At 37.3% G+C, this 72,089-nt stretch overlaps 2 long non-coding RNA genes, 1 other non-coding gene and 1 pseudogene across 3 annotated transcripts; 1 reads left to right on the forward strand and 3 right to left on the reverse strand.

Annotated features, from left to right (window-relative positions):
- The first annotated feature begins 1,369 nt into the window (after window positions 1–1,369).
- LOC148999487 (uncharacterized) lies at window positions 1,370–5,181 on the forward strand. The gene is made up of 6 exons (XR_016170851.1): window positions 1,370–1,802; window positions 2,019–2,095; window positions 2,732–2,788; window positions 2,890–2,970; window positions 3,059–3,161; window positions 4,710–5,181. It is a non-coding gene; the product is annotated as an uncharacterized LOC148999487 (long non-coding RNA).
- A 526-nt stretch (window positions 5,182–5,707) lies between these two features.
- LOC148999488 (uncharacterized) lies at window positions 5,708–8,592 on the reverse strand. The gene is made up of 3 exons (XR_016170750.1): window positions 8,155–8,592; window positions 6,678–6,792; window positions 5,708–6,419 (listed from the first exon to the last, which is right to left on the reverse strand). It is a non-coding gene; the product is annotated as an uncharacterized LOC148999488 (long non-coding RNA).
- Window positions 8,593–13,959: 5,367 nt separating this feature from the next.
- LOC148999489 (E3 ubiquitin ligase PQT3-like) lies at window positions 13,960–31,799 on the reverse strand (annotated as a pseudogene).
- A 17,906-nt stretch (window positions 31,800–49,705) lies between these two features.
- On the reverse strand, window positions 49,706–49,777 carry TRNAE-UUC (transfer RNA glutamic acid (anticodon UUC)). The gene has a single exon. It is a non-coding gene; the product is annotated as a tRNA-Glu (tRNA).
- Window positions 49,778–72,089: the final 22,312 nt, after the last annotated feature.

Genomic DNA, 72,089 nt, shown 5'->3' on the forward strand with positions numbered 1-72,089 from the left:
ACCAATTTGTTTTCTATGACATAATTTTAAAGAAAAACCAATGCTTTTCAAAATGTTTGTCTCAGAATAACAAACCCCTCTCACCTTTATATAAGAGAACAAGAGACACCAACGAAAGTTGTCTCCAAAGGTTATATCTCTTCCCTTGAGGCAAAACACCTATTGGCCATTTAGGTGTCTTTTAGGAAAAGACTCAACCTTTAGAAAAAACAAATTGTTTGAATTTTCAAATAAATTACGAAAATTACAACAGATCCTAATCTCTATATTGGGAGATCAAAAAGTGGAGATCAACTCAAGGATGGTGACCATTAAAATTTATCAAGACTGGTTGCAACATTGATGAAATGATAAGCTTGAAATGGATTACAGATAGCACCATCAATACTGGATCGCTTTTGTGGTACTGAGCTGAGATGGAGCCTACAAACTGAACTCAGCCATGAAGGATCAATGATGACGCAGCTGAATAATTCTCCACCAATGAGGAAGAAAATGATAGATTACCTTAATGTGGTAGTCTTTAGTTCTTAAATGGTTATTTGTAGACATCTTTTTTGATAATGAAAATAAATTAGATCAACCAATTAAAGCAGATTTCATAGAATACTTGCCATCTCTAGCCATACATGGTTCTCTACTAGGTAGAATAATATATTACTTCCATTTGTTTGAGTTTCAGAAACCAACAATTTCCAGTGGCTTTGGAGGTTCTGTAACTTAGTTCACTAGTTTGATATGAGTTCCAAGTGGAAATTAGGAAATCTTTTGATGGATTTGAGGTATGAGAGAAATATAATTCTGTTTTGATTTAAAGTAAGCTCTGCTTTGGATTGACCGGTCCCTGATTTCTTACTGTATAATATATCTGTTATTCCTAGGTTGACACTGAGAGGGGGTGAATCAGTGTTTTCTAAAAAATTTCCTTGAAGTGACGCTTCTTTAAAGTCAAGACAAGGTTGGTTAAGATAATCCTGTAATTATCAATTACCCAAGGGCACATCCACCACACACCACAATGTGGCTAGGTCTACCAGACAATGCACCACCACACTACAATCAAAGCACTTCAATATATGCAATAAAAATAAACTAGAAACGCAAGACACCAAATTTACGTGGTTCGGCCAAATCGATTTTGCTTCAGGTCAGCGTCTTAAATGCGCAGAACGGTTCAGCGGACCGTCCGATCGCGCCAAATGAATACTGGTCGTTGATTGTGGTAGGAAGGGTTATGTAAGAAACCGCTTGGTTTTTAAAGCTAACGAACCGAACCGATTCGAACCGCTGGACCAGACGAACCATAAACAACACATGTTTTTCAAAATGACCAAAATCAAGCGCGGGATTTCCCTTTCTTCCACAAATCTTCATCTGAAATCGCCGTCTGAAGCTCTCTCGCTTCTCTGGTATTTCTGAAAAAATTATCTCTCACGATTCTCTATTCCATTTGAACTTTGCAATCTGAAGCCCTCTGTTAGATGCCCTCTTCTATTTGAGCTTTCGATTTTGATGGCTGAGGAAGGGCTTTCGATCCATCTCTTTCTACCATAATTTCAGAAGAAGAAGAAGCTCTGAAAAACGCTGAGATTCGACCCATTTCTGAAGAACTTATTGGTGATTCTGAAGAAGAAGTTATTGGAATATCATTGCAAGGAATCTGGTTTCTTCTTCTTCCATTTTAGCTTCACATCCTAACTTTGGGTTCGTTTCGTCTGCGATCAAGTTGGTGAAGCTTTTGATTTTGCATTGCTTTCTTCTACACTGAGTCGATTAGCAAAACGGACCCTTTGCTGCATTTTGTAAGCTTCAATCCTTTCTAATGGAGTTTTTTTTTAAGCAGTAGCTACGGTTGTGAAAACAGAGTTCTTTCTTCTTCTTTTATTTATTTATTTATTTTTTTTTTTTATTTAAATGTAACGAGTTAATAGAGTTTAGTCAATACAACTTGTCTTGCATCTGTTTAACCTCTATATGGGAACCTTGAATTCCTCCTGAACCGTCCTGCATTTTTTTAGAAGCTGGACTGAAGCAAAATCGCAAACTACCACTGAAGGTTAACCTGTTCTCAAGGGGAAATTTCCTGAAGACAAAGGTACCAATACTGCCAACTAACTGCTTGATTAAATGCTCCAGTTAAATCTTTCTACGTTCTACTCTCTTATTATGTCTGTAATTACATGGCGGTTTTCCTCATGGTTAATATCTTACGTATCAGGTAGTGGGGTATTAGAAAATGTTTTTTATTTTTATTTTTTTGGGTGGGGTTTGTTGGGTGGAGCTTGTGGGAGAGGGGATAGTTATTGGTCTCATATTGTATAATCTATTCGTTTTACTTAACCATCCAATTGTTTTAGAATCATAGTAAAGTAGTTGCTTGAAGTTGATTGACAAATCTCAATAGAAAATCCTTGAATACTTTAGAAGATTAGTCAAATTGGCCTTTTTTCATATGGTTGCGGAGGCAGGTAAATCAATATATGGATATGAGAGAGGGAGACGTCTGTCTCCATCTAAATACCCATTTCAGAGGTTTTGGGTAGGAATGGACATCCACCAGAAAAAGGGTAGGAGTGGGACCTCTCTCTTCAGACTCTATATTCCCCTTTATCCGCCACAAGCTCTAATGATTTTCTTGGAAATGTAATGATACATTTGAATAATAGAAAGTCATATTTTGTATCCATTAATTCTTATTGTTATTTGATCTTATATCCATCTTAAAATGTAGCCATCACATAGGGGTCATCTACTAGCCGTTATAAATTGAAACTTCTGGTTTCTTGAGGTACACTGGACCATTAAATGAAACTTCTGGTTTCTTGAGGTACACTGAATATTTTCTGTGTGCTATTTCACTCTGCTAATTGCTGAATTTGTTTTCTCCAGATGAAAGGCCACTTTGAGTCACTTTGACTCCTGAACTCTTGTTGCACAGAGGGCTAAGAGAGCTAAGAATGACCACATGAGGTATTGTTTTCTTTATTTATCTGAAACGTTGAATGCATTTCATCTAATAAGAAGCTATCAAATAATCTGAAATTTTCATCTGTTTCAGTGGCCGTGAGTTGTTCCTCTCAGACTCTGGCTTCTTTGTGGATGATGTGGAGGCCTATGAGAAGTAGCAGAGATAAGAAGAATCAGAAACTGCTGAACAGAAGGTAATCATTCACTCTTTCCTTAAATGTTGTAAATGAAGTGCCTGGATTTAGAAAATTGTTAATGCTCATTATCTAGCACCTTTTAAGGTACCTAATTTTGCTTGTATTAGCGAAGTTTAGGGAGATTATACATTTAAAAGGAACCAAGTTGGATATCCAATTCTGCTAGATTGGTGGAAAATTATTTCTTTAGTTCTTTGGTTCCTGCATTGATGGTTGGCTAATATATTTTTGACTATCAATGGATCACTACTTGTTGAATACATTTATGGACTTTAAGATGACTTTCTTATGTGTTCAAACAGCAGTTACAGGACATTTCAACTTTCCTGATATGTACCTTAGGAACGTGATTGATTAACGTTGTTTAGGCTTGCTTCATTTCCACGTAAAATTTCCTCAATACATGGTTTTTTTCCTCCAAAAATAATGGAGCATGATGTAAGTGATGTAGTATGGGCTTTTTCGCTTCTTTTTTTTTTCAATAACTGGGGTAGTGTCAATCACTTATGCAGTACTAGATAGTTATGTTTCACGTAGTGGCTAGTGAGCCCTTGATAGAAGGGAGGCAGAAAGGGGGGAGGCTCCCCCCCCCCCTTTCTTTTCTCTAGCATGCTATCCACATATCTCATCCGTCTCCAGTGTCACTGCATTAGCCTTGGGTAGATTTTTCTGTTTTCCCTTTCCAATGATTATTAGTATAGCAATCTTTTCTGTATTAGCCTTTGGGTAGATTGTTCTGTTTTTCCTTCCCAGTGAGTATTAGTGTAGCAATCTTTTCTGTGAAGCAACTGCAGCCCTACCCTCCAGCCAGTTAATCCCAAGTTCCCTCAAATTACTAGCATTGTATCATTGGCCTTGGTAAGCCCAAAATGCTTAGGAATTACTTAGATGCATCGACTCCACTGGTTGTAATATCCTGACATTCTTTTTTCTATAATTATATGGCTTTTTTAGTGGTATGTGATGCTGGAATGGTAGTCAGACAGGGATCTACTTATATAAGAGAGTAAATCATGGGATTTGCTTATATTAAAAAAAAATCACTTAGTTTTGTATTATAGTTACTTATTAATCCCAAGGCTGGAAAATTTATCTTAGGTTATCTTGTCTATTTTACCCTTGATTTCTGTTATTTTTGTGGTAGTATGTATTTTTATGTTTTGACTTTGTTAATATGTGTTTCTTTTTCCTCTCCTTTTCTTTTTGGCTGGATATTTTACGCCAAATTAATATTATTAGCTTTTTGGAGCATGTCGATAGTGCCAAATACATACCACCCCTATAAAGCAGGGTAATTGAATGGATTGGAATTGCACTTGATGTGATCCTCTTGAGGCATTTGGATGTCTGACGTTTGTGTACAGCTTGAAATTTCTTTTACTTATTCCTAGAAGGGTGACAGAAATGTCATTAGCCTGTTATGGTGTGGCATGACCAGCTTTCCATTTATGAGCCCACTTATATGATCTACGTGACCATAAATTAAGAGTTGGCATGTACAGCCTTCACTTTTAGCCATTAGCTTATTGTTCAAGTTGAATTCAGGTTAAAGATGAATCTGCCTCCCAGGCACCAAGCACTTCAACAGCTGCTGCTGATGCTGAAGTTTTTCCTGATGATGATGATGAATTGGACATGGATGAGTTGAATGAGCTAGAAGCAAGCATTCAGATCCGAAAGCTAGGCACATTGAAGCTTGATCTTGAGAAAGAGGGTATATTGCAGTAGGCGGTGGCAAAGCATCTATGTGACACACAAATGACCTTCATTTGCAGCAACCCTGCTATGCGTTATCCAGTAGGATAGAGGGGACTGAGCAGGCATCCTGTGAGAATTGTACCAATAAATATCATAGGAATTTTTTTAATGATAACGAGGCTTATTTTTTGTGCATTTTTGTCCTCTGTTACTTTGAGCATTTGGTAATAATTATTCAATGGGCGTCGTGGAGTCTAAATTTTTAATGCGAGGTATTCTCAGGCTAGAAGTTTTGAAGGGACTGGGTTGATGGTAAGGTTTATTGTAGCACCAAAATGAAATGGTATTTATCAAATATATGTACTTGCAAGTTGCAACTTATACTTTTGTTGTGTGTGTGCATTAGATTCAGTAATTTCACCTTTGTTACAGTTTATCCACGAAATCTGTTTTCAGGCGATCCACAAAATCTGTTTTGAGGCGAATTGGCGCTCAGAATTACAAAAATCCAAGTTTGGAATGTTACTGAAATCATGTCTGTTTGGTATTTTCTCCATGATTATGCCCGGAGTCAATGTGATGGTTAACTTGTAGATATTCAATATTAAAAGTCGTGATTCCACAAATTCTTTGTTGTGGATCAGAAACACAAATATCAACTAAACCTAGCTTATTCCTGCAATCGGCTTGGCTTGCAAGATCAACTAAATCCTAGCTTATTTCCTCTAATCAAGTATTTCTTGGGCTGCCATAAACCCCTCAGAGAAGGTATCATCATTATCAAATAAACTCTATCCAATAACTCCAGTAGGTGTCAAGCTTCTTCTATTTCAGCTTCATTCTCTGATGGGAGAGGGCAAACGGCCCTAACCCTGCCCCTTTTACCAATGGATGAAAAATTAGTACTGGGAAAGAAGTGGGACTCAGTTGTCCAGCATAAATTATAGAGATTTTGGAAATCTGTAGAATACACAGCTAATCAACTTATCTTACAATGAGACAAATTTACAATGAAATAAAGAGTCTTCTTGGGGACTGGAGCTTGGATTCATAACAAGGTTGAACTCTGTAAACTCTTCATACACAACAGAACCGGTGGTTACTGTTTCACCCACTCAAATGCACTCTCTTGTACAAATTAGAAGCTTTAACTACTCCAATATCTGATCAAGGTTGAAGAGTTGTGAGACTCCCTCCATGTCGTTTCACTAATTGTTGCCTTTTAAAAATCCAGCCCATATCAACATTTACAACATTATGATAAATTGGGCGAAAATTTAAAGTGCTTATTCACTCCATTAAGTAATTCCAGTATGATGAACGCTGAAAAATCACCCCTGCTCAGACATTACTTTCCACATATTTGTCTTGTAAAACCTAAATCCCCCAGTAGAGAGTCGGAGCTACTTGATACTAATAATCTCCTTGCCAGGACTCAACCCCTTGGTACAGACACGCAGGCAGTTCATAGTTGTGTGGCACCGATAAAGCTTAAACTCATCGCATATTGCATCCAAATGCTCTTTTGTGTATTCATCCCGGCTATCTTGTATCCATCTACATGCACAAATTCAGTACAAATCATTTCCAAAACCCTACTAGACATGAGTGCTTGACAAAATACATGCAAAACAAAGATTATACAACAACGATTACTAGTTGTTGTTGCCTAAGTAATCACTGTTCAGGAAAGATATGACCATCCAACTGGTTCACCACAAACAGAGAATGCATAAAGAGAATATAATTAAACAAAAAATGGCCAAAACAGGGCTACATAATATAACAAATGCTATCTGGGGCACATGAACTCACACGTCAATTCTTTCCCACATCAGGGTAGTATTACCGCTTAGTAGGTTTACCGCTTAGTAGGTTAAAGATATCTGGGGTACAACTATCATCAATCAGGCTTACATCATATGTTGTCCTGTGAAAAAAGAAGGAAAAGGGGATGGTTATACACAGGTGACATGAAAACTAATAATATGTTTAAGGGGGAAGAGGAAGAAGAAAATTTACATATAAAAAATGTAATGCTGTTGAAATACTAGAAAATAGTCTACTGGAACTATAAGTTGAACTGTTTGTCATGACATATCAATAATCTTATGAAGCAATGCCATTTTGAATCTTATCAAAAAAAAAAGAAGAAAAAAAAAGGTAATCAAAAAAATTACACATTCATGCTAAGTTAACCAACCATCTCTAAAATGAATATCAATTCATAGAAGGAAAAAATAACAGCTCATACACAACAATCAAAAGGCTAAACGTGATGACCTTGTATCTCAGTTCCTTATAAATCAAAAAATGGATAACTGTCCATGATCTTTTACTGTCTCTGGATCATTTATAAGAAGGAGCTATCTTAGAGGGCCAAGAGTCTTTGAATCACATTATGGGGGCAATAAAGTACCTCTTTGAAATTCAGAGTACAAGCTTTAATACATAATTTCTGAGAAACTCCCCACATATGACCAGATTCAATCCTCACTAAGCTCTCAAGCCAGTAAGTAAAACGTCTTCTAGAATTTTGTCGTCACTTGACTTCAATCGAAATACCCTAATGTCAAAGACCCATTTCAGCAAGTCAAACATCAGAAATTTACTTCATAAACATATCCTCATTTACTCCTAAATCCGACAATAGTATTTGAAATCCAGAGTTCAAGGGAAGTATCCCATTGAAGGTCTTCTTCCACAAAAATATCCTATCCCCTTCCCAAGACCATGACCATGCATTTGGAATCTATGAGGAGAATAAAACTGTTGACCTTCCAAAGAGAGGCAGAACACTCCGAGAACTCAAATCCAAGTACAATCTCAAAATTGGCTATATAGATTCTCTCTTACTGAGTTTAGCCATTTTGGGATGTCAAACCAGCCGGACAAGCACAACCATTCCTGCATCTTTAAAGGTCACAACAAAAACTAACCAATTACATAAATTGGTCTTCAAAGCCAAGACTGATATCAGTCAAACAAAGGTGGTGATTGACCTTATCGCTCAACAAACAAAGCAGAACAGAACCAGTAAGGTTAGTTGTTTCGGAGGTCTCAATTTTTTGAAGACATCTTCTACTTGTTGCACAATGGAAATTCTTCAAAGAATCATCAATCAATGTAACTTTAAAAATACAGTTTTTACACAAAACGAATTTTATTCAAGGAATCTGCAAGTTAAAAAATAATAATAATAAATAAAAACAAACACAGTTGAAAAGATCATCTTCTAACAATCAAATATTTCATCGATTAACATAAAAGAAGTAGAGCAAATAGTATATACCGGTAAGAAAGCGCCTATGTAGACAGCGTTTTAGTCAGAAAAAACTGATTTACTAGGGCAAAACGAGAAAGGGAAAAACTCAAAACCCTAACAGAAAGTCGAAACAAATGAGGATGATGGAAGGAGAGGGGACAAACGTTCACGTTCACCAGGAATTCTTCTTCAATCTTCATAGCTTCCTTTGAAATCAGGGTGGAAGTCGAAGCGATCGAGTATGCTCCATCGTTTTGGTCTCGTGAATTTCAACCGATTTTGACTCACCAGGGCTTTTTCTTCTTCAAGCTTCTTCATCTTCTTCTTGAAGATTTTTTTCCTCCATGGCTCCCTCTGAAATCAGGGTGGAAGACGAAACATCGATTATGCTCCATCATTTTGGTTTTGTGAATTTCAAACGATTTTGAAAACAATTTTGAAAGCGTATATTTGGATCGAAATTTTGAAAACGTATAAACCGAGCGGTTCGTAGACGGTCTAGCGGTTCGTGCGAATAAACCGCTCGGTTTACTGACCAAACAACACTTGACCTCTTAAAAGTGGACGAACGGTTGAAATCGTTTACATTTTGATCCAACGGGTCGCTGAACCGTTCTGCGCATTTAAGACGCTGACCTGAAGCAAAATCGCAGCCAAATTGCCTACATCCACGGAGTAATGTCCTAAATAGAGCTTCGTATTTACTCAATACCTTCCAACTAGAATTTTGATCACTACAATGATCAGAGAGCACCCACTCCAGTATTAACTCTTGCAACCACAAAAGTATATGGCGTCAACCTCAAACAACTCAACCCTAACAAGCAACTACTTGAAAAGTGAAACTTTTCATTACAATGACCAGAGAGCACCCACTCTCCATTAATTCAAAACATAGAGCACCCACTCCAGTATTAACTCTTGCACCCACAAAAGTATAAGGCCACAACCTTAAACAACTCAACCCTAACAAGCAACTACTTGAAAGGTGAAAGTTTTCAAATTAAGGGAGATTACAATAGATTACTCATCTTCTTCTTTAACGTTTTCACCAAAATACGCATTCAAACTTGTTCTCTATACCCATATTGCTTATTGGCTTCTCCTCAATGTTTTTCTTAGTCTCCACAAGCCAAAAAACTCAAAAACCCTCTTCTGTTTCGCTCAAATTTGAGCTTTTAAAGAAAATGAACGTTGATGCACAGGAACCGTTGGATTTCATCTTCTAAATGAGTCTCAAAGAGAATCTAATCCCACAACCGTTGGATATCCACTTTAAAAAGGCGGGTGGGATCTAGGCCGTCAGATCCTTTAAGTGATGTAAGATTAGAGTACCCTTCACCAGATTATTTCGAATGGAATCTTTTCTAATCTTACCTTTAAATTGCGATACACAGGATCATTTTGATCATTATACTTTGCAGTGCACCATATTATCATGCTACCGACCAATCAAAAGGCGTGCGATGGAATCTTTTCCATCTTGGGCACTTGAAAACCAAGCGCATCAATCTCGACCCTCAAAATTGGATCTTCATCCACGTCCTTCTAATGACATTAAAGTGTATCATTCAATCTTTCAAAATTAAACTTTCCTCCTTAAGATGTAAAACTTATTTCACAAAGACCCCCAAACTCTTAAAAATTATTTTCAAAACCCCGAAGAGTAGATTACATCACAATAGCCAAATTTGATATTTCTTCTACAATGCCCAGATTTGCTTCCATATCGCACACTCTCACGAGAAACCTCATAACTCCCTTGTTTGATATTGAAATCACAATCCAAAAAGTGCGTTGGAAAGAAGACTTCATGTACGACGCTTCTTCAGTTTAAGTCTGATACGGAGAAATTATGATCAAACCGGGTTCATACCTGGTTCGACCCTCGACCCCGGTTGAGGCAGAGGGAACAGACTCGCTCCTGAGCAAACCGAATCCAGAAGATGGCTTGCTGAAGAAGAAAACTGATTCAGCTACAAGCGCGCCCTAATCCTACTTATGGATTAAGGTAATTACCCTAATGATGGCAGACTCGAATTGATGGCTGCGGCTAATCATTATCGAAGGGATAATCATCGCATAACCTAAAGGGTTATCTCAGGAGTCCTCTACTAGTCCAAACTAGTAGAAGCTGTTGCTCAACGGATCTATCTGTCAAGATCCAACGACTACCCGAAGAAGGCTCAAGTGCATCCAACGAAGGAGATTCGAAGGTACACTTTATATAAACCTCACTACCATACGAGGTGAGGGGATCGAAAACATACAATCTGAGACTCAGGTTCAGATACATACTAATAGACTTAAACTATCAGCGGCTTACAATCTAGATCACCTTTCCCAGTTCTTCATTCCTTAGCTCTGTGCTTCTAGCAGAGCCGTTTGTGATTAAGTTCATCAACTGACTTAGCCTTCGGAGGTGGACTCCCGACCCCCGCGGTCGGGCCACATCTGACGCTTTCGTTTTGCAGGTCATCATGAAGAGATCTAAGGGCTGAGCAGATTTTGGACGCATCAAAGTCAAACCAAGAAAACGACTGGATGACTACTAAAAAATTTATCCAATGTGACCCTTGTGCAGTGACCTGTGAAATCCACTATTCTAAGTAATCCTTGCTTCACCCAAAACATTTAAATCTTCTCACAAACACTCAAGACTGTTGTAATAGTGTTAATAACCCTCTAAAATATATAAAAAAGGCATAAAGTCTTCTATGGGAGCTTCACTTCAGTACAAGTCATGTACTCTTAGAACACACTGTATTTTAGTTGCCAACAATAACAACATATTCAATCTCAACCAATGGAACAACAATATCTGTATGGTGATAAACCATGATCACACCCTACACGGTGCAGCTCTAACTAGTCAATCAATTGATGAAATATCTACCAACGGTTTCAGCTTAATTATTCATGTCATGGATATTGCTTCCAACATAGTGCTCTTCGTCTGGGGAGTAAATGTTCATAAACTCCAACTGGATGAGGATTCCTCTAAAGTTTTGAGAGGTTTAGGTAATGGAGGTGGAGTAACATCCATTAACCCTTCAAGCATCTGAGCTTCATCATCTTAGATGCACCTGAAATCCAATCTATTGCAAAATATCCAATGGTCCCTCTTATGCTTGTCAACATCCTACTGAATTCTTCACCAACAAGCTTTGTCATGCCAATCTAAAAGTATTTTTTCAGACTTGACATCACAATGTAGGATCAGTCACTGCAGTTCTCGTGTAGATATACTAGTCCTCTATCTGTTCCAAGATAAATTTTGATGTTGTCATTTCAAATCTAAAACCTCGATGTCCTTTTTGTCATGAAATGAATGGCAATCTAAAGACCCATTTGGCATAAAGTCATAGAACAGCAACCTGTAGGTGCTTGACAAAAACAAAATCCGTGGAGGTGAATGAGGTTAATGTGTTGAATTGTCTCAAGTGTGTATGCTTCAGATCGGAACTGTTTCTCTTCTTGACTAAGTTTATTCAGCCCAAGCTTTGCTCCTGGTCACCAAGTATTAGTATAGTGATTCAGAACTCTGACAAATGACAGCAGAGGAATTTAGTTTTTCTCAAAACCACAATTCCATAGTCAAGAAGCACTGCCTCAGTAGAATTCAATGTTAAGGTGGTCAAATTTGTGGAGCAAATGCAGGTTTTTGATTAGTCAAAAAGAACTGACTTCCCTCTTCTAGAAGTTTCAGCTGTGCTGACTACTTGTCAAAAATGGGTTTATCTCTTCTTGCCTCCCAAACAAATGTCCCTTTTCAAATCTTTCTGTACCATAAGCCAATGTAGTTGTTTTGGAATTATTACCTTGAGTGAACAAACACCAATTGGAAGGTTAGTCTCCTTTAAAATGACTTGCCAACAGATAAGGAACTAGCTCAATTAGAAAGACAGGTTTTGAGAGTGAAGCAATGAAACCCAACAGAGAGAAAGAACCATGAAGTCTCCATGACGCCAATTTGTGGCAAAACACTGAAAGGCAAGACAAACTTAAATCAATCAATTGATACTTCATAAAAAGAGTAATACACCAAATATATAATCCACCTTCTTCACACTATCACAGTAACTTATATTGTTATTCAAAATCGGAAATGAGTCAAAGGCGCATCAGGGCTTGGAAAACATCTTCAGAGGCAGCTGAATCTTAGCAAAATATAAAATAATGAAAAAGGAGAAAAAAAGACTTTTGAGTCAAGAAACGTCCATTCATAGGCTTGACTTCAATTGCTATTAGTGTCTTCTATCTCGAGTTCATCTTCAGCAATCTGGGTTCTATTATGTTAGTTCCATTTTTATTAAAGATATATAGAGTCTACTTTTATGGCTTTAGTGCACTCTGCAGCCCGCCCACACACAGGTGACCCCTTGTATCTGGAAGCCCTGCAGAGCTCCTGCACCCAAAGTCAAATGCACATCATACCATGTCTGTGAAATCCAGGTCTGGCCTTGGCTATGTCACTGGAAACAATCCATGTGAACTACTTGTTGCTACATCTGACCTTCAGCATTCCATCTCAGTGCTGGCTGGCCAAGGGCCATTAGTTTGGGTCAGCTACAAGCAATTGTGGGATGAATTTTCTGCCTAGAAGTGAAATTGGACAGCAAGGAACTGGTCTACTATGATCTGAATTCAACCAAACTCCCAATACAGATATCTCCCCATATTGTAAATGACATTCAGTCATCTGCAACCAATTTGCAATATATTTCTCTCTTTGTCTACATCAACATGGAAAACATTATTGTGTCAAATTTGGGTATTGATACGGATTGGTAGTATTGGAAGGATTTGCCCTCAAGTATCCTTTGAAAGTAGAATCGTCAAAACCAGTCCAGATACTCTATGGCAGGGCGTTGACTCTGCTACTATTGATAAGAAAATACATCGTCAACAATATTCCACACCTCCAGTGCCCTAAAGGTTAATTGAAAAACATTGAACTTCAAATAGAGATGTTTTTGCAACACCCCTTATGATCACTAAATGATATAGACTAGCCATTGATAGAACTTCCACAAGTTGATTTAAATAAGGAAGTGGAATGATATGGTTGTTATAGCTTCCATCTACAGGAACCTGAGTGGAGACCATGGAGCCCTTTCTATGTAGGTGAAATAACAGCCCTGAGCAGCAGTTGTACTAGCATCACTACATAGAAATTTCAGCTTTTATGGCCCTCACTATAAGCATTGCGACCAAAAGTCAAACATATTAGTTCTTTCTTTACCAGATCGTCAAGAATGAACTAAAAAAATTGCGAGTGAAGAACTAGAAAACCAGGATCTGAATTCGTAGTCTAAACTGACTCTGCTTTAGATCTGGATTGACACCAAATCAGTGTGTAGATCCCTAAGGCTTAAATTCGGATCAGCAGGAATAGGATCTAGGACCTTGATCCTAATGTGCACCCCAAAAACCGCAGATCAGATATAACCAAAAAAACAAAAAAAATGCACACCCCAAAAAGAAATGCCTTGTAAGTAACGAGTTGAGAAACTCAAAGCGCCTTTATTATCATTACAAAATCAGTACAAATGTTTATTTGTGGTGGCAACTTACAATAGAAATAACAAGATTTATCATCTGTTAGCCACTCATTCACAGGAAAAAAAAGGAGTAAAAAAAAATATACAATCCACTTTATATGCACATCAGGTCTTTCCAGTTAAAATGCCAGTCTTCAAGTAGGCATCATACTATTTTTTCACTTATAGCAGCCTGGTTCATACTGGGATTGATCTCTCTTGAAAGGACGGTGATGATTGATACCACGAGGACTTCCTTTTGAAATTTCGATCATCATTATCCCTACAGTCACCATTGAGGGTGCTTCTGCAGTCTCTGGCCACAAGACACAAGTGTTTCTGCCGAACACAACAGCTTTTTCTTCTTGTTGGGATCACCAGCCTCTCTGTGAAGCAGCTCCTTCTTGCATAAATCTTGTCCATCAAAGGTTGTACTAGATAACTCAATACTCTTCCGTTTCCTATCTGTTGCAGCCTTGCTACGATGATGCTCATGATTTTGATATTGGAAGAGCCTCCGATCTTGCTCTGTACTAGACTTCTTAGTTTGGTGGAACTGATTGCTGTGGTGTGAATGCTCTGAAACCCCAAAACTACGACAATGAAACAACTCAAATAATAAGCAAGCAATAAATGAAATGAAATTGCATCTTAAGAGGGAAAAGCAACAATATCAGTACTTCTAAAGCTATAACAACGATAACTGCAAAATAAATTATATCAGACTTGAAAGCTAACATATGTGGGACTGTTGGTAATACATCAAAAGTAATTCAATTCAATTAATTGATGGGGGAAAGATTCCTTACCTGGATTTGCTTTCCCTTACTTGAAGTATTCGCAGCGGAAGTCTAGATCCACGTTCTCGTTCCACCACCAAAGATTTACCGGCGAGATTCCACAATCACTGGGAAAGGGAATAATATCCACAACCCAAATGCCGTGGATTAATGGAATGAAGATCAAAAACTAGGAAAGAAAAATTTCTAAGCCTGCGATTCTAAGAGAGAGGGAGAGAGAGAGATGGAGCCGCCGTTTTTCAGAGATTCGCTCATGCGAATGAATCACTCAGTTACATCCTCACTAATGCGGTGGTTACCAAAATATATAACCCTATTTTGTAACCGCCCTAATAGTGAGTTTCCAATATTGCCCTTGGGCATTTAATTTATTAATCAAATTAATAAATTCCAACAGCTCCCACTTGCACAAGGGCAAGTGTTAATCTTTCAATGTGTCCCGCAGACACACTTGTATATCCCGGATATACACATTCAATCTCTCTCGCTATGTATCCCGATACATAGACCTCTTGTGTCCCGCACACACATGCATATCCCGTATATACATATATATTGATCTCTTCACTATGTATCCCGATACATAGACCACTTGTGTCCCGGACACTAATATCCACAATCATACCGGCAAAATGGGTTGTGCGACCGGTGATATACACACCACGCGTGAGCCCCAAACTAGAAACCTTCCCGAAGGCCGAATGGCACATCACTCATAAAAAAAAAATCAAATAAGTATTAGTATAACACAGTGTCCTAGGTTTATTCAAACTCACCAGACTAAAGGTATCTCGATCCCTCTGAGAGATCACCTTCTTGTCCTTAAAATGTTCACTACCGTAACACATACAGGTTGGCGCCAAAAAACACTTTTTAGGGTGCGGTTGAATCAAACCTTTCCTTTCGCCCTGCACCATCACTACACTTAGGATTGACTCCTTTCCCGGTAGTGCCCCTTTAGGTCGAATCAATCATGACCATAGGTAACACCCCAAAGTAGCCACATCAACCCTTCGTTTCATGATGTCGTCGAAAGTCACTAAGAACACTAATGGACCATAAGGTCCAGGACTCACACAATGAGAGGAGCAGGGATCCATCCTCTCATTTCCAATGATCACTAAGCACACATAGTATGATATATGTGCTATGGTGGAGCATTCTATATACAATAGAACGTATGTCCATCTCAACACCATACAGGTCTTAGTCCAGTCGCAACCCCTTGCGCCTAACCCGAGTTTCTTTATTGTCGCCACCCTAGCGCCACATAAAGTACTCGCACTTGGCTCCTATAGGCAACATGAATAGTGGGAACATTCATGTCGATTCTCTTCACAATAGAGAAACTCATCTTGATTCCAAATCAAGGGGACATCATGATTATGACTTGACCTACACAAAGTCATTCACAATCCGTCTCATCTCTGCTCGCCTCCAAGGCGCCAGAGGCGAATGCTCTTGTGAGTGAGCCATTCTCTTGCCTATTGACATATGTTGTTTTATGCTAGAAGAAACACAATCACACAGAAAGTGAATAAAAAAAAAAATGCTGGAATGAACTCATATTATTCATTAATAAGAAAGTCTCAAAGACAAAAATAAGTCACAATCTACGCAAGCCCAAGGATTTTACATGAGAAATAAAAACATCCTTGGCTATAGGTTTGGTAAGAGGGTCAGCTACCATCAAACTAGTAGATATGTGCTTAAGTACAACTTTCTTTCTTGATGTAATGTCTCTAACAAAGTGATATCTCTACTGTATATGTTTGGTCTTCCCATGATACTTGGGGTCCTTGACATAGCTAAGAGCTGCCGTACTATCACAAAGAGACAAGGGCAGCCTCTTTGGATGTTATCACAATCCCAAAGATGTCGAAGGAATCTCCTCAACCAAACAGCCTCTTGAACCGCAGCTGAGCATGCCACATACTCTTCTTCCATGGTCGAGAGGGATATACAAGCCTGCTTCTTGCTACACCACAAAATGGCCCCGCCATTCAGCAAGAAAGCATATCCAGAGGTTGATTTGCGCTCATCGATGTCTCCAGCCCAGTCGGCATCACTATAGCCAACTAACCGCAAATCCGATCCTTGGTAACACAACATGTAGTTACTCGTTCCTCTCGAGATATCTCAATATCCTCTTGATCGCTTTCCAGTGCTCTATGCCCGGGGTTTGATTGGTATCGACTAACCAAACCCACCGCATAACAAATATCCGGCCTAGTACACATCATAGCGTACACAAGGCTACCCACTGCACTGGAATATGGAGTTCTTTCCATCTTGGTTTTCTCCTCTGGAGTCTTAGGACCCATATCAAGGCTCAAATGCAAACCCTTCTCCACTGGAGTATCAATTGGTTTGCGGTTGTGCATCTGTATCTCGTCAAGACATTGTCAATATAGGTCTCTTGAGATAAACCCAAGTAATCTCTTTTGCCTATTTCTCGACAATCTTGACACCAAGCACATAGCTTGCTTCACCCATGTCCTTCATATCAAATACGGAGGACAACCATTTCTTAATGGTTTCCAATAGCTCCTTGCTATTGCTAGCCATAAGTATGTCATCTACGTACGGTGTCGAAATGACATAATTATTATCGATCTCTTGGTGTAAACACAGTGGTCTTCCTCAAGCATGGAAAAACCATTTTCCATCATAGCTTGGTGGAAGCGCACATTCCACTGTCTAGATGCTTGCTTTAAGCCATATATGGACTTCTTAAGCTTGCACACTTTGCGCTCAAGTCCATGTGCTTCAAAGCCTTGAGGTTGATCCATATAGATCTCTTCCTCAAGTTCTCCATTGAGAAAAGCAGTTTTTACATCCATCCGATAAATCTCCAAGTCCAACCGAGCAACAATGGCTAGTATGAGGCGAATTGAGGCAAACCTAACCACGGGGAAAAAGTTTCCTCATAATCAACGCCCTCTCGTTGGGTGTAGCCCTTAGCCACTAAACGAGCCTTGAATCTCTCAATAGATCCATCCGCCTTTCTTTTGATCTTGAGAACCCACTTGTTCCCAATCGCCTTTCGGCCTGGCGGCAAGTCAACCAAGTCCCAGACATGATTAACTTTCATCGACTCCAACTCTTCCTTTATTGCTTTTAACCATTCCTTTGAGCTTGACCCCGCAAGAGCTTCCTGCACGCTCTTTGGTTCATGCTCATCGACTGAAATCATCTCACAGTCGATCTCTTCAGGAGTTACCATATAGGCTTCATCCTCTATGTCGAAACGTCGACGAGGAACTAGCCCGCGCCCACTACGGCGCAAGTGCATGTCAGATTGCTCACCGTCTAAGGTAGCTATCACATCTACACTCCCACTCCCACTAGGATCTTCTGGATGAACCCCGGGTTCATTATCCGAGAATCTGAATCCCCGGAGTGACAAGACCACTATCTTGTATCTCAAAGAATTCCGATGATTCTTTGTTAACTCCTGAAAGAGATGGAAAATCATTCTCCAAGAATGTTGCATCCCTAGACTCAAGTTCCGTTCTCCTCTCACTCTCATCTAGTCCAATGAAGACATGGCCCTTTGAGGGTTCGGAATATCTCACAAAGATACACTTTCTTCCTCGGGGTCCAAGCTTTCCATATTGGTGAGAAGTAGAGTGAACATATGCTGCACATCCCCATGCGCGCAAGTAACTCAAATCTGACTTCCTTCCTGTCCACAACTCATATGGTGTGGAAGGAACCGATTTGGTTGGAACTCTGTTGAGGATATAGGCCGGTAGATTTGCCTGCGCCATCATGGATCTCACCATGTCTAGCAAGGTTCTATTCCTCCTCTCAGCAACCCCATTTTGCTGTGGAGTCCCTAGAATAGTAAGTTGTCTAGATATCCCCTTTTCATCACATAACCCTTTGAACATATCGGAGAGATACTCTCTACCTCTATCCGTTCTAAGAGTTTTAATCCTTTTATCTAATCGATTCTCAACCAAGCTCATGAATTTCTTAAAACATTCCGAGCTTCGACTTATGAGAAATTAGATAAATGTGACCATACCTTGTATAGTCATCTATGAATGTGATGAAATATGACTGTCCTTTTCTAGTATGCACATTCATGGGTCCACACACATCTGAATGGATAAGTTTTAAAGGAAGAGAGGCTCTCAAAGCCTTTTTAAATGGTTTTCTAGTTGCTTTTCCCTGCTAGACATGACTCACAAAGTTGGCAAATCAGATAGTGAACCTTGGCCTAAGAGACCTTCTCTTGCCAACCTTGTTCATCTTATCTAAGCCAATATGTCCTAGTCTAGCATGCCACAAATCGAATCAATACACACGTATTTTGGCAAACAAAAGCATTACTAGAATTAAATGAATAATCAATTGTATCCAATACAATGAAACCATTATCAAGAAAACCATAACCATAAACCGTATCACCCAGATACAAAACCAAAGAATTGTTTTCAAATACAACTCTAAAACCATGTCTTAAAAGATAAATAATAGAAACAAGATTTCGCCGAATGTCCGGGAGCATACATCACATCATGGAGTAACAGCGTCCGGCCACCTCGCAAAACTAATTTGCATGTGCCTATGCCATGAACCTCCACGCTTGAGCTGTTCCCCATCGTTATTCTTTTGCTTCCTCTTGGAATACGACGGTATTCCACGAAGCTCGAGCGTTCCCTTGTTATGTGTTCTGTCGCGCTTTGAATCAACAATCCACAAAGGATTTAGTTCAACAAGCATAGTAGAACTTGTTACATAACAAGATGAGGTATAACACACAAGACATACCTCTTGCTCGGTGCAATCACGAGCAAAATGACCGGGCTTTCGGCACTTGAAGCAAATCAAAGCTGATTTCTTCTTGCCAGCACTAGTCCCCCTTGAACGCTTGGGCCCACTTTTGTTTTTGTTCCCACCCCGGTTACTTTGCTTGGACCGCTGAGGTTGAGCTTTCTCTCTCTTGTGCTTGAAGCCTCGCACCCTTACTAGTGCTAGCTTCAGCAAAGCAAATACATCGCTTTGAGGGGTATCGGCCAACATCCGATCCTCATCAAGCTCAAGGTGCTTGGCAGCTTGATCGAAAGTCTTGACCTCATCGGCATGAGTCAAGAAGATCTTCATATGCTCCCAAGTCTTTGGCAATGACCCGATGACTGCGGAGACTTGCTCCTCATCGGTCTTCCGGCGCCCACATGCGCTCAACTCACTAATCATGTTAGACATGATGGTTATATGCTTGCCTCATGGTGTGACCCTGGCGCATCTTATAACCATCAAAAGTGAGTCCGAGCTGGCGGCCTCTTGTGGTGGAAGTCCCTCCATACCGGAACTTCACAGCCTCCCACAAAGACTTTGCAGTCCTATGCTTCTCATAACGAAGCATCAGGTCATCCCTCATGGAGCTCGGGATTGTAATCCCGGCTACCCGGTCTTTCCTCTTCCAAGCATTGTATATATCAAGGTCCCCTGCGATGCTTGTGCGGTGGTACCTTCCTCAGGTGGGTTCATGGTCTGGTTTATGGTCTCCAGCATATCCTGCTCTTCCAGGAGATATTGCACCTTTCGGTGCCGAGGTCATAATTCCTCTCATTCAGCTTATCTCCTTTAGTGAGGTCAAGCAACAATGCTCTTGGTAGCAGCCATTTTTTCTAGAGATATTACATACAAGAATGAGTTCAATAAATCTAGCATAAAACACAACTCATGCAACAACAAATCACATTAGCATAGTCAACCTATGGGATAAGCACTTAAACCAAAAGAGATGCTAAAAAACATTCAATCAAATTCTCATGCAAACCCACATAGACTTATACACTAGCTTCATTACGTGCAAGAAACATGATTGATAGACCCATAAATAAAAAATAGTTTTATTAAAATAAAACATGCAATCATGTTCAAGCTATGAGGTGGTTCACACAGAACACTTCTACCTCATTAGGTCCCACTAGGCCCCATTAGGCCCTCAATGCCCAAACATCACACAGATTGTCGGGCCATTGGTGTCCAGTAAGTTAGAAACACATTCTGAACTGGACAGACCAATATCCAAAAAAAATCCATCTCCCAGACGGACTGCCGTCTGCCCAGACGGAATTCCGTCTGCCTTTTATGCCCAGACGGATGACCGTCTGCCCAGACGGAAATTCCATCTGGCATTCTGCGACCAGACGGATGACTGTCTCCCAGACGGAAATTCCGTCTGGGTCACTGTGACTACTCTGATAATAGACGGACGACCGTCTGGTCAGACGGTATTCCGTCTGGTCAGACGGTCGTCCGTCTTGTCCACAGTGACCAAAAAATGGCGATTTTTCAATTTTTCTTGAACGAAATTTTTCCAAAAAACGGTAATACACGTTTTTTCACTCAAAAAATCATCCAAAAACACATGAAAAAATCCAACAATAAATTTTAAACAAAAATTATCAACATGGATTATCAATTCATGCAAATCTTCATTAGGGAAATTCACAAGGATCTCCCACTCGGATCCGAATCAAAATTAAGGGTTTCCAAAAACCCTATCAATTCTCCCATGGGTTTCGTATTAAACCCTTGATCCTCCCATTGGATCCATACAATAAAATTAAACAATGGGGAGGAACAATAAACGTGGGAACCTATGGCTCTGATGCCAATGTTGGTAATACATCAAAAGTAATTCAATTCAATTAATTGATGGGGGAAAGATTCCTTACCTGGATTCGCTTTCCCTTACTTGCAGTATTCGCAGCGGAAGTCTAGATCCACGTTCTCGTTTCACCACCAAAGATTTACCGGCGAGATTCCACAATCACTGGGAAAGGGAATAATATCCACAACCCAAATGCCGTGGATTAATGGAATGAAGATCAAAAACTAGGAAAGAAAAATTTCTAAGCCTGCGATTCTAAGAGAGAGATGGAGCCGCCGTTTCTCAGAGATTCGCTCGTGCGAATGAATCACTCAGTTACATCTTCACTAATGCGGTGGTTACCAAAATATATAACCCTATTTTGTAACCGCCCTAATAGTGAGTTTCCAATATTGCCATTGGGCATTTAATTTATTAATCAAATTAATAAATTCCAACAGGGACAATATGAATTGAGGGTTTAAAACAGCTCAACAATGAAAGTTCATGGGAACCTGTATATATTAATTGAATTGCACAATGGTTAGGTAAGAAAACAATTTTATAGATATAACTCTCCAGGAAAGAGCAACAGAATAAGGTTGTTTTTTCTGTTGATAGGAAGGCAAAATTTTGACAAGAAATCACATAATAAAACAGAGAGGAGGGACTGCTAAGTGACCAGCAGTATCATGAGTCTCCTCCCTTACAGTTTGTCTTTAAGACACCACTATAACTGATCAAAGTCCCAAAAGAAAATATCAGGTTGTAGGGATGTAAAATTTTACTTTTACTAGCGATCATACCTTTGATGTGACAAAGAATCTGAAAGTCCAACAAGAGAACTTTGAAAATGGATCCTATAACAGGAACATTGAAGTCAGCAGCAGGATAACCAGAATGGGACATGGCACCATGATAATAAGCTATATATCCATCCATTCCAAGTGGTATGTTTGCCCCATACTTGACATGCGGAAGGGTAAAATGGCATCGCACGATCGCCGGGTATAAGATTTGGAGGGGTACTCCACTGGTGATACATATCTAGAACACATGAAACATTATTAAATACTGTCAGAACACATAAAGCATGATTTAGATAAAACACAATAACCAAGGGCAATAAACTAACCATTAACTGCAAGTGGGTTTTCTTTTTCTTCTTCAGTATGTTGTCCTTTCGCAGATTCACTGGCCTATCGGTCCCTGCCTCCACAGATGATTGCGGAACATTGGTGATAGCATCTTCTTCATCTGTCATTGCTTTTATATATAATGTTTCATCCCTTTTTGGTGCTGATGTCCTATCTCCACTTGATGCAAAAGAAATAGTGGAAGATAAGACTTTGCACTGCTCATAATCAGTGGAGTCTGAACCTGAATAAAACAACAACGTTCACATAACCATTTCTCTGTTATAATTTAACTAGAATTGCAAATTAGTGAAACACAAACCTTGGATTTTCATGTGACCAGAATTTCCTAACAACCGGTCAATAGTTGCCCTAACGGTCAAATTTGGCAGAAGATCATCTGCAAGCACATTTGCACCCCCACAAAAGCAAACAGATTTGGAAAGAATATGGTTCCGAATACCTGTTTGAAGTTCCATGTCAAAGTAGGCAAATTCAATCATATCGGGAGAACCTAAATGGCAGAACAAAAGCAATGAATGAAGAATAAGGTAGCTTATCAGAAATTGAGAACACTTACATCTATCACAGAAGCTCGAAAAACAACACCTCTTCGTTAGCATGGATCTACCATTACTTCCTTGCAAATAGGACAATGGAGTTCTGGTGGAAGTTTGGTGACAGATTTGGTGGAACTCAACACTCCAATTTCCTTCTCAAAAGCAGCCCTATTTTACAACAGAGTAGTCAATCTCCATGCCTTTGAACAAGTAATAAACAGTCATGAAAAGCTAAGGAACAAGATGCATCATGTAAAACACACTTACTCATTCACAACGACAACTGGATGAGATGTGGGTTTCAATCTTTTAAAGTCATAGTTGGGGTCACCATTTGTAGGGCAATCACGTATAAAATGCCCTGCACAGTCAATAGAAAATAATGAATGAGTTTTATTTCACAAATAATCCATATATGCAGATGGAGGTGAAAGTAGAACCATAAAAAACATTAACATACCAGATATTTTGCATCTATGACATACATAGCCTTGTGGAGGTGTCATCTGATCCATCCCACCCGGCCTATTATAAACAGATCATAATACTCAGAATTCATACATTGAATAGTGTTGTTCCATTGGCCTAAAATGAAGGTGTTGTCATTGTTGGCAACTTAAGTGGGCTTTGATATGGTACAGCAACACACAAAAAGGTTCCCAGAGAAAGAATCCAATTCAAATAAAGAAAACTCGAGAATCCCGTTTTAGAGGGTCTCTGTCGAGTTTTGATCAACCTCTTCATCAGATGGTCATCTAGTGTCCGATTGAGCCGATTTTTGGAGGAGAGCTTCACGACTTCGTGATCTTCAAATCCAACGGTGGGATTGTTCATTGGAGATCTCTAAGTTAGTCCGATTTGTACGTCAAAACACTCCTTGTTTAAGTCAGATAGGAACTCTGAGTTTGATTCAAACTCTGAGTTAAATTAATCTATAAAAGGAGAGCAAACTCCAGCAGAAGAGAAAGGACGTTTTGAGGAGCTTGAGAAGAGCGTGGGGGTCGAACCAGAAGACGTTGGTTGGCTTTGGAGATCTGAAGCTTGGGAATAAGAAGTCTTTTGTTTTGCTGAACAAGAAAGAAAGTGAAAGAGAAGGAAGAAGAAGCAGCAGAAGAAAAGAAGGGAACATGGTTGTATGGTTTTTTTAAAGAGAGAAAACTGAAAAAGATTGAAAAGAAAAAAAAGAGTTGGAGAAAAAGAGAAACAAGTATTGTTACCATGCATCTTACACAAGTTGAGGTAACCCGTATTCACAAGTTATTGTCTATTATTTTCTAGGTTATGTTTAATGATGAAGAACCTAGATCATGAATGTAATTTGGGGAACTTGAATTATTGGTTTACATTGTGATCTAGCAAGTTGGAGCTTGTCTAGGGGGTTGGGGTTGGTGCCCTTGTCTGAATTGCATTTTAGACTATAACAGGGATTGGTGTTCCTGGACTGTTGTAGCAGTCAAAATATCTAGGAGCGTATTGAGTAATAAACGAAACCCTAGGTAGGGTATTACTCCGTGGATGTAGGCAATTTGGCCGAACCATGTAAACTCTGGTGCATTGCGTTTTTTGTTTATTTTTCTTTGTTGCACATATTGGAGTGTTTTGATTGCAGAGTGGTGGTACACTGTCTGGTAGACCCATCCACATTGTGGTGTGTGGTGGACGTGTCCTTGTGCAGTTGATAGCTACGAGTGATACACTGTCTGGTAGACCCAGCCACATTGTGGTAAATTTCTGAAGACACTGATTCACCCCCCCTCTCAGTGTCAATCTGGGAATAACAATTGGTGTCAGAGCCAGGTTCCCGTGAAGAGAAGTATAACCACTTCGGGATTTGATCAGAGAGTTTGTAATAATGGCCACAAGTGAAGGCAGCTCCAAAGACTTTGGGAAAGTTCCTATTTTTGACGGTACAGGATATGTTTTTTGAAAAAGAAGAATGCAGATATACATTGGATCTCTAGGGTATGATATATGGCAGTCTGTGATTAATGGCTATGAGGAATCAGTAGCTCCGCTTATAGACAATGAAGCAAAAAGGGCTTATGCACACAATCTCAGGGCGTTAAATGCTATCATGTCTGGGCTGAATGAAGAAGTCATGGCTAAAGTAATGGACTGTGATACAGCTAAAGAAGTTTGGGACAGGTTGATAAGCATCTATGAAGGGGACATCAAAGTTAAGAAAGCCAAACTGCAAATCTTTAGAGCACAGTTTGAAAGTCTTAAGATGACTGAAGAAGAAGACATAGACAGCTATATGGTCAAAGTAAATAAGGTTGTAAACTCCATCAGAGGAGTTGGAGAAAAAATTGAAAATTCTATGATATGTCAGAAGATTCTCCGATCTGTGCTTCCCAAATATGACTCCAAAGTCTCGGCCATTGAAGAAGCCAAAGACTTGGATACAATCACTCTTTATGAAGTACATGGAACACTTAAAACCTATGAGATGAGAATTGAAAAGGGCAAGTTCATAGAGAAGGAAGTAGCATTCAAAGCAATGAAGAAGCTAAGGGTCAAAGAAGAAAAAGAATCTGAAGACTCTGATGATGAACTTATAGCTTACTTAGCTAGAAAGTTTAAGAAAGGAACAGGTAAACACAAGGGAAAAGCACCTTTTAAGTGCTTCAGTTGTGGTGGAATAGGACACTTTGCCTCTAAATGTCCTAAGAGAGGAAACATAGATGAAGAGGAAAAGAGAAATGATAGGAAGGGAAAGAAAAAATTCTTACCAAAGAAAAAGAAAAGCCATTTCAAAAGGAGAAGTCTTTCGACTAAGAATGAATGCTACTCCTCTGAAGAAGAATCAGATGAAGACAATGACTCAACTGATGAGGTTTTATTTATGGCTATTGAAGATGATGAATCACCTCAAACTAAAGAAAAGTCTGATGATAATGAAGACACTGAAGGTGAAATTGATTATGTTGGTGAGTTGTACTCTGCCTTGCTTGATCTCAAAAAGGAAAGGAAGAAAAATAGAGAAAATGAAGAATCAACTTGAAAATTCTGAGATAACAATCAAGGAGTTGACTGTCACAATTAGTGAATTGGAGCATGTTATAAATGACTCATCATCTTGCCTCTCTCTCAAGTGTAAAGAGTGTGAAGAACTTGAGAAAGAAGTTGGAAGGTTAAGATCAGAACTTGAAGGAGAACAAAAGAGGAGTTATTTAGAAGCTACCACATCATCCACTCCAGTTACATTGAACTTTAAGGACAAAACAGTTGAAAATCAATTGACAGGGACTACTCATTTTACTTATACTTGGGGAAGAGATAAGGTACTAGATGAGATCTTGAGTGTTCAGAGGTCACCTCATATTAAAACTGGTCTTGGATACTCAAAGGGGGAATGTTCAAATGTAAATAAGACCAGTGGAAATAGAAATACAACAAATCCAATGAGTCTTGATGAGGAGCACCAAAAGAATCCATATATTGGGAAGACCAAGCCAAAGATGAGTAAAGAAGGCTATACTGGAGCTTATCATAAAACATTTAATGGTCAAGGCTTTAATGGGTATTGTTATGGATGCAACAACTTTGGACATAAAGTGGCAAACTGTAGAAGACAAAACAAGGTTGTGGCATTCAACAACATAAACAGATTTGCTCCATTGGATAAGGTTAAAATAGAATGCTTCAGGTGTTTCAAGTTGGGACATATTGCAAGGTATTGTTGTACTACTCTTCCTTCACAAAAGGAGATAAATCTTCCCAAAAAGCTAGCTCAAAGACATGCACAAACAATTCAAAGAAAACCGAGGGAACCTATTGATGTATTAGATAAAGCAGTTTGGGTTGAGAAAGGACAAAAAGGAAAAATGATAAATTCTTTGGTAGTTCAAACAGCTTTCAAAGCTCATAGTAGTGTGGCACCTTGGATTCTTGATAGTGGGTGTTCCACACATATGACAGGTGACAAGAATAGGTTCTCAAGCCTTGATGTAGTGAAAGGTGGTTCAATGAGATTTAGCAACAATAATGGGGCCAAGATTGAAGGTAAAGGCTCAGTTAAACTAGATGAAGGAAAGTTAAAATCCAATAATGTTCTCTATGTGAGTGGGCTCAAACACAATCTTCTTAGTGTGAGCCAAATCTGTGATGGTGGATATGAAGTTCTTTTCACTAAAGAAGGTTGTGAAATCAAGAAGCCAAAAAATGGCAAAGCAGTGGCTTTAGGAAACAGAACAACCGGAAACTTATATGTCTTATTAAACAGGTGCAGGGTGAGTCAAGAGGATGAAAGCTTGTTATGGCATAGGAGATTGGGGCATTAAAAATTTCAAGAATCTTGCCAAGCTCAGTAAAAGGGAAGTTGTGAGAGATCTTCCAAAGATTAAAAGGCCTTCAAATCATGTATGTGGTCCATGTCAAAAAGGGAAGCAAACTAGAGCCACTTACAAGCCCAAGGAGTATCACATATGCAGCTCCCTTGATTTAATTCACACTGACTTATGTGGTCCTATGAGAACAGAAGCTTTTTGGAGGAGAAAGGTACTTCATGCTTTTCATTTATGAATGCACAAAAATGACTTGGGTATCCTTTCTAAAAGAGAAGACACAGGCATTGGACAACTTTATAGCTTTCAAGAAGGTAGTTGAAAATGAAACAAGGAAGTCTATAAAATGCCTAAGATCAGATCAAGGTAAGGAATATACATGGAGAAAATTTTCAGAATTTTGTAGTGAGCATGGCATAAAAATCCAACATTCAGCTGCTAGGACTCCACAACAAAATGGAGTAGTGGAAAGAAAGAATCGACTTGTTCAAGAGATGGCAAGAACAATTCTCTCTGAAAGTAATATATCAAAAATGTTTTGGAGAGAAGGAGTCTACAGTTCAGTCTACATCTTAAACAGGTGCATGGTGGGACCAAATAAATCAAAAACTCCATATGAAATGTGGTACAGCAGGAAGCCAACTGTGAAGCATTTTAGAGTTTTTGGGTCCAAATGTTTCATCAAGAGAAAGGAAGAAAATTTGGGAAAGTTTGATGACAGGACTAATGAAGGTATCTTTTGGGGGTATTCTTCTAAGAGCAAGGCATACAGGTGTTTCAACAAAAGACTTCGAAAAGTTGTAGAAAGCTCAGATGTGAAGATAGATGAAAATCTACCTCAGCCCAAATTTGTTGCAACTGAGGACTCGACCTTGGACAATGTTGAAGATAATGAAGAGTTTGAAAATGAGACTCCACATGGAGTAGAGTCCGATGAACATGAGTCTGATGTTGAACCAGAAAGAGATGGAAGACCCAAAGATAACAAATGGAACAAAGTGCATCCTCCTAATCAAATCATTGGCACATTAGATGAAGGGATACAAACAAGAAAGCTAAAGAAAAAGAAGACTATTTTCTCACTGATATCTCAAGAAGAGCCCAAGTCAGTCCATGAAGCTTGTAAAGATGAAAATTGGGTGAAAGCAATGAATGAAGAGCTTGACCAAATTGAAAATAACAACACTTGGGAACTAGTTCCTAGACCAACTGATAAGAATGTTATTGGCACCGAGTGGGTATTTAGAAATAAAATGAATGAAGAATGGCAAGTTGTCGAAACCAAGGCCAGATTGGTGTGTAAGGGATATGCTCAAGTAGAAGGGATAGATTTTGATGAAACTTTTGCTCCAGTGGCAAGGTTGGAATCCATTAGAATGTTCCTAGCTTTGGCAGCCTTTAAGGAGTTTAAAGTTTATCAAATGGATGTTAAATCAGCCTTTCTAAATGGTGATTTAGAAGAACAAGTCTACATTGAGCAGCCGGATGGATTTGAAATAGGTGATGATCCAAATATGGTATGCAAACTCAAGAAAGCATTATATGGTTTGAAACAAGCTCCAAGAGCTTGGTATTCATGACTTGACACTTACTTGCTACAATTAGGTTTAAGGAAAGGAACCGTGGACAGCAACCTCTATGTCATGGCTGAAGATTGTAGTAAATTGGTAGTTGTTGTGTATGTGGATGACATCATCTTTGGAGGTCACTGTGATGAAGTCTGTCAAGGTTTTGCAAGGAAGATGAGTAGAGAATTTGAAATGTCCATGCTTGGAGAGTTATCCTACTTCTAGGGTTTACAAGTAAATCAAATGGCAAGTGACATATTCATATCTCAAATAAAGTATGTTAAGGAAATGTTAAAGAAATTCATGATGGAAGATTGCAAACCAGTGGGAACTCCTATGGTGGTTGGATGCAGGTTGAGCTCAAGTGATGAGTCCCCCTCAGTTGATCAAACTCACTATAGATCTATGATTGGGAGTCTCTTATATCCAACAGCATCAAGACCAGACATTTTACAAGCAGTGTGTCTTGTGTCAAGGTTTCAAGCAAACCCAAAGGAGACTCATCAACAAGCAGTGAAAAGGATTTTCAGATACTTAAAAGGGTCTATGGAATATGGGTTATGGTATCCTAAGTCTAAAGACTTCACACTTGCAGCCTTCTCAGATGCATATTGGGCTTGAAGCATTGATGACAGAAAGAGCACTAGTGGAGGTGCATTCTACTTGGGGAGAAGTTTGGTTGCTTGGCATAGTAAGAAGCAAGATTCTATATCTTTGTCTACAACAGAAGCTGAATTTATAGCAGCTGCAACCAGCTGTACTCAAGTGATTTGGATGAAGAGACAAATTTCTGATTTTTGCATCAAATGTGATAAAGCTATAGCTATCAAGTGTGATAACATGAGTGCTATCAATATCTCCAAGAATCCAGTGCAACATTCTAGGACCAAGCATACTGATATAAGATATCACTTTTTGAAAGAAAAAGTGATAAAAGGTGAAGTAAGCTTGGAGTTTGTTCCCACAGAAAATCAAGTGGCTGATATCTTCAAAAAACCACTGTCCAAACATAGTTTTGAGAGATTAAGAGTAAAGCTTGGGGTTGTGGCTCAAAGGGGGAGTAAGTGAGAAAATACATAGAACATCATCTCTCCATAGGATAGGAAGGTGCGGTGGGCACTCCTATGGAAGAGTCTATGTAGGGGGAGCTCTATGGTAGGGGGAGCACAAAGCACCCTTTGTATTTGTTGTCAAAGGGGGAGAGAAAAGAGAAAAGGAAGTTGAGTTGCCAACAATCCCAAAGGGGGAGATTGTTGTTCCATTGGCCTAAAATGAAGGTGTTGTCATTGTTGGCAACTTAAGTGGGCTTTGATATGGTATAGCAACACACAAAAAGGTTCCGAGAGAAAGAATCCAATTCAAATAAAGAAAACTCAAGAATCCCGTTTTAGAGGGTCTCTATCCAGTTTTGATCCGAGAGAAAGAATCCAATTCAAATAAAGAAAACTCGAGAATCCCGTTTTAGAGGGTCTCTGTCCAGTTTTGATCAACCTCTTCATCGGATGGTCATCCAGTGTCCGCTTGAGCCGATTTTTGTAGGAGAGCTTCACGACTTCTTGATCTTCAAATCCAACGGTGGGATTGTTCATTGGAGATCTCTAAGTTAGTCCGATTTGTACGTCAAAACACTCCTTGTTTAAGTCAGATAGGAACTCTGAGTTTGATTCAAACTCTGAGTTAAATTAATCTATAAAAGGAGAGCAACTCCAGCAGAAGAGAAAGGACGTTTTGGGGAGCTTGAGAAGAGTGTGGAGGTCGAACTAGAAGACATTGGTTGGCTTTGGAGATCTGAAGCTTGGGAATAAGAAGTCTTTTGTTTTGCTGAACAAGAAAGAAAGTGAAAGAGAAGGAAGAAGAAGCAGCAGAAGAAAAGAAGGGAACATGGTTGTATGGTTTTTTTAAAGAGAGAAAACTGAAAAAGATTGAAAAGAAAAAAAAGAGTTGGAGAAAAAGAGAAACAAGTATTGTTACCATGCATCTTACACAAGTTGAGGTAACCCGTATTCACAAGTTATTGTCTATTATTTTCTAGGTTATGTTTAATGATGAAGAACCTAGATCATGAATGTAATTTGGGGAACTTGAATTATTGGTTTACATTGTGATCTAGCAAGTTGGAGCTTGTCTAGGGGGTTGGGGTTGGTGCCCTTGTCTGAATTGCATTTTAGACTATAACAGGGATTGGTGTTCCTGGACTGTTGTAGCAGTCAAAATATCTAGGAGCGTATTGAGTAATAAACGAAACCCTAGGTAGGGTATTACTCCGTGGATGTAGGCAATTTGGCCGAACCATGTAAACTCTGGTGCATTGCGTTTTTTGTTTATTTTTCTTTGTTGCACATATTGGAGTGTTTTGATTGCAGAGTGGTGGTACACTGTCTGGTAGACCCATCCACATTGTGGTGTGTGGTGGACGTGTCCTTGTGCAGTTGATAGCTACGAGTGATACACTGTCTGGTAGACCCAGCCACATTGTGGTAAATTTCTGAAGACACTGATTCACCCCCCCTCTCAGTGTCAATCTGGGAATAACAAATAGCATTCATACAAAATAATGACAAATATTATTGACTAAACATTAATACGTGGGAGATGGGAAAGTTACCATAACCCAAGCCTCCCATCGTCCTTCCACCTGTACCTCTTCCATTACCTCTACCAGAGGAGACATCCTTCTGAGTTTGCCTACAAATCCAATTAAAAAATTCAGATGTTGGAAATCAGAAAAAATATAAGACCATAAGGAATACGTTAAGAAAAAGTTACTATAACTTGATCAGCCAATGAAACCCGTGTAGGAAGAACATCTCACCATTGCCAATCCAATGCGGGAGTATTAAGGAAGAACATCTCACCATTGCCAATCCAATGCGGGAGTATTAACTAGTGCCCTAATTCTGCTATCCTCATCGGTTTCACTTGGCAAGGGAACATCCACCACAGGGTTACTACAAGAAGTTGGCAATACTTTTGGAATGGCATATATATCTTCACCAAAATCATCCCAATCCCAATCCAGTTCCTCATGCTGAATTTTAAATCAAGCAATTATTATATACGTCTACATCTACATCAATGGTGAAAAGCATTTAATAATATAGCTAGAAATGCTTACAAGTTTCCCAATGGATGATCGTGTCGTATCACAGTCTCCCTTTTCCTCCATGGACTTTGGCTTGCAATGTAAAATATAGAGCAATCATCTCACTGTTAATGATCAACCATCTTTGTCCTAGAGGCAGAAGTAGAAATGATCAAATACAGATGGAGGTTTGTCAAGGCTATTGTTGAGTCCTGATATTGTTTTATATTGATACTGACCAATGACAAAAATGATGAGTCAGTTTCATCAATCTTCAGTTCAATCCTTAAGTCTTCATATATGTCAGGTCTTTAAATGGGAACTTAGAACTCTAAATTGTGTCTTTAATGTAGTTTTCACAACGTGCAATTTTATTTGATAGCTAGAAATAAAAAATAAAATAAAAACATATATATATAGAGAAATAATGAAAGTTGGACCAAAGGCCTGAGAAATCGTACTTGGCTTTTTCAACAACAATATTCAGCATTAGGTTTTTAAAATTCATATTTTAAAATTTTCATAAAGTTTCCAATTCCCTTCCCATTTCAATCAGTTTTGAACCTTTGGTTGTAAAGACAATCTATTATCATTCGGAATATAAGAGCTGATCCAACTTTAATTCCATTTATAAGAAAACCCTGTTTGAATATTTATTATAGAGTTCTATTTCATTAAAGCTGTTGTAAATTAAAAATTAAAAATTTTAAAATTAAAAGTTCAAAACTGTGATGTACAATTAACATACCTGATATTTATTTAATATATTGGTTTTCTCCAATATCTTAATTGTGCAATTCGAGTCTTCATCCTCCTAATTCTGTCTAATATTCTGATATGTAATAAGAATGAGAGGTTAATGGATATGGTGTAAACTGAATTATTATAAATATATACGCTGCCGACAAGCTATAGTGTTTTTATTCATTCATTGATTGTGATGAATGCATACTCTTTGAATGTTCAACATACTTAATATGCATATTATTAAGAAAATTATTTTTTTGTCTTTCCCTACCTTCGACATGACATTCTTATCAAACATAATTAGGTAGATGTAGTTAAGGGTGTCAATTATATCGTGTGTTGTTTATCAAAATCAAAACCATGTTGCTTATACATTACCCAATAAATATGGTATGGTATCGATATGACAAAACTATATGGTTTGACAAATGGTACGATATTGGTACATATAAAACGATACAAATGAACCATATCACAATCCGATATTGGTATAATTTTAAAATAAAATTATATCTTAACCCGTATTTTTACTGGTAAGTGGTAACCAAAATATTCAATTTTTCCGGATAAAGTACCCTAAATATTCGAATTAGGTTTTTTTGAAAATTTTAAGGACATCCTAAGGTAAGTAAAAAATATAGACAAATACCAGATAGGACATTAAAATTTTAAAGACATCCTAAGGTAAGGGGTTAACTTAATTGATGGACATTAACATTTTATAACTAAGATGTTAAGTATTCAATTCTTCTTGGTGCCACTAACATGTAAATATTGTTCTTTGTAGTAGGCATAATTATTTTTTTATTTTTTGGATTTTTTTCATCTTCTTTTGTTTATTTATATTTAGCAGCATGTCAAGGTAAACCTTCGGTGTAGTTATTTAATTTGCCGAATTATTCATGGATAATTCGGCGAACACAAATAGTACAAATTGTTCACCGGAATATGCACTTTTTCTATTGATCCAGATTAATTCACGCCTTTAACACATAAGAATAAATATTGTAAATAATTATGGCCAAATAGAACCATTAGCAAATAATTCGACCTCATTTTAATAGTGTCAGAAAGGGCAAAAAAATCACTATATTTCACTCTTCCCGAGGGGCTCTCCATTATCGCAAGGGGGTGTAAGCGATTCTTCTCGAGGGGCTCTCCATTACTACAAGGGGGGTGTAAGTGGTTCTTCCCGAGGGGCTCTCCATTACTGCAAGGGGGGTGTAAGTGGTTCTTCCCGCGGGGCTCTCCATTACCGTCTGTGGGAACGACAGCTTCCAAGTCATGGTGAGACGAGCAAACAATGGGCGTACTCGGTAGGAAACCGTCGGGGATGACCATCACCAGGACGATCAAACACATCAAGAAGAAGGGGTCGAACGCTCGACCCAAGTGGAGCAGGATCCTCCCGAGGACAACCTGGTTCGATAACTATTACGCATCATTTTTTTTGTTTTGCATTTTGGTGGAAATCATCAAGTATCTGGTCAGATTCGGCATGTAAGTGATAACAAATTAGTATCTGGATCAGATTCCCATAACCTAAAGTCAAGATTGCTTTTGACAATAAAATGAGATAATTGTTTGACATACAATACCAATCAGTTCTTCTGGGCATATTTTTGGGATCCAAGAAATGATGATAGTAAATTTTTTGACAAGGACGTTTCCAAAATATTTACTTTACAGAGTATTTTTATTTTTATTTTTATTTCATGCATCACAATAATTGACTGGAGTAGGTTTTTCCAGGTCAAAAATGGGAGAAATCAATGATTGATTTGATACTAGCTATTTTTGGGTTCCTATTTCTTGCACAGATTATATGCTCTCTTGTGAAGCCTGTCATGGCTTTAGCTTGATGAATGAACTGTCCCAGTGTTGTCAAAATGCCTAACTCACAAGCACCTACTAAAGTAAAACTCAATTTTTTTTATCTGGAGCAGTCAATTTTTACTGATTCCTTCTAGGTGTGTGTGTGAGTGTGTTTTTAGCTGAGAGGCTTTTCTGATTCCAGGATGTCAGGGTACTACTGTGATCCACCGACCACCATTGTGCCAGCCGCATGGCCTGCCTCTTTAGTCGGTGAATGGTGACCATAAAATTTGAGATATATGCACAGTTACCATGAAAAAAAAATTGAAGAGGATATGGTGGCTATGTACAGAATCCGAACAATATTGAATGGTGCTTGTCAATATTAGGCATCATATGGTATGAGGATGATAGCATAGTATACCATTTTATCTTTCCATCTTCATTTATTCTCATTTGTGTACTTGCTTGCTGTCTTTAGTTGCAGTCATCCTATTGCAACTTCTGGCCTAAATTTCATGCTCCTTTGCCTTATTTGAACTCAAAATGGGGGTCAATAATCGATATGATGGCCAGATTTGTTCATTTGTTTGTTATATCAGAACCTATGACCAATCATTTTCAATGTCATAGCTACCTTAGCACCAGCTTGCTTGCTTTTTCATTTTCATATTAAATTGAATTTCCTCTAGATATTGTTGGCATGCAGAAAAAAAGTAGCTGGTTTGCTTAATTCAGTCCTCTGTTCAAGTTTACATTATAAAATGGTTAGTATAGTAGTTCCATATTTTGTACTTTTATATGTTTTAGAATGTATGTCTGTAAAGTTCTTGGAGCTCTGTACTTAAATGTGGATTGCACACTTTGTCTAGGCCCTGCTTATATGCTTATATGCTTATATAGTGTCACCTGTTTGACCACCCATTTGTATATTACCCAGTTAATAGTTTTACCCTAGTGCTTTGATTCGTCTCTTGATTTCATGCAGGCATTCCTTGAGCAGTATATGGTTAATAACAGTTCACCAGTTACCCCGGTGACACCATCTATCTGGTTCTGAGGTGCATTGGACAAGTCAGTGGGCGAGCGCTTCAGTTTTCCATTTAATTGTCTCTTGATCGGAGTCAGAACTTAAAACGCCCGTTGGTTATTCCATTCAAAGGGCAGGGTGCAGCAAGTGCTGTTACATGGCACTACATACACAAATCAGGGATAGGCTGCAAATACTTTGCTGACAGTAACCTTGTTAAACCCCCAGCTTGCAAGCTAAACATGCAAACTTGGCAAAGAAGTTTTCGGAATTTTAACATGAGTTTGATCAACTGATGTTCATTGGTTCACTTATTAAGGGTACGAAGAGAATGATGTTGGTCCTATACCAAATCTTGGTCTAGTCCATTTCTATAAGCAGGTCTCATTATCAGCTATCTGAGCCTAACAACTCTAGGAATGAGATTGTCAGTGATGGCAGAGCTGGGCCTCGTCATTGTTGTTCATTACCTTTAATCTAACCAATAAATGAAAAATAAAAATGAAAAATAAAAAAGAAGATAAATCAGAACCTAGTATTGTATGTGTTTTTTGGGTCTTCTTTCCAAGGTTCAAAATATCGGCCAAAAATCACGTGTCAGTGGCTGGCAACACCACTGACACGGCGACATTTTGCCAATATTTTGACGACTTTTGACAGTGGAATTCCATAAAATCGCTGGGAATCTTGTTGCTAGCCTGCTGCTTCACCTGAAACTAAACAGAGAGACCGGGGGGGGGGGGAGAGAGAGAGTGTAACAATCCCCGTAATTCTAGCCCAGGGTTTGTATTGCAGGTCTAATAACGCGAAGGTCAACCAGAATAAGTTGTGGAGTATATGGATTGATCCATACTTTGAGTACATGGATTTGGATTCTGCTGATGAAGAACCTGCTTTGCTTGGAATTCAAAGAAGAACCTGTAGAAACCCTGATGAACTAGGAAAGATGATCATCAGTTGGAGTTATGATGCATTTGAAGATGTTTGGAATCAAGGTAAGATCACCCCCACATGTTGTATAGGGTTAGGCTTGAGTTGGGGATCAACCCCTTGAGCAAAGCAGTACTGAAAAGTACTAGGGGGCGGTTGATTGGTCAATCAACCGCCCCAAGCGACCGCTAGGTCTGCTTGTAGGGTTTTAACCATGATTTCCCCCCAGTCTCATATATATAACAAATCCCGACCTTTTCACTCGTTATTCTATTCAGGATTGCTGCTGTGGAAGGTTAGGAGGCAAAAAACACGTGAGAGAAGCATGATTGGTGAAGAAGATCCAATCCTTCGTTTGTTTAGCACCTCAATCGGAGGTAGTTTGATCTCACACTCTCTATATTCTTTTCTCATCTCTTTGAATGATGTAGATCCAACCTCCTTGGGTTGGTGGTGAGTTAACTGTATTAGTTATAATCTCCATCTGTGATCTTGGTTAGATCATGTCTGAAAATGGATCCTTCCATTCGAATAAAGGATAGACCTAATTGAAGGAGATGATTTGAATATTGAATCATTAGAATTCTAAGGTTTTGTTTCGTGCTTGTGTTGTAGGCTCCTTAAGGATGAAATTCGGATTTAGATCATCCCAAAATTGACTTAAAATTGGAAGATCAAAAGTCGGAATTTTGGACTTAGAAGTAATCTGGAACAAGGTGGTCGCTTGACTAACCAATTGCCCCAAGCGATCGGCTAGGTCACAGTAGCTTTGTGAGGTTGGTTATTGCTTTGATTTGATTCATGTTTTCAATGTATCTTTGCAACTCTATTCTAGGTAATATATGAGGTTCTCTGGACTTTCATATTAAGAGGTTTAAGTGCAATTTCAATAGTTTATACGTTTCTACAAGTAAGGACACACTCTTATAAATCTACGATGATATGCTCTATGATAAACTATTTGATTTCTTATATATATCATTGCTGTTATAACTTGTTGTAGTTGTATAATTCAATGATTAGTAGTCGAATATATGTTGTAAATGATGTTTATATTTACTTTATTACTTTGTGATATAAAATGAATGATTATGTAATAATAGTTGGTGATGTGATGTAATTGTAATGGAATTGGTGTCCATTTGGATATCCATTGCTTGGGATATCAGAGGCTTTGGTATAGGACGCTACTTACTGATGCCCCCAGCACTATCATTGTCACATCCACCTAGCCGGTACCCCATCGGGCATACCCAGGTATGTGATCCACAGTCCCGATGATCAAGTATCGAGCAACCATGCCTCCCACATACGCGATAACACAATCATGAACGATAATAATCATGGTTTAATCATATAATAAAGAATCATGAATAAGATAAAATAGATAATCTGAGTGCGGAATAAAGATGATACCAATATATATAGAATCCAAAAGGAAAGAAAGAGAGTGATCAAAAGTCACTTCCTCATACGGCAGTGGAAAGTAGCAAATCTAGTTAAGTTACAGAACCAACTTCTAAAGAGTTTGGGAAGATCTTTGACTCTAATCATTGGTGTATGTGTTAATCATCAATCCAAGGTATGATTCCTTCTATCCTCTTCTAATCTATTCATTTTCCTATCATTTGATAATCTTGAGACCATGGCTAAAGTGCTGCAATCTTGCAAACACTCAACCATGAGTTTCCCCTCTTCAATTCCTTAATCATCTTCACTCATGATATGCTATGATTCAATTAAGATTAATTTCACTTCATTACTTTGATCCTCTTCAATATTAATCTATTTTGATTCAATCTGATATGTAGATGCATGTTAAGCTTAGACAATATTGAAATTAAGACTCTAACTCAATTCTTATCCTTTATTTGATTGATTCCTACCATCCTTTACAATTTCTATAAATTCCATTTTGATTCTTGAGGATTACCATATAGAACCTAATATTTCGAATTGGGAATTTTTGATTGAACCGTTGGATCATCATGAAAATTGGTGTGTAATATCCTCTTACTGTTATAAGCATGCCCTCCAAATTTCATGTCAATCGAAGCAGTGGAAGGGCAGCTTCTGAGCACGTTTCCATTACTGCCCAGAAGTTAACAAGTCTTGGTCGACTGACAGTCGACCAAGCCAGTCAACCAAGAGTTGTTAATGCCCTGTACTCAGCCGAATTGATCCGTTTGAACCCCGATTTGAATGTTTTCTTCTCTGATGTTGCTTGTGTGTTATCTAGGGTAACAACACTGACTTTGGAACCATTCTTCGTGATCCTTGAATTTAATTACAACTTGATTAAGGTAAGGACAGTCGTTAACTTAAGTATGTTAATTACATCAACATGCTTATATTATGGGAATTTAATGATTATGTTAATATGAGTATTTCCTCTACCATACATGACTGTTAAATGTTTTTTTTTTATCAGTAATATAATGTCATATATCATTTAGAATATCATGTACAATTATGCTTCATGAATTTAAGTATGATCAACCATGTTATGATATACATTGTTTATCTGATGAATTATTGATTTAAGTATGATATGATGAGATTGATCTTGTGATTGATTACGTATGACTTGGGATTGGGAGGTGTCCTTTCGACACTTCTGTCCTTGGGCATCGGAGGGAATAGTATGGGATGTTCTCTGATGGTGCCTATCAACACTTTCTCGGGTCATTGGGTGACATACATAGGGTTTTCTAGGTGTATGGTTAGGATATTTTCCTTGTCGTATCAGACCCTATTCGGAAGGGTATTGAGACCGAACGACCCATGGTAGAATATGAGCGAGAGTACTCAAGACCGGTATCCACTCCGTGAGAGGGCTTGAACTATATTGCGGATACCCGAAAGGGGCCATTTATTGGTAGGGTTGCATATGGATAGACCTGGGCTCACGGGCGCTCAAGACCAGTAACCAATCCGTGAGAGGACGTGAGAGCTTCCCGTTTACTATATGTGGATGACCAATAGGGTTGGTGAGTCCGGTGAGTAATATCCGTGACTCTAGCGTGAAGGATACCGGAAAGGATCGTCGAGGGCGAGGAATGGACGTATCTGGATCTGACATGATATGACTGAGTAGATGACTTGCATTGGGCTAGGCTTTACTGTGACATGCGCCTGTACTTATACCAAACGGTGATGTGAGAGAGCGGTGACTGATTCCCCAACCATGGTTTATGAGATGACTTTACCGAACTTCCTTAGGCAGACCCAAGATATCTTATGATTGAGGGGGTGTGAATGACGACCCAAAGGAGTATGGTGCTACGGCTTAAAGCATGTCTACCTTAGAGACCAGCATACTTAATATAGAATCATATTTCATTTTGCATCATATCATATCGCATCGTATGGTGAATTGTATCGAATGGACTGTGTATTATGAAACGACTTGCCTTGCTAAGTTCTTTTGAACTCATTTCTTTTTGTGCAATTTGTTAGATTTTCCTACAGGTATGCTGACGATCTTGATGGCGCGTCCTACGACCAGAGCTATGATCCCACATACTACCCTGCGGGTGATGGCTACTATGAGAGTCAATATTTCGGTGCCGAGGAGGATTATAGTTCGTTCCAGGGTTAGCCCCACTCTTGTGAGGGAGCGGCCACGTTGGATTCACTTCATCCATACCTACGAGGAAGTTTTTATTAGGATAGAAGAAACCTATGTGTAGGCCCCATTTCCCTGGATGACTGTAATCATTGGAATCTTCTCTCTCCAGTTTTTATGGATTTGATTATGATACTGTCTGTAACTAAACTTGATTTACTACTGCTTCCGCTATTTGTGAAGGAGTGACTTCTGATCACTCCTTCTCTTTGAGATGTTATCACTTTGAAGTTGATACTTAAATGTTTCCGCACTCTGATTATCTATCTTGTCTTATTCATTTGGTCTATCTATTATTTCTTTATACATTGATTATATTGTTCATGATTATGTTATCGTGTATGTGGGAGGCATGGCCGCTCGATCTGTGGCTTTGGGCTATGGATCACATCCCGGGTATGCCAGATAGGATCCTGGCTAGGTGGGTGTGATACTGCCAGTGTATCCAAGTAAGGGGCATCACTGTCAATATCCATAGGCTTTGGTCTCCCGATCTTCGACTATGAGGGCCCACAAGTCTCTTCTTCCACTACTCCGGGTCTTCGGTCCTACCAACACCAATGGATCCTGGTCAGGGTCAGGGTTAGGAAAGGCTGGATTTCACAATCATGATTATTGGATGACATACCTAGGAAATCTAGATTGCATGGCTAGGTATCCATACATGATACTACTCTTTCAGTAAGGGAATTGAAGCCGAATGATCAGTGATAATAGTGACGTAACTCTGTTTCATCCTACAACAACAACCAGTCCGTGTAGAGATTCAGTGGTCCACTGTTGATCATGCATTATGAGGGGTCCTGAGAGCATCCACCCCAACGGTAGGGTTGCATATGTTAGGGTTTGGGCTCATGGACATCCATGGAGCGGCCAAGAGTTGTGAGGGGTCCTGAGAGCATCCACCCCAACGATATGTGGATGACCATAGGGTTAGGGAATGGAGTCCAACAGCGGTAGCCAGTCCGTGAGGGTTCTCATTCCTAAGTAGGGAAGGATACCTGAACCGAGTTGGTTGGTGCCACAGAGGAAGTATCTGGACTACATGTAGTATCTCATTGTATAATCCTGCATTGAATTAGAAACCCCGACATGCGTCAGTACTCATGCCAATGGTCATGGTGACAGAGTGTGGACCTAAACCCCAGCCATGATTGATTGACGAAGACTGAACCCCTTTGCCTAGGATCCCCAAAAGAGGTAACTAGTTCATGTGGGATTAGAGTGACTAGACCTACCCAAAGGAGGGTTGGTGTTATACCTTAAAGCATGTCAACCATTAGAGACTTGCATAGTTAGATTCTAGTTGCATCCATATATTTGCATAACATTCTTTATACATGTGCTTACCTTGATACACTGCCGATATGTATATAAGATGTGTTTTCCTTACTGAGTTCATTAGAACTCATTCCTTTCTTTGTATGTTAAGTTGTATTATACAGACAAGTATATTGGACCAGGAGAAGTTCCGTATGACTGGAGCAACTCCTGGGAAGAGAATGTGGTGGCGTCAGTGGGTGACAGAGATGTATATCATGAAGCCTCCTGCGGATGCATGGAGTACGCTTATAGCACCCATTGACGGTAGAAGGAGATAGATCGCTCAACATTTTGAGAGATCTTTGGAGCAAAGCTGGATAGCTCTCCAAATTGCTATAACTGAGGAAAAGACTTTAGCCCAAGAGCAAGCTAAAAGAATAAAACTGAACTAGATTAATTTTTGCTTCCGCTGAACTCAATAAATTTTGGAACTTGATTTCTTTATTTCCTTTTCTTTGATTTATCCCTTTGGTATTTGGACTCCTGTAATCTTTTTATTTAATTAATTGAACATACTCTTGTTCTTGATTATTATTACTTGCATTTATTGTTATTGATGATAAAACCGTGGATCATGTGACATATCGCACCCACGGGTTGTTGAGCAGGACCGATACCGGTGGGTGGGGTGTGACAAAGAGAGTGAACAAAGATCGTAGAGACGGCAAAGTGCGGGAGAGAGAAAGAGATACCAAAGAAAAGAGGTAGCAGATGTATTGTGGACCCATAGTGGTGGAGAAGAGTTGCAGTGGTAAGGCATTTCCGTTGTTGGAGTTGGAGAAGGTGAAGAAGAAAGCTTCAAACCATGGTTCTCTTCCTCTCTTCTGGCATTCAACAGCACCTGCAGCAGTAGAATTCACACCGCCAATAGCATAAGTTTCGATTTTTACTGATATTTTGTTTCACTAGTTCAGCGATTTTCCAGCGACTTTTAGTTGTTGTCATTTCAAAGCTGGTTTTGTGTCGCCTTTGAGCAATATTCCGATTTTTCGCTGAAATGTCATAATATACCTTGCTCCTTTGTTCTTTGTTTTCATTGTTTTGTGAAGAGATTGCACAAGGTCATGCTAAAGAACCTTGGATCCAATGTTAAATGAGAAGAAAGTGTTGAGTGGTGGCCTGCTGCTGTTAAGCTGTTAAAAGTCTTTCTTCTTCTTCTTATTCAAATTTATTCTTTAAACAACATCGTGAATTTGATAGAATCCAAAACAACTAGTTTGAAAGAAGTTAATTCAAGATAAATCCAATATATGGGGTTTCAAATGTTCAAATATAAGATTTCAAATTAGTTCTTTTAGGGCATGTTTGGTTACTTGAGTTTGGAGATTTCAAAAATTTAGCGATTTCAAATTTATGGAGTCATGGTTCATAAAATGAACTGTTTGGTTAGCCTAAATCTTTGAAATGGAATATGTAGATTCATCTTTAAAAAAAAAATCTATGGAGTAATGGTTCAGATGTTTAACATTTTTATAGTAGGGATGAAATCTCTATATTTCGCCTTATACCCATAAATCTACAGATTCACGTTTTTAGTGTAAAAAGGTGAATTCTTAGATTTCATGAATTTTGTGATTCACACAACCAAACGATTATAAATCTCCCATTAGTGAATCCAGAGATTTCAAATCTCTGGATTCATGTAACCAAACAGGCCCTTAGTCTTTCTTATTCTTATTCAAATTCATTCTCCAAACAACTTTTTGAATTTGATAGCAGAAAACTACATACAAGGCTATATATCGTCAACACAAGGCGATATATCGCCATGTCGCTCGTAGGCGACATGAAAACCCCACCCAAAATGATATATTCCTTAAGTCGACGATATAGCGTCAAGAAATCAGCAATATATTGTGGTGATCTGACTGATATTTGCGATTGGTAGGTACCTGTCCTGGTCTAAAACATTTGAACGGGGACTCTAACCATCATTCCCGTGACAATTGCCGCTAGAGCTAGAAGGAGCTTCGGCCATGACTATAGAAAACCTTGATTGAAAAAACCTAATTCCGGTAATGCCACAACAACAGATTTGAGGTACAGATGAAAAGATATGGAGAACAGAAATGAAAGGAAGAGAAAAGGACAGAGTGAAAGCCAGAAATGTATATAGAGAAAAAGAGAAGGGAAGCAAGGAGATGAAAACAACAAACTTGAGAAAGAAAGCTTTGTATTTGGGGTGCACGGAGAAGGGAATCGATGGCTTCTTTCCTACTTCAAAGATAGGATCGGATGTTGGAGAAGAGAGGAAGAAGGAGACATTCAAGATGAGAAGTTAAGATTTTCTTTTTCTTTATCCCTAGGCATCGCCATCGCTCTGCTCGTCCACCTCCAAGGAAAGCAAGGTAGTACCAGCAAACCCTGGGACGACATCGTCTTGAACGGCGCTGTGTGGAGTGAGCGACAAGATCAAGCCTCCATGGCCGTTGTGGTTCCGTCATGGCAGATTGTTTCACTCCCCCTTTGGAAATCTCTCTCTCTCTCTCTCTCTCTCTCTCTCTCTCTGCAAAAATCATCTCCAGCGAAGATGATTCTCTTTCTCTCTGCTTCTCTCTCTACAAAAATCATCTCCAATGAAGATGATTTTAAGTTTTAACCCTTTTAAATGTCGGCAATATTTCACTGACATTTCGGGGTTTTAGTGGTTTTGCCGGCTGCCAACATCTGAATTTGGACCGACTTTTCAAATCTTGGTTAGAACTCTGATCCTAATTTGGGTTAGTCTCACAAGGGATTTATTTTATGCAATTGAGCAGATATCACTTGTGCAGGTTATAATTCATATCCGATCATTTACAATACATTGCAATCAATCTAGATCCTCACAGGCTGCAAATATGGACTCATGTTTACCTCTAAACTTAACCCTAGACCTGGGCAGTTATCACAAAATAAGTGCAAAATAATTGAATATAATTCGTTAAACTAAATACAACCAAGATTACCTTGTACAAAATTGTAACTTTATTTAGTTAATTTTAATATAATAATACTTCAAACATAATTTTTTGGTTTTTGGTGGAATGAGAGGAGATGGAGGAGAGAGAAACTTTGGAGAAAGATGGTGCGCCTAAGGCATCAGTGTTTCTGCGTTTGCAACCTTCGGAAAAGGCTGCTAATGGCTTCACTCAGATGGTGGATGGTGGTAGATCTTTTGTAGGGGTGGTAGGGACTTCGATTATGCTTGAGATCCATTCCCTCCCATCTCCTATGCAGGCAAGATCTTATCGGCGTATTGTTATTCCTCAAACTGAGTACGAGCTACAGCGTACTCAATTTTGTTTCTCCTTGATTGGGAGGGTAAACTTTCGTCAGACGACAATGGATGCTCTACGTGATCTGTCATCAAAATCTTGGAAACTGAATCAAGGAGTTTTTTACATTCTTTGGGGAAGGGTTTCGTGATTTTTCAATTTAGATGTGAGGAGGACTTGACAGAAGTTTGGAGACGAGGTGTCAGGAATACTGGCAATCAACTGATTCGTTTCCAATGTTGGTGACCGGATTTTAACATTCATGCTCCCCAACCTTCTGCCAAACTGGTTTGGATTCGCTTCCCTAATCTTCCTCTTGAATACTGGCACGCCAAGGTATTACTCTCTATTGCCAAGACAGTAGGTTGTCTAGTTTCCTTAGATCGTCGTACTCGTCTAGGTTCTGTGGGTCATCACGCTAGAATTCTGGTGGAATTAGAATTGGAAGCAGAGCGAGTGCTTGAAGTTCAAATAGAACACCTTGAACCTGATTCTACACGTGTTTTCAGTTTTCTTCAAAAGGTGATTTATGAGGATGCTATTCAGAGATGCTTTCGATGTAATCGAGAAGGCCATTTGGGCCAAAATTGCACTATTAATGTTTATTCTACAAAAGAGAAGTATGTTCCTCAACAATTGGCACATGAAGATGATATTCAGAATGAAGGTTCTACTTCTATTAGGACTGCAAAGTCGCTGGAGGTTGAGGGTGAAAGAAATTTGTCCTCTTTAGTGGTTCATGTGGCTTTAGTGGAGGCAGGTTTTTGTGGATTCTATGTCGGCCAATGGGAATTTAGATAATTCCTCTTAAAATCCAGAGTTATCTGCTAATGAGGTTTTGGATTTGGGTAAGGATTCTTTTCCGAATCAGTCTTCTTCGTCTCCTACCCAGGACAACAACCCTTTTGAAATTCAAAAAATCCTAGATGCGGGAAAGAGTTCTAAACTACTTGGAAACCCTAATTTGAGGAGTTATCAAGTGGGCCCTGAAGATGAATTGAGGGTTAGTGGTTCGGCCAACAATTTTGAATTTAAAAAAATCTTAGGGTGCGGCTAAGAGTTCTAAATCAATTGGTAACTTTCCTCTGGGGAGTTCAATAGTGGGACCTATAGATAAAAATGAAGTTTGTGGTTCGGCAAATACATGTGAATTTCAAAAAGTCCTTGCTGCGGGGTAAGAGTTCTACTCACATTGGTAACCTTCATTTGGGGAGTTCTCATGTGGGCCTCGAAGATGAATTTGAGGTTAGTGGTTCGGCCAACATTTTTGAATTTAAAAAATCCTTAGATGCGGCTAAGAATTCTAAATCAGTTGGTGAATTTCCTTTGGGGAATTCACTAGTGGGACCAGATAAGAATGAAGTTGTGGTTCGGCCAATTCATTTGAATTTCAAAAAGTCCTTGCTGCGGATAAGAGTTCTTATCAAATTGGAAACTTTCTTTGGGGTGTTCATTGGTGGGACCCGAAGCTGAGAAGGTAATTAGAAATTTGGCCAATGAAGGAATGTGTTTAAGAGGGAGCTCAATGGGGGCTGATGTGGCAACTAGGGAGGATGATTTGGAATCTAGTGAGACCCATCAGAGTTCGGCCAGGCTGGAAAGTGATGGAACGCTGCAATTGGAAGTAGTTTTTCCTCGTCGAAAGCCTGGTCATCCTAAGAAGGCTCATGTAGTGAGGAAAGTGTTAACAAGTAAAAAGGGTTCTATGGCAAAGGAATTTGAGAAAGTAGATGTAGCTTTAGAGAAAGTATCTACAGTAAATAAGAGCCTCTCATTGGGAGAGGACAGTGTTGCTATGTAACTGTTACTATGAAGCTTTTCTTTAGGAATATTCGCGGCATTGGTAATGCATCTGGGAGGAGGGCTCTTAAACTTTTGTTAATGACTCATCAACCAGACATTTTGTGTGTCACTGAACCAAAAGTGGATGTCAATAAGTGCCCAATTCTAATGGTTAATAGTTATCAAATGTGAGTAGGAACCAGTGAGGAAAGGTGTATTGGGGGCAACTGTTGTTGCAGATGAGCGAGGTTGGTTCCTCTTAACGTTCTAATTGTTGTATTTTTTTTCTTCTTCTTTTTCTTCTTTGCTTTATAAAATGACCCTTTTAGCGAAAAAATACTTCAAAATTGTAGTTCATAATAGGGAAAATTTCAAGAACGCTCCAAAAATATATCAAGTTAGCAAAGACACTTAAAATGGCATAATAGTACAATCAGTTAATAGATACCATTAAGTCATTATTAGATAATTTATAATTCCTGAATTGTCCTTAATGTCTTGTAACTTTACAGTATTACCCTGAGGGCTAATATTAAATCAATATAGAAATAAATATCTTAACATCCAAATTACATTCTCCTCCTTTTGGCATTTTCACTTTTCTTTTCCTTTTCTGCAAATCAGGCAAACCCCGTCGAAAAGGGATCCATAATGGTTTACTTGTAGTGGCCATTTCTGTGACCTCTTCCACTTGATTTCTATTTACGGTGCCGCTCTTGGATAGCCAACAACACTCCTACCACTCACATTACAAGAAGATAAAAATAGAGAAAATCCTCAATGCCAGAAAATTCAGTATTTAGACAAGTAAAGCCGTTGAGTTGAGTTGTACAATTTTGAAACCAGAATTTGACTTGCCTTGGAGCAAGACCTAATTGCTTGCTCAATTGCTGTTGCTGCCTCTGTTTCTCATCAGTCATCAGGGTGTAGTGATTCATTAATAGGTTGTAATTACCAATGCAAATGAATTGATAAGTCTCAATCTCTCATTATTTATCCATTAAAAACCAAATAATACTTTAGAATAATTCAATTTTAGTATTTTTACAATCAAAACTAATATATAGACTCTACGACACGATAAATCGAGTTGACTTTGTGTCAATCAATTTATGCAAGAGAATGGCAGTTTAAATTTTGTATAGAAGGGAAACAAAAAGGAGAAATAAAGAAAAGCCCTGAACCTTTTTTCTTACTGCTAAAAGGGTCATTTGTATTAAAAAGCAAAAAGAAAAATAACAAACATACTATCAAAGTGCCATCCCTCAAACCCACAACATCAGTTGCCCCCAAATACACCCAACCTATTGGATACAACTCACATAATCATAGATAATGAATCAAAATCTGAACGAGGTGCCGGCCTCTGAATCAAGTTCTCTCCTTATCAATGCTATATAGGGTATATTAATATCAGTTTGCTCTAACCTTTTTATTTTCCCTCGGGCGACTAGGCTTTCGACGAAGAGAGCAACCCTCCACTTGATCAGGAAGAAAAGCTTGAACAAAGAACTACTTTCAAAAGTTATTGTTCATCCATACTCGAGTGAACAACCAAAGAAGAGCCTTCCAAACCATCCGAATTTTGTTGGGCCCCACACAATCCCACTTGATGCTCAACTAATGGATCATTATCTACAATCAATTTTTGTTGGGAGTCCACCCTACTTAAAGGAGTTGTAACCAATTTCGAATTCAATTCTTTATTCAAAAAATTTTGAATTTGAAAAGAACCCGTTCCAAGTGAGAGAGAAAGACTAGGAGAGGAGAGCTTACCCGATCATTAATTCCATCCGAATTTTGCCCACATGGTCCCACACGCTAGTTGAAGGAGTTGTAACCAACTTCAAATTCAATTTCGAATTTTTCTTGGCCAACAAATTTGCTGGGCACATGATCCCACTTGATGCACTTGATGCTCAACCAACTGATCAAGATCTCCATTCAAATTTTGCTGGGCCCCACTTGTTCCAGGAGAGCCGTTCACGCTACTTGAAAGAGTTTTATCCAAATTCAAATTCAATTCCGAAAATTGTTTGGCCAACTGAATTTTGTTGGGCCCCAAATGGTCCCACTTGATTCTCAACCAACTGATCATTAACTCCATTCAAATTTTGATGGGCCCCACTTGTTCCAACAAAGCAGTCCACTCTACTTGAAAGACTTGTAACCAACTTCGAATTCAATTCCTTGTTCAAAATCTTTTGAATTTGAAAAAGGATCCATTCCAAGAGAGAGAGAAAGATCAGAGGAGGAATTCTTACCCGACTCAACTACCACCTCAAAAGGAACCACTCTATTGGATTTGAGTTTTTAATTCAAATTAGAAATTGAATCAACCGAATCTTTATTGGATGAATCTGCTTAATCCTCCAAACCTACCTCCTCTAAAGCCACACGGATGGGTTGTTGAAGTGAACTAGGAGTCTACATTTGCACACCTACATTAGGAATCCCATCCATAGTAGGAATTTTTTCTAGACCGCTTGAAGGCTGCACATGCAACTCATCCACCTTAGAAGAGAACTTACAATGAAGACCCAAATGGCCTTCCCGATTACACAAAGAACTCCATTGAATTCCATCCTCAAAAATCACCTTCTGAAGAAAACTAACTCGAACAGTCCCTGGTTCAAGACACTTGATCTGAACCTCATTCGCACAAACAACATCAACCTCCAATTTGATCAAAACTCTTGCATAGTGACCAACAAATCCTTGACGAGTACGTCTATTAAGAGAAACAGGGCGACCCACAGACATTTGCAATCGAAAGAAGCACTTTCTCATGCCAATACTCAAGAGGTAAATCAAGGAAACAAACCCAGACCAACATACCCGCAAGCTAAGGAGAATGGATATTAAAATCTGGCTGCCATTGCTGAAAACGAATCTATTGCTTACCCACATTTCAGAATCCTCTGCACCACACCTCAGTCATATCTGCCTCACTATGAAATTGAAAGATGATAAACCCTTTCCCCAAGGAATGCAAGATCACCCTTAGACAATTTCCAAGTGCCCTAGGAATCTCTCTCAATTCCTCCATGGTTGTGATGCGAAAATTTGCTCGTCCAATCTAAGAAAACCGGAATTGATTTCGTTGTAATTCGTATTCCTGTTGAGGGATTATAATCCTATAATACTTTCCTGGCTATGTAGGAGATGGGAGGGAATCAATCTCAAGTAGCACCGAGGTCCCCACAACTTTTGCATAAGAAAATTTCCCACCTACAGTGGAACCAACACCATTGACAGGCACTTCAGGAGGCTTCAACCGCAAGAAGACAGATTCCCTAGGCACCATCAATCTTGATTTGATTTCTATCAATTACAATTCCCTAGGCACCATCAATCTTGATTTGATTTCTATCAATTACAAAACGATTATGTTCTAGATTCTCATTCAGGATTGGTTAGGCATTGACCCCCCACAACCATGAAGCGAAAAATGAGTCTAAACATTTTTTTTTAAATTTTCCATTGCCGGGAATTGAACCCGGGTCTCCTGGGTGAAAGCCAGATATCCTAACCACTGGACGACAATGGATGGATAAACAAATTTTAACTAACAAATTTGTAATATAAAAAATATTTAGAACAAATTAAATTATGACAGATGATAAAATGAATTTGAAGGCAATTAAGATATTAATGCTTACATTTTCCTTATTTGCTCAGTCGAATGTCTATGATACTTCTTTCTCTTCTTATTCAAGTGTTTGTCATCATCTGTCTTGCATTGCATTTACATCACAGTCTTCATCAGATCTTCCAAGACCAGTATTTAAGAAGTGAAAACGTTGGAAGAAAAAGGATAAAGGGTATATTGGTCTTTTTTAAATGATAATATATAGAATAGGATAAATTTTTAATTTAATTTTAGTACATAAATACTATCAAGGATATATTTATCTTTTCCTTTTAATTCACTTACCATTTTGAAGTGTCTCTACTAACTTGATATATTACTTGATATATTTTGGGGGTGTTTGTGACTTTTGCTACTTATTTTGAGGTGTTCCTGAAAATTTTCCTAATAAAAAATAACATATAAAAAACCACTTAATATGTATATTGAAATATATGAAATTTTGTAATCAAAGGAATTGGATAATCATTCAACTCATTAAAAATAGATAGTCTAATTTAGATCATATTGTTATGCAATTAGAAATAAAATTCACATAAGATTTTCTTCTTGTAGGTAGGTATTATTTCAATTGCCTCCAGTATATCAAAGCTTATTTTTCAAAAAAATATAAATAAAAAACCATTGTTTTAAAATATAATAAAATACATAGAAGAGCCACAACACATTTTGATTATCCATGCAAATTTTGTATGATTATTTATTATCTTCTATCATGCATAATGTATTTCTAAATAAAAAGGAAAAGTTTTTGAAACACCCCAAGAAAATTGGTAAAAAATAGGGACATCTTCAAAATACATTAAATTGGCATAGACACCCTAAAATGTCTCTTAGTTTCACAATGGTACACTTCGTTAGCAAATTCCATTAAGTTATGGTAAAATAATTTCATAATTCCTATAATACCCTTACTCTTTTGTGAATTTACAATGTTGCTCTAAAAAAATTGAATCTTATTTATTTCTCTATGAATTCTTCTTTCTTACTTAATTGATCATTTTATATTATGAGGTTTAGAATAATACAGCTAAGGATATATTTTTCATTTCTAGTAACTAATTGAAGTTTCTAATGGAAAAGGGTATGATTCCCAATTTGGCATAGTTTTAGGTATCTATACTTTTTGCCAGTTATCTTGGAGTGTCCCTAATAATTTTCCAGTAAAAAATCATGCATATATAATGTATGAACAAAGTAGTTTTAAATCACTAAGAAAAATTAAAAAGAAATGAAGTATTTTTTTAAACTTATAGAAACTCATTTTTGATAAACCTCTATCACGACCCAAGTTTTCACAGGCTTGGTGGGGCCCATATTACAGATATCCAACCAGGGTACGTGAGAGTTCCTCTCAGTATCAACCTGTTTAAAAGCCACTAAAAACAATAATGAACTAAATACCTCCAAGGACTAAGACAGATAATCTATTTGACAATTTCTCATATACATATGTATATAGTCCAAAGTCTTGTTATGTTTACATTTGAGTTTTCAACGGTATCCAGTTAATTACATATAGCCTTAAAAGAAATATATACATTCACAATCCAATTAAGCAAACATCAGTTGCAACAAGAAGAAAAAGGGTTTCCATCTTCTACTTTAAAGGCATTGTTGGATGGCAGAACCGTTGCCCTTGTCATGTATCTGGGGACTTGTTAACATTTACAATAATGAGCTTTGTGGGCCCAGTAAGCAATATTGACAACCATGTAAGCAAATCAGGTAAATCATCATGCATTCATTATCACATCAAAGTCTTATGACATTATGCATTTCAGTTTCAGTTTCAGTTTCATTTCCCTTTTACTTTTTCTTTATTAATCCAAACCTAAGCGCTACTTGTAGAGAGGACATCTTCAGTCTAAACCATGTAAGTGGCATCTTAGTCTCAATCTCAGAGGTTCTCATTAAGAGATTTTCTTTTTAGTCTTCTGGAACAAGGCCAAGTGCTATCCACAGGAGGCCATCATCGGTCTAGTCTATCTTTCCACCTTTTAGTCTTGCTTCATGCGCTCCCATTTTGGGACACTAAGTACCAAGACTTATAGAAGCCATTAACAGTTTATTTCTTTCTTTATTTTTATTATTTCCTCCCTTTTCTTTCCACTTTTCGATCTTGCTTTATGCCCTCCCATTTGGGTACACTAAGCACCAAGACTTACAGAAGCCATTAACAGTTTATTTATTAAATTTTTTTTATTCTTATTATTTCCTTCCTTTCTTTCCAGTCTTGCTTTATGCCCTCCCATTTGGATACACTAAGTACCAAACTTACAGAAGCCATTAACATTATATAACATGTGAACGCTACATGTTTACTAAGTGGAATCACCCACTTATAACATACATATGTTAGTCAATATCACTTACCTGTTCTTATTCCATGTACATCTCTTGATTTTGACTCTGTTAAACCTCGCCCTCTCTCCTGTATTATGAATGATCCTTGGCTATTTCAGTTCATGGAGAAGCTAAGGCTTCCCCTCTACTTGTTGTTTCCTCTTTTCTCTCTCTCTCTCTCTCTCTCTCTCTCTCTCTCTCTCTCTCTCTCTCTCTCTCTCTCTCTCTCTCTCTCTCTCTCTCTCTCTCTCTCTCTCTCTCTCTCTCTCCTCTTCTTTTCCTCTCTCTCCTCGTTAAGAGAGATGGGAAGTTTCTAAGGATGGCTGCCTCTCTTTGAGATTTTAGAATTATTGAAATTTGAGCGAGAACGCCTGACCAAGAGAGGCTTGGTGGCTTGGTTGCTATAGAGATTGTGCCTATTTGACCCCAAAAAAAAAGAGAGTGCGCCAATGAGAAGGTCCAACTAGGCATCAAAATAAAGTTTCATTTACTCTTGGGGCAAGGGATGAGGCAATTTTTTGGACCCATTTGATAACTCACCAAGTGTTTTCTGCTTCAAAAACGGTTGAGTGTTTCTAGAAGGAGACATCCTTTTAGGCATATGATAAAACTTGCTTTTGGAAATAACAACATTGCTCATAGGGATTTGAAAATTATCGTAAAGTTTACATAAATTGCCATTGTTATGTTTATAGTATCAAATTTCATAAATACCTGTTCTAAAACTACTTCATTTAAACCTAATCTTGAAGCAAAAGTTTTCATAAATTTCAATTAATATTGCAAAAATTATACAAAACAAAACGGTCTTATCAAATGGTTTTTTGTCATTTTTTTTTGGCTTCTCAAAACAAGAAACACAGAAAAACCAATGGGTTATCAAATGGATCCTTAGTCTCTAATTTCTAATAAATTTAGTTCTTTAATATATATATATATATATATATATATATATATATATAAATATATATATATATATATATATATATATATATATATATATATATATATATATATATTTTATATTTATATATATACCACGGACTAGACAGGACCTCTCGTGGTGTTACAAGTATTACAAATATCGATGGAGAACCATTGAAGGATGATACAAATAATGGGGGAAGGGTAAGCCTACTTCTAAACAGAAGTGGAGAATGAACTCTTCAAAATAGGGTCCAAAGGGAGTCCCTTTCTCAACAGATAACACAAGTATTTATAGGCAATGATGGAATATTCTTCTAATCCTGTAATCTTGATCGCATCTAATCTTGATGGATGGTCATCACAGAGATATTCTTGTAATCTTCTTGGATAAGGTGAGATAAGGTTGTGATAAGATTACTATTCATGAATAATAATTTGTCTAGAACCCTTGCTCCTAACTGTCTGATTGGAAGATCGAATCTTGACCCTAGAAGGGTATTGATGAGATATTGTTTGAAATGATATGACCTGCCTTGATTGAATCTTGGCCTTTGATTTGCATTGTTGAGGGGATGATTGCTTTGCACTGTAAGATGCATAAATGATTGATGATGAACTATTCCAGAGCATTCCATGTGTCAAAGACATTGTTTTCCCCTTTGTTTTGGTTCAAAATGATTAACTTGATTAGGCTGAGATGGGTTTTGGCTGAATTGGTTTATCTTATTTGACCAAGCCAAATATTGGCTGGACCATTCTTAAACAAGAATGATGAACATGTTGTCCTTTTACCGATAGAACCCATCAGACTATTCAGGGCCGGAATAGTAACGGTAACCCATATCTTACCTTGGGTAATAGGGTGACGGTATTGCCATCACAACTTACGGGCCATTCTTTGATGTTGTCATGGCTGACGATTTCCCATCTTCAAGTCTTGTGAACTGGACGTAATTATTCAGGCAATCAATTGGCAGCAGGCTTCTTCCCTTTTCCAATGGTATTGGCTATATTTTTAGATCGTCCATTGCCACGTCCTCAGCCGCGTTTGCTTGTAACACGAATAAAAGGGGTGGATGCAACAGATTCAGCGAGAAGGTCTTCATTAACGTCCTTCTTCTCATCATTTAGTGGATCCTGTGCATGTTGTCCAACATGACAGTGATACAACATGGAGTCACTAATGGATTGTTCATAATCATCCTCATCGTCCTCATCTTCTTCATCAAGGGCAGCTATCTAAGCTTCGAGCAAAGCCTGTTTAGCCAACAACTTGGCTTTCTTGCTACTATTGGATGAAGCTAGATAAATTGTGGGGATTGGTTCAAGCCCCATTAATGATTTGATAAGGGCAAGAGTCATGCATTTGGAAATGTTGCAGTTGTCCCACCATTTGACATGATAGGCCCGAGCAAGACATGAAATTGTCCATTCATTACTTGGGTCAGTCATGCTTTGGGCATTTGTGTGTTCACCAAATATAAATTCCTAGTACATGATCCATGCAAGATTGCAATGGACAAGGAACCTGAGCAGTTCCAGGCATGTAGGGATAGTTGTGGTGTGTTGGTAGAAAATAGTGAATGCTTCTACAATGCTTGCAGGTATTATTGCTTCAAGGGGTCCTAGTGTAACCCACCAGATGGTGAACCAATGGGGGAATCATGTAATTTTGGGGAATTGGTGGCTGAAGCAGAAAAACCAAGAATGGCGATCTTGCTTATTTTGGAAGAAGAATGCATGTTGCCATGCATCGATGTGGTCCACATAACTATATTGGTTTGGGCTGTATTTTTCATTGGAGAAGGTTTGATAATGAAGTGGGGAAGCTCCCCAATCTTCAGGAGTCAGGATGGTTGTGTGGGTTACTAGAGAGGGGACCTTGGTGCTACCTGAGATTGATTCCCTCACTTCTCCTATACAGGCGGGAAAGTTTCGTAGGAATGTAATCCCACAACAGGAATATGAATTACAACGAAATCAATTCCGATTTTCTTTGATTGGACGGGCAAATTTTCACATCACAACCATGGATGAATTGCGAGAGATTGCTAGGGGCGCTTGGAAATTGTCTAAGGGGGTGATCTTGCATTCCTTGGGGAAAGGGTTTATCATCTTTCAGTTTCATAGTGAGGCAGATATGACTAAGGTGTGGCATAGAGGATTCTGGAATGTAGGTAAGCAATACATTCATTTTCAGCGATGGCAGCCGGATTTTAATATCTAGTCTCCTCAACCTGCGGGTAAGTTGGTCTGGGTTCGTTTCCCTAATTTACCTCTTGAGTATTGGCATGAGAAAGTGCTTCTTTCAATTGCAAAGTCTGTCGGTCGTCCTGTTTCTCTTGATAAACGTACTTATCAAGGATCTGTTGGTCACTATGCTAGAGTTTTGATCGAATTGGAGGTTGATGTTGTTCGTGCGAATGAGGTTCAGATCGAGCGTCTTGAACCAAAGACTGTTCGAGTTTTTAGTTTTCTTCAGAAGGTGATTTTTTAGGTGGTATTCAGCGGTGTTCTTTGCATAATCGGGAAGGCCATTTGGGTCTTCACTATAAGTTCTCTTCTAAGGTGGATGAGTTGCAGGTGCAACCTTCAAGCGTTCCAGTAGAAATTCATACTGTGGATGGGATTCCTAATGTAGGTGTGCGAATGCAGACCCCTAGTTCACTTCAACAACCCATCCATGTGGCTTTAGAGGAGGCAGGTTTGGAGGATTAGGTAGATTCATCCAATGAAGATTCGGTTGATTTAATTTCTAATTTGAATTCAAAACTCAAATCCAATAGATTGGTTCCTTTTGAGGTGGTAGTTGAGTCCGGTAAGAATTCCTCCTCTAATCTTTCAAGTAGCGTGGACTGCTTTGTTGGAACAAGTGGGGCCCAACAAAATTTGAATGGAGTTAATGATCAGTTGGTTGAGAATCAAGTGGGACCATGTGGGGCCCAACAAAATTCAGGTGGAAATAATGATCAATTGGCCAAACAATTTTCGGAATTGAATTCGAATTTGGATAAAGCTCCTTCAAGTAGCATAGACTGCTCTACTGGAACAAGTGGGGCCCAACAAAATTTGAATGGAGATCTTGATCAGTTGGTTGAGCATCAACTGGGACAATGTGGGGCCCAACAAATTTCGGATGGAGATAATGATTTGTTGGCCAAGAAAAATTTGGAATTGAATTTGAAGTTGGTTACAACTCCTTCAAGTAGCGTGGATTGCTCTGCTGGAACAAGTGGGAACCAACGAAATTTAAATGGAGATAATGATCAGTTGGTTAAGCATCACGTGGGACCATGTGGGGCCCAGCAAAATTCGAATGGAATTAATGATCTGTTGGTCCAACAAAATTCAGGTAAGCTCTCCTCTCTTGGTCTTTCTCTCTCACTTGGAACGGGTTCTTTTCAAATTCAAAATTTTTTGAATAAAGAATTGAATTCGAAGTTGGTTACAACTCCTTTAAGTAACCTGGACTCCCAACAAAAATTGATTGTAGATAATGATCCATCAAGTGGGATTGTGTGGGGCCCAACAAAATTCGGATGGTTTGGAAGGCTCTTCTTTGGTCGTTCACTCCAGTATAGATGAGCAGCAGCTATTCTTCCTGATCAAGTGGAGGGTGGCTCTCATCGTTGAAGCCCAGTCGCCCAAGGAAAAATAAGAAGGTTAGAGCAAACTGATGTTAATATACCCTAGATAGTATTGATAAGGAGAGAACTTGATTTAGATGCTACTGGTCGCTCTCGCTTTAGATTTTGGTTCATTATCTATGATTAGGTGAGTTGGATCCAGTGAGGTTGGGTGTATTTGGGGCAACTGTTGTTGCGGGTTTAAGGGATGACACTTTGATAGTATGTTTGTTATTTTTTTTTTCGCTTTTTAATACAAATGACCCTTTTAGCGAAAAAAAAAATTATAAATCAACCAATCAACCTCCATTTTTTTTTTTGGTGGTATTTTTAAAGGATCTTCTAATATATTTTTGTTCAAATATGTATATACCATAAATACTATTTCCTTTTCTGTCTCTCTCTCTCTCTTTTTTTTTTTTTTTTTTGGTAGAATTCTACCTCTCTCTTTAAAGAATCTCTATATATTTTCTAATAAATAATCTCTCTGTCTTCTCTTTTTTATAGGACACAAAAAACTCTCTATTGTTATAAATAATATTGATTATGGATATCCATCACCCCCCAATAGACAATACTTCCAATTGAAGATCTCAACCACCTCAGCATACAATCTTGGTGATTCACATTCCCATCTTAATTGAAGATTACAATGATCTCAACACGCAATGTTGGCAGTCAATATTTCCATTCTATGCACCTTCTATCTTGGGCAGTGATCTATCTTTCCATACCAAGAATATCTTATTGTGTGCAAGAATCATATATTGTATTACCATATCAGAGTAGATGCTCCTTCTACTATAAATATGTAATGCACTCAACTGAATGAATTAGTTATGATTGAACTCATCTTGTCTTTCTTCTTTGTATTCTATATTTTCTCTTTATTTTATAATACGTTATCAGCACGATTTTGCTCGAAATAATTGTGAACGACTCCACTCAAAGCATTGTTTTTTGAGAAGAAAGACAGCATACTATGTATCATCATGTTTTCTATTCCAAAGTGAAAAGAATGATTTACCTCCTTGCGCATTTTTATAAACAATGGAGTTTACCTTGTCCATTTTGTAATGTAAGTGCATCATGATAAAAATGTATGTATTTTATTGAATCTAAGAATCAATTAAGATATTAGGTTACCTTAACAATTAAGGTTTGTCATTAACCAATAATGATTTTATTTATTTATATGGTGGTTGTTAGACTTGCACCACAACTATTGTTAAAAGCACCTGAAGTTGTAATATTTGAAACTGTAAATGAGTACAGTTCTGCAGATGCACATGAAGTTGCAAGATTTGAAACTGTAAATGATATAGTTTTGCAGATGCACATAAAGTTGCAAGATTTAAAACTGTAAATGAGTACAGTTCTGCAGATGCACATGAAGTTGCAAGATTTAAAACTGTAAATGAATACAGTTCTGCGCACGTGAAGTTGCAAGATTTGAAATTGTAAATGATACAGTTTCTGAGATGCATATGAAGTTGCAAGATTTGAAATTATAAATAAATACAGTTTTGTAGTTTTTTTAAATTAATTCTCTATTGAAATTCTGTAGAGAAAATATTATTGATGAAGACTTGCCAGCAAATTTTCAAACTTCAAATCTGTTGTTACAATAGCAATATTGTAAAAGGAGTTTTAAGAAATACTCTGAATGATATCATGCCTATTTGTGGCTGAGTAAAATAATGGACTATTAATGAAAAGTCATGAAGCTCATCTTATTAGTTTTGCTCCATTCCCTGAAGTGAATGCAGCAATTCATGATATGCCTGAAAGAAGGCAAAATTAAAATTATGATCATGACTGTAGAAGAAGATGAGGCAAAAGACGGAATAATTACCGTCATTATTATGAAAATAAATTAGAGAATAATAAGGATTCTTAATATAACAATTCAAGGAGTGAAGATAATACTTGTTACCGATGTAGTATGAAAGCCATTAGACATGTATCTGTCATACTCCACAATATTTAATTAAGCTTTGTCAAGCCTTAATTAAAGAAATAAAGATAATGTGGAGATAAATTGGATTTTCCAAAATCATGATACTTGAGCAGTTTTTGGCTATTAAAGTGATGATTTTGATGGCCTCACAGATACTACACATCTAGATGCTACAAACTCCTTTGAAGATTATAGTTGAAGATTTGATTATGTTAGTTGTTGTGGGGAACCAAGGTCCCGAGTCCCCCCCCCCTCGGGAGAGATACACCTCCCTCGGGCTGGTGCATCTCTTTCCTCATAAAGGGTCCCGAGTGCCTCACTCGGGACAGATGCACCCCCTTGGGTTGGCTGATCTCTTCCTTGAAGAAGGTCCCAAGTGCACCACTCGGGACAGATATACCCCCTTAGGCAGGCTCATCTCTTCTTTGGAGAAGGGTCCCGAATGCCTCACTCGGGAAGGATATATATCCAACTCTAGCATTTCTCAGAAGACTCTCTTGACCAGGTCAAGAAGAGTTAGTTACGCATAAACACTCAGCATATCTATTCCGAGAATTGGGGAGGCGAGTCAGCATAACGGCACTATTAGGTGCGACAAAGAAGGAGCCGTTATTCCACTACTCCACTCACTCCTCAACTATCGATCCGAAACTTAAGGAATTGCCGCCTCCAAGTAACCTCTATATAAACCCACCTCCTACATAGAGAAAGGTACGAGAACTTTTATCTGAATAGTTACTCATTACGTTCTTGAGAACTCTCTCAAGAACTCTTATTATTGCCTAGGTTGACTTGAGCGTCGGAGCCGTTTCCCCGACCAAAACTAGGCCGGACCGTTCTTGCTTTATTTGTGTGTGCAGGCATCCCAGTTATCCCAACTTGGCTGGAGAGCTCTTAAGGTGGTCATCTCAATATCCGACCCTCGAAGAAGTTCTAGATGCAACATCAGTAGAATTCAAATAAAAATAAAATTAATATTATATTAGTTTGTAATTCTTTTCTCTTCAAATCTCATCTCATATGTTAGTTTATCTTAAATTTAATCTTTTTCCTCTATAATTTTTTTATTGACTTTCTATATATATCTTTTAATATATTTTGTTTCATTTTGATGAAGAATGTGAATATTCTCTTATATGCTGTGACGCATATTATACTGAGAGAAAAATATACATATTTCTCTTATTTGATGATGCGGAAGCCAATGTTCATATAAAATCGGTAGTACAACATTGATTGGAAGCTCCGGAAGAGCTAATCTATTATTATCTGGGAGATAAAATTGGCTATGAATAATTCGTTATTTTGTAGTAAGTCTCAAAGAAACTTATTAAGTTTCAAAGCTATTTACCAAAATGATTATCAGATTGAGACTACAAATAATGGTATAAGTAAATATCTATACAAAGGTATTAGATATTTCTCCCAATTTGTACTACATGAATATCGCATGGTTGAAACACATGCTTGGGTAAATCAAATGAACATTGATTCCAATAATTTTATTATTTGACATGACCGGTTGGACAATCCCGGATCAAGTATGATGCAAAAAATTATTGAAAATTCAATTGTCATCCATTGAAGAATCAGAAGATTTTTCAATTAAGTGAATTTTCTTGTATTGCTTGTTCTCAAGAAAATTTTATTATTAAATATTCACCAGCTATATTTGAGATTGAACATTCTACATTTTTGAAACGTATGGAGGGTGAAATATATGGGCCCATCCACCCATCATGTGGACCATTCAGATAATATATAATTTTAGTAGATGCATCTATAAAGTGGTCACATGTATGTTCATTATGAACTCGCAATTTGGTGTTTGCGAGATTGTTTGCTCAAATAATGAGATTAAGAGCATAATTTATGGATTATAAGATAAAGACAGTTTGTCTTGATAATGCTGGTGAATTTACATCTCAGGCTTTATGATTATTGTATAACAACTGAGATCACATTTGAATAGCCTGTTGTTTATGTTTATATCCAAAATGGTTTAGCAAAATCATTTATTAAATGTCTCCAATTAATAGCTATATCATTGGTTATGAGAATAAAGCATCATTTGTACGTATTAGGCCAAAAGGTTGTCAGCACAAAGATGAGTTCCCAAATAAAGTTGGGAATATATGTTGGATATGAATCTCCTTATATAATGCAATATATTGCCAATGATAGGAGATTTATTTAATGAATTAGTTTTTCCAACATGAGGGGAAGAGAATAAACAGTTGGAAAAAGATATTGATTGTATGCATTATCATTATCTCATTAGATTCTCACACTGAGCACTGTGAACTTGAAGTTCGAAGGATAATGCAATAAATATTATGAATCAACTGCCAGATTTGCTAACCTGCTAAGAGTTACTAAATCTCATATTCCAGCTGTAAATGCTCCAATTAGAATTGATGTCCTAGCAGGACAATCTATCAGTGCAAATGAAATTAAACCACGTTTAAAACGTGGAAGATCAATCGGTTCCAAGGATAAAATCCTAGAAAAGAGAAAGAAGCAAATGATCAAGATGATCATAATATGGAGACAATTGATTATGAAGATCCCGAAGACATAACTTTCTATAAAACCCCGAGAAGAGGTTTAGGTACCTGAAAATAATGAAGAGATCTCAATTAGTTATGTCATTGCGGAGAAAAAGATGGAACCGAAAAGATAAAGTTGTCGACAACATTTTTGCATATTATGTTATTGTTGAAATAATACAACAAGACGAGGATCTTGAACATAAATTTGTTGATAAATATAAATCAAGAAATGATTGGCCAAAATGTAGAGATGCAATTCAAGCAAAATTGAATTCGCTTGAAAATAAAAAGTTTTTGGACCCGTAGTCCAACATCCGATGGTATAAAGCCAGTGGGGTACAATTGAGTTTTCTGCAAAAAAATGAAATAAGAAAAAGAATGAAATCGTGATATATAAAGCATGAATTATGGCACAAGAATTTTCGCAGATGCTGCGGCATTGATTACATGGAAACATGTTTTCTTGTGGTGGATGCAATCACCTTTAGATATCTTATTAATGCCAAGCAAGATATGAAAATTTTGACATGCATCTAATGGATATTATTACAGCTTATTTATATGGCTCACTCGAGTGTGAAATATATATGAAAATCCCTGAAGGATTCAAAATGATCGAAGCATATAAAAATTCCTAGGAAATTTGTTAAATAAGGCTTCAAAGATGATCAGGGCATATATGGTATAATCTCCTTAGTGGATATTTACTAAATGAAAAGTATAAAAATGATCCAATTTATTATTGTGCCTTTATTAAAGAATATGGATCTAATTTTAGTAAGTATATATGATGATGATTTAAACATATTCGAAACTCCTGAAGAGTTTCCAAAAGCGGTAAATTATTTGAAGAAAATTGAAATGAAAATCTTGAAAAGACAATGTTTTGTCTTGACTTGTAAATTGAGCATTTGACGAATGAAATATTCGTTCATCAATCAACTTATATAGAGAATATTTTGAAGAGATTTTATCTAGATAAAATACATCCATTGAGTACCTCAATGGTTGTGAGATCGCTCAATATAAAGAAAGATTAATTTTGACCCCAAGAAAATAGTGGAAAATTTGTTGGTCATCCATACTTAGTGCAATTAGGGCATTAATGTATTTTGTTAATAATATAAGACCAGATATAACATTTTCTATAAGTGTATTAGCAAGATTTATCTCTTCTCCATTATGAAGACACTGAAATGTTATAAAACATATATTTCAGTATATTCGAGAAATTATTGATATGATAATATTTTATGAATGTGGGCATCAACTTACTTGTTATGTAGATGTAAGATTTTTATCTGATCTATATACAACTAGATCTCAAACAGGCTATTTATTCACAAGTGAATGTTAACTATTTTATATTTGGTTTAGATCAATGATACAATACATTCATAAAGCATGCAGTCTTCTATTAGAAGAAGAGGTTTGAACAATATTATATGAAGATTATGTTGCATGCATAGCTTAATTGAAGCGAAGATACATCAAAGGAGATAGAATGATACATATTTCACCAAAATTCTTCTTCATTCATGGTCTTCAATGAAATGGTGAAATCGATGTTCAACAAACTCGTTTAAATGATAATTTGACAGATTTATCTATTGAAAAGTTGCATACTTCAAATCTTGAGAAGCTGGTATATGATATTAGAATGTATGTATTCAAAGATACTCAATGATGTTATCATCAGGGGGAGTAAAATACGTGCTGCACTCTTTTTTCCTTAATCAAGGTTTTGTCCCACTGGGTTTTCCTGGTAAGGTTTTTAATGAGGCAGCTACCAATACGTATTATTTAGATATGTATACTCTTTTTCCTTCACTAAGATTTTTTCCCATAGGGTTTTTTCTTTGTAAGGTTTTAATGAGGTACATTATCTATTGATGGACATCCAAGGGGGAGTGTCATAAATAATATTGATTGTGGATATCCATCACCCCCCAGTAGACAATACTTCCAATTGAAGATCTCAACCACCTTAGCATACAATCTTGGTGATTCACATTCCCATCTTAATTGAAGATTACAGTGATCTCAACACACAATGTTGGCAGTCAATATTTCCATTCTATGCACCTTCTATCTTGGGCGGCAATCTATCTTTCCATATCAAGAATATCTTATTGTGTGCAAGAATCATATATTGTATTTCCATATCATAGTAAATGCTCATTCTACTATAAATATGTAATGCACTCAACTAAATGAATTAGTTCTGATTGAACTCATCTTGTCTTTCTTCTTTGTATTCTATATTTTCTCTTTATTTTATAATATCTATCTATTTTTGGATAGAAAAATGCTCTCTATTTTTAATGTTTAGGAAAGTGAGGTGTTTATTATAATTAATTTAAAAAATAAAAAATAATCATGGTAGGGATTTCTCTCTACGACTTTTTATACTTATTAATATTCTAAATATTATAAAATCTTTGTTTCCTTCTATCTTCCTTTTTGGGTTTCCATCTTTTCAAAATATCATGTCTCCCAATCATTGATTATTTTTTTATTTGTAAATATTGTTCATATTCCTCTTTTCATCTCCTGTATCTCCAAATTCGAGACCATAATTCTGATTGATAAGCCCTCTCCTCTCCCTCTGCAACTTTGTTATTTGAGAAGAAATATTTTCCTTCGGGGACATCAATGAAGCTGTATGATTTTAAAGTACTCCAATGGGCCTTGATGGGTCAAGATCTTTCTCATCAATAATGGCAGAATTTTCGGATCTTTGAGTTTATAATTTTTTTTTTTCTTGTTTTTAATTTTTGATGGTGTAGATAGAGGTGATAGTAGTTTGGAAGATGATGGGAACATAGCATTGAATTTGAAAATGCTCACTCTTGAACGAAAACTATAAGATTTTCTCTTCATAAGAGAAAGTTCATCATTCATTTTTTTTTCCTTTTCTTTTTTCTTTCTCTTTAACATTCAAGATCCTTGAACAATTTCAATCTACCACATTCTTAATTGGATTTGCATTTTAATTATTTGGAAGTGTTTATGATAAAGAAGAGAAAGCAGAAAAATGTACCATCTTGCAACTCTCAAGTTCTGGGGTCCAACCACTACGACAAATATATATTTTTTCAAACTTTCCTAAGCTTTTTGGTTATGACAGAAGTTGGTTATTTTTGCTTCTACTTTAGGGTTTCTAATTATGAAAAGGAGTTGGAGGAGATGAAGAACATGACCAAGCAGGAGTTTGTTGCTTCCCTTATAAGCTAGTTATCATTACATGGAGCTGCTTGGTTCTCTTGTTTTATGGGTTTGCAAAATATATTAAAATTTGATATTTCTTTATAGAAAAAGCAGTGGGTTCTCCAAGGTGGGTTTCTTCAATATCCTATCTTTCTCCTGCTTTTTGACAACTTTGAAACATATAATCTAAAATGGGTTCATTTCTTATTCAACATTATCAACATGATAGATGGCAAGCAGGGATAGGTAGAGTTGCAAGCAACAAGGATCTCTTTTTGGGAACCTTCAAGTACTTTTCCCCCCAATCTTCATCATGATCTTCTCTTGGTATATCGAACTGAGTTGTTGCTGGTGTAATCTTGGCAATCAGGGGTACAAGAAGAGGCAAATGTAGTAACCAACTTTGACATGTGTAAATATGATGTGGAAAACATTGGTAACTACATTCTTCCCATTGGAAGCATTAAAAACATAACCAAAGCTTCTTCATAATTAGTTTTTAATAGCAAGAATGAGTCAGAAGATAGAGATCATCTCTTTTCAGCATCTTTATGTCCTTTGTTTTCCAATCTTTTTCTACACATTTTAGCTTTGTTGTACCCATTAAATGAGATCTATCTGAGTATTGGTCATGTATTTTGTATTTCTAAAGTTAAAACCAAAATCTGTCTCAAAGTTATGTTAGGGATCATAGTACAATCATTACCACTACTATTACAACATCAAGATTGTTAATTTAATGGAATTGATTTCTCTCCAACTTTTGCTATTGCTGTTGCAAACAATAATATTAGATTCTTGAATGGAGGAGGAGGTTTCATGGTGCCCCAGAGTAGTATAAGTATTTTAATTTCAATCCCATTGCTTGTGATTAGGAGCATGCTTTTCAATCATTACATTCTATTTGATTTCAATTCCAAGATAAGACTAGGTGCGCACTTTCATTTGATTCTTAGATATGGGAATAGAAGTTTAATGATTTGTTTATTTAGAGTACAATGGCAACAACATTGACTGAAAATCAACATCATAGATATAATAAGAAGAAAAGAATTGTATGAGACTACACAAATGCAAACAAAAGCAGAACAACATTTTACTTAAAGCACAACTTACAGGATTCTTTCAATTACAAATCTAAAATGTTTGAAATAGAAGGTTTGTATTAATCTAAAAAACTCCACATCTTTTCATTTGGTTTCTATTTATGTATATAGATTTTAGTTTGATTTTCTAATACATGAGTATTAGAACTAGAACATTATGATTTACATGAACTTAAAAAAAGTTCTTCTATGCAAATATTGTGGAGAAAAGAAATTTGAATACAAAACATCTTCATTTTGTTTCTCAAATGGAAGTTATTTTGTTAAATCCTGCAGTTTTGAATGAATTATAAATTTTATTTGTCTCCTAATCATTTGAAGCCGTTGAATAGTAGAGATTCATGCAAGCTTACGATATCATATTTTTAATTCATATCTTTTGGAGTTCATGTAGATAAAAGACTAGCAAATAGAAGGGGTGTATACATTTTTAGAGCTCAAGGCCAAATATATCATGAACTACCTTCCATCATTCCCCAAGAAGACAAGGCATGTTATTTATAGCTATATTTATATGAAACTAATAACAAACTTTAAAATACAATAAAGGTATTGTAAGATTCAAAACTCAAAGATTTATACATAATGAATTCTGAAATTAATGAAAATTTTATTAGATAATCAGTATGAGCACAATTCTTTAGAAGCTTGAAAGATTTACCTTCATTAGAGAATAGAGAGATTATCATTAGAAGCAATGAGCGCCTTGTTCAAAGGGTTATAATGCACCATCACTGGATAAGTGGCTGCTATTTGGGTTGAAGGGAATAAACCAAACAGGAAGTATAAATATAATAATTGAATGATGTTTGGGTACAAAACATCGAGTAAAGCATTATTATGGTTATTACAAAAACATGGTAACCTGTAATACATATTAATTTTACACACCATGGTAATTGTAATACATACTACTTTTACGCGTCAACGGTAACTGTAATAATATCTTTATATGACTATGAAAATCTGTTAACCAACACCTCTGGGTAAAGTAACAGGTTACTCAACTCAAAACTAATTTTTTTTTTTTTTTATTGTTTGTAATATTGGATTAATGATTTGCAAGCATACCCTTTCATTTGTATAAGTAATCAGTTGGAAATTAGTTATGATGTTGAATTTCTTTAAAGTACAAAAAAATGACTACTCTTGATTTTGCATAAGACAATGAAGCAAATGTCCACTGAAGAACCAATGACCTCTAAAACTCAAGATTGATGAATTTAAAAAGGTAGTGCTCATTATTGGCAACAATTGTTAAAAATAGAGGAAACTTTTTAGAAGGTTCAAAATTATCAATAAAACAACAATCTTATAGTTATTTGGATTAAACAACAACCTTAGCAATATAACATATGTTGTTCTAGACATCAACTAATAGCTTTTGAGTAATTCAAAATAAAATTGCATTCAAAGTTAGGTTGTATACTGTAGATGTTTAATAAATTATTGTTCTCTTATCATCTTTTCCCTATATGTTTCTTCTCACATATATAGTCATGTGCACGTGCACAATTTACTAGTATATATATATATATATATATATATATATATCAAGATGCATTTTTCGATCTCAAACACTAAAAAAACTTCTACTCTATTTATTATTTTATATTCTTGAACACAGTGTAGCGATTCTAAGGCAATATGGGTTTGTACTTAATAATGCTCTCTCTAGAATTCCACCCTTCAATAAATTCTCATGAATTAGAACTAAGCTTATATAATATTAAATAATTTAAAAATAAACAATAAAAGTAGGAAGAATGTGCAATTTGCAAGGAAAAATTCCTAATCTCATCAAATTCTATAGTTAACGTGCAGTGAATGAAATATTAATGCAACCTCACAGTTTCCATTTGCCATAAATTCCAAATTATGAACACTATTAGAGATAACAAAACAAATAAGACGACTAATGAAGACAACTCATAACCAACAGCCAATATATGTAGAATTGCACATATGATATCCCCTAGTTATAGACCAATTGACCAATAACCATTTAAAAGAGCACACAAAGCGACATGCATTTGCACGTACATTCTCTAACTAGTATATATATATTGAAAAAGATAGTAAAGTTTTAAGTTTTGGATAATTTTTATTTGAATCCCTGAGTTTTGATTCAAATAAACTTTTATAAAAAAAATGACACTTTTATAAAAATAAATAAATAAATAACATTTTGTATATACCTCCTCATGTTGTGGTATAGAAAAAACTTCGACAAAATCACCATTTTTATGACAAAAATAGCTTATCATTTCAACTGTTAAAGTTATGCCATGAACAATAAATTTGACCCAATGGTTCTAACAAAAAGGATGTGATATATTGGTAATTATGATTTTTATTTTACATTGAAGTATTTTAAATTTTCAAATTCACAAAAATGGAACCCTAGGTTGGAAACCTGATCGAAAATGGGGAAACGGTGAGGAAGAGGATGCAGACAATATTTGGGTAAAGAGTGGATGCCAGTCTCCTTTCTCAAAGGTGGTAGAAACTTTCAAATTGGTTTTTTTCCCCCTCTCTTTTACTTGGGTTTGTTTTAAGAGCACCTTTTATCAATTATCCCTTGTTTAGGTTTTTCTAGGCAGTTGGTGATTTTCCGGTCTTGGTTACATGTACTATGGAGATCAATGGCCAAAAGATCTTCTCTAGGAAATTTGTGATGAAGAAACTCTCTGATATAATCAACTCACCTTTCAAAAGGAAATAAAACCTAGACTTGTTCTACTCATCGTTAAAGAACAGATCGGAAAGATCTTGAAGGTATTCTACTTATGCTCCACTGTCTCATAATTCTCATTCTCTTTCTACTCAACTCTTGTGGTTAGTTTTTGCTCATTGAGAAAACTTGGACCTGCTCTATTCTCGTTTTTGCTAATGGTCAGGGGTTAAGTTGTACTTTTAGGCTGCAATAGGCCGGGCTGGGTTGGGCTTTTGCAATCCCAAGCCCAGCCCTATATGTACTAATCTAAGCTCATTTTTGCCCTAACCCTAATTCGGGGCCAAGGATTATTGTCGTTGACCTTAAACTCTACAGGTCCAAGCCAAGCCCATTCCCGCCCTGATTGTCCCTGATTAGGCTGCGTTCAGATGGGTTAGCCCTGGCCCTATCCCAGATTTGAAAATCCAATTCAATTGTAGAGAAGGTCACACATGAACATTTTTTGTGAATTTAGAAACATTAGAAGGGATATGATAAAATGAAAAGTTTATCTTCAAAGTTAAGCCATAGGTAAGTATGTTTTCATTCACAATTGTTTGATAAATTAATATCCCTATTCCAAAAAAAAAAAAAACCCTTGTTAACAAGTAAATCGACGATTCAAGGGGTCCAAATAAAATTACCCAAAAGAATAATATAAAAACTGAATTCATAGACTAATATGGTCAAAATGACTCAAGGTCAAACTTTAGACTTATATCAAGGTTAATATGAAGATCAAGGTAAAAATCAAAAATAAAATCAAGGTCAAGGTAAAGGACAAAATTAGCATCAAGGTTAGGGCTAAAACTAGGTTTAGGATAAGGGACAAAATTAGGGCCAGGAGCAAGGTCAAAGCAAAAAATCAAAGAAGGGTCAGGATGGGCCAGGTGGGCTAAAGAGTAACTCGAGGCCTGCCCTTGGCCCTAGTCAGGGCCAGAATATTTTGGCCCTGACCTACCTTCAGGGCGCCAAAATCTTGAACCCAAGCCCGATTCAGGTTTAGGGTGGGTGGGTTAGGGCCACCGGGGCCAAACTTGCTCCCCTAGTATGAGTCATGACCATGAGTATCTCCCATCTTTTTTATTAAAACCGTTGGATAAAATTTCTCCTACATGACGTAATCTTAAACGTCGAAAAGATAAGGCTATTTTAGTCATAAAAACGAAGATTTGTCCATAGTTGGGTGTTTTTAATACCAAATGTAGGAGGCAAATGCAATATATCATATTTTTTGGGTTAAAAATGACTTTGAGTCAAACCTCAGGGGGATCCAAATGAAAATTACCCTTAAGTTTTTGTGGGGAAGGTACAAATTCTCATATGGTGGATTTGTATTTGTTCAATTCAGGTATTTGAAGATGTAGAGAACCAAGGAATAGGTCTTGGACTAGTTTGACAACTCACCAAGTGTTTTTGCTTCGAGAAACACTAGAAATATTTATGAGTGTTTTCGCAAGCAGAACCCTTTTTTAGGCGTTTGATAACACTTGCTTCTACAAGTAGGATATTTGAAAATCGTAATAAAATTTACAAAATTTGCCATTGTGATGTTTAGAGTGCCTAATTCTGTATACCCCTTCTGAAATTGTCTCACTTAAACCCAATCCACAACCAATTTTGCTTCGAGAAATAGACGCAAAAACAAATAGTTGTTGGGCCGAAAAAAATTTAAAGCAAAACTTTTCATAAATTTCAATTTATGTTGCAAAAATCATGTGAAACGAAATGGTTTTATCAAAAAGTTTTTGGCCACATTTTTTCTCCTCAAGGCAAAGAAACACCAAAAATAGTTTTTTTTTCGGTGGATTATCGAAAGGGTCCTGAGTTCTTATGGAGACTGGCCAAACCCCAGCTAACCCTACAAAAGAGGAAGTGGATAACATCATGACTCGGAATAAGGTAGCTCCTCTTAGCCAGCGAATTATTGTTTTTGCCCATGCAAAATTTTATCCTCACAAAAAAATGTTATTTGGGGATCCGAACTAACCCTAGCCTATATAAGGTAGTTGTTACAAAATTTTGGCAAATTCCAAAGGAATGTTGCTTTGGGGAAGTGCAGTTCCCAACCAACCCTAGCATATACGGTGTTTTTTGAGTATTAGGTAGGGTTTTTAATGTACATCAGTTAAGACTGCCCTCACTATCCTTGTTTGACAAGAAGAAATCCACGTTGTAGGTTGTTTGTGCTCTTCATTTGCTTAGTTTGATTCTTCAGCATCAAGGTATGAGGTTTTCAGTGTAAAGAACTGATCTATTTCCATTCCTAGTTCTTAAATTAAGAAATCTAGATAGATCCATGCTGTAATTGTAGTTGGCCGAAGTAGTTTCAATCTTCCCAACCTCAATTATAGGATGAAAGTAGAAATGGATTATAATACATTAAACTTGAAGCATAAACACCGACAATAATGGGAAGATTTAGATCTTTTTGTAGACTTACTTATCCAATGCTTGCAGATCACTTTTAGCCATATAGTTATGGGCCTTAAGTTTCAGGTATTGTAATCCATTTATACCTTCATCATATAATTGTGGTTTGGATGGTGAAAACCAACTTGACCAACTACAATTGTTTGTTGGCATTTTCCTTGGGAGGAAGAGAATGATCACAATAATGAGATGATTCAGATCTTATTTTCTTGATTGACTAATCCTATGATTTTTGTCTTGCAGATCACTTGAAGCCATATAGTTATGGAGCCAAACCATTTTGCTAATTGGCTTATTCAACCAATCGCCAATGCTGAGTTTTCCAAAGAGCGATTACATTTTTTGCCTTATAAATACAAGGTATTCACTGTTCTCACTAAACAAATTTTGAATCCTTGCTCATCTGCTGTGCATTGAAGTGATCAAACCTTTTCATCTCCGTTCTTCAATGATATAGAAGATGCTTACATCAATCGGATATACCCGTATCAGAAGAAAAAAACAATAAGTTCTTGTGGTTTTCTGAATGCATATACCCGTAGGAACAAAAGAATGGTTCACAACTCTGGTTTTATGACTGTTGGGTCATTAGTTGCCAAGTGTTACGCCCCAACGATCTCTGTAACTCCCAGAGACGAGCCTGAAACCCTTAAACCTACCTATAAAATGTCATTTTTGAGATGCAAGAACGTCTCCATCAACCCTAGCTAATGTGAGGTGGTTTGGTATGAGATGTGTATCCATCTGCATCTCCTCTCACAGCCCTACCGTTCTTCCATCCATTATCTATAGCCTGATAGCTATGTTACCAAACCATTCTGCTAATGGTTTCATCCTGGTAATTGACGATGCAGAGTTTTCGATTGAACAGTCTCACCTCTTCCATTATAACTTTGGGATATACTGTTTCCATCCTCAATCCTTGCTCATTATTGTCTTTAAATTTTGTTCGCATAAAAATGTATATGAAATTCCCAAGTGAATTAATTTTATTTTTTCCTTTCTGGGTAGATTCCATCTCAGGGCTTAATGTTGTCTCCAAATTTTGTCTGCATAAAGATGAAATTCTCATCTGAATAAAAATTTTCTTTTTGGGTAGATTCAATCTCATCTCAGTCAATCAATGATAAAGAATTGGTGTTTGCAAATCGGATCAATGATTTACCAGGGGCAACGAGGTTTGATTCTCTCTTTTTCGTGTATTCCAGGGTTTCCATGTATTTCAATTTGAACCATATTCTTTCTCTATCTCTAAGATTACTTTCTACAACTCTTGAAGCAGAAAATTATAATTTATGTATAGTGCAAACCGGCAAACAATCCAACACCAAATA

Source organism: Hakea prostrata, chromosome 11 (assembly GCF_041222555.1).
Source record: "Hakea prostrata isolate BN-2017 chromosome 11, UWA_Hpros_2, whole genome shotgun sequence".
Classification (NCBI taxonomy): Eukaryota; Viridiplantae; Streptophyta; class Magnoliopsida; order Proteales; family Proteaceae; genus Hakea; species Hakea prostrata.